The sequence below is a fragment of the Chiloscyllium plagiosum genome, unplaced genomic scaffold (genome assembly GCF_037043375.1).
Source record: "Chiloscyllium plagiosum isolate Xiang-an unplaced genomic scaffold, Cpla_swu_hap1 HiC_scaffold_12, whole genome shotgun sequence".
Classification (NCBI taxonomy): domain Eukaryota; kingdom Metazoa; phylum Chordata; class Chondrichthyes; order Orectolobiformes; family Hemiscylliidae; genus Chiloscyllium; species Chiloscyllium plagiosum.
In genome coordinates this window covers 27547284-27609655 of record NW_028270150.1, presented here as the reverse complement: position 1 = coordinate 27609655, position 62372 = coordinate 27547284, and the positions used below count along the sequence as shown (strand labels likewise).

The 62372-nt window shown below is 41.2% G+C and overlaps 1 protein-coding gene across 1 annotated transcript; it reads left to right on the top strand.

The window, feature by feature from the left end:
• Positions 1 to 4134: 4134 nt before the first annotated feature.
• Positions 4135 to 27068, top strand: atp5po (ATP synthase peripheral stalk subunit OSCP). Its single transcript, XM_043701284.2, has 7 exons — positions 4135 to 4232; positions 14163 to 14213; positions 16443 to 16553; positions 19617 to 19746; positions 20936 to 21048; positions 23043 to 23129; positions 26819 to 27068. The coding sequence occupies exons 1-7, from the start codon at positions 4203 to 4205 to the stop codon at positions 26930 to 26932; spliced, it is 636 nt and encodes a 211-aa protein (XP_043557219.2). The 5' UTR covers positions 4135 to 4202; the 3' UTR covers positions 26933 to 27068.
• The last annotated feature ends 35304 nt before the right edge of the window (positions 27069 to 62372 follow it).

Below are 62372 nucleotides of genomic sequence, written 5' to 3'. Positions count from 1 at the left end.
AAGGATGGGTTAATTAATTTTTGGATGACACTAAGATAGGCAGAGTTGTGGATAATGCCAAAGGATGTTGTGGGTTATAGAGGACATAGATAAGATGCAGAATTGGCAAATGGAGTTTAATGCAGAAAAGTGTGAGGTAGTCCACTTTGGAAGAAGTAACAGGAATGCAGAGTACTGGGTTAATGATAAAATTGTTGGCAGTGCAGTTGAATGGACAGATCTCGGTGTCCAGTTGCATAAATCCCTTAAAGTTGCCACCCAGGTTAATACCTTTGTTAAGACGGCATATGTATGTTGGCGTTTATTGGTAGGGGTATTGAGTTTCGGAGCCACAAGGTCATGCTTTAGCTGTACAAGACACTGGTAAGGCCACACCTGGAGTACTGTGTACAGTTATGGTCAATGCATTATAGGAAGGATGTGGAAGCTTTGGAAAGAGTTCACAGATTTCCTAGGATGTTGCCTGGTATGGAAGGAAGGTCTTATGAGGAAAGATTGAGGGAACTGAGGCTGTTTCATTGGAGAGAAGAAGGTTGAAAGGTGACTTAATCAAGACGTATAAGATAATCAGGAGGTTAGATAGGATGGACAGTGAGAGCCTTTTTCCTCAGATGCTGAAGGCTAACACGACGAGACATAGCTTTAAATTAAAGGGTGATAGATTTAGGACAGATATCAGTGGTAGTTTCTTCACTCAGGAGTAGAACGGCCTGCCTGCAACAGTAGTAGACTCACCGATGTTAAGGACATTTAAATGGGCATTGAACATACATATGGATAATAACGGAAGGGTGTAGGTTAGATGGGCATCAGATTAATTTCACAGGTCGGCATAACATCGAGGGCCGAAGCGCCTGTACTGCGCTGTAATGTTGTATATTCTCTAAGAAACTGCTGCAGAAATCTAACAAGAAATATACTACATACTATGAGATATTGTATATGATGTCACAAGCACTTTACAATTACTCATTCATAACTCCTTTACTAACCCACACACAAGCAAAAACTACATCCCTATTTCTTTCATTCATTCATAACTCCCTACTATAACATGGTTTCATTCATTTGTTCATAAAACTGCGGTTTTGTTACACATTTTATTATTGTAAGAAAGACTAAAATTAAAACATTACTTCCAAACCCATTACTGCTTCTTCCCACCTTTGACCCTTATCAGACATATTTCGACATCAAAATGACACTCTGAATAGGTGTCAGTATTATAAACAATACCATCCCCATCAAGTCTCCACAAAACCTTATAATACTAATCAGTCCTTACCAACCATCTCTCAGACCTGAAAAGATTACACACCAAATAGTTTCCTCAATTAGTTTGCACCTTTTAACTGGGCAACAATTCCTTTAAGAAACTGTCAAAAGCAGTCCTTATGTGAAATCGCATGAATGAATCAAACTCACACCAGCAAGTAGTAAACAAATCTCACAATCCAGCTGTAGCAATCAGTTTAATATCCTTTATTCTTTTATCCAGTACAGATATAACTTCTAACTTATTTAAAGTATATAGGCCTAGTATTTTTACTAACATTTACTAACTTAAAAGGCAAAAGGACTGACACCTTTTAATTATGCACACAAACCAGACACTCCCAACTCCATCAGAAGTAACCGCCTCCATTTAACAGATATTTAACCAATCTTCTATCTGAAAGCTTTGTGTACTTTAGATTAAACAATGTAACATCATAGTGATGGTAATTAATGTATGTAAGAATTGGGGTGGGGTAAGTCCAGAACTGGGGTGCATAGATTTAGGATGAGAGGGAAAACTTTTAGAAGGGACCTAAGGGGCAACTGTTTCACGCAAAGATTGGTACATGTATGGAATGAGCTGCTGGAGGATGATACAAATACAACATTTAAAAGGCATCTGGATGATTATGTGAATAGGAAGGGTTTAGAGGAATATGGGCCAAGTGCTGGCAAATGAAACTATATCAATTTAAGTTGGCATGGATGAGTTGGACCAAAGGCTCTGTTTCCATGCTGTACATCTCTATGCCTCTAATTATGTACAAAGGGACTACTATAAGAACCGTATTTCGGGAATCTATTGTCTCCTCAAATTTGTGCAATTGTAGTTGAAGAGGCTATTTTTGCCACTCACCAATTTCGGTCATTATTTGAACATGTTTCAACAATACCCTAGCCAACGTAACCTAATATATATGAAAGTTAAAGTACAGCATTAAAAATACTAATTGTACTTTCTATCTTTGTACTTATGCAACTTACCCCACCACAACAGCTCTTTTTGCCCGAAACGTCGATTTTGCCTGTCCTCGGATGCTGCCTGAATTGCTGTGCTCTTCCAGCACCACTGATCCAGAGCTCACAGACTTAGTTGAGAGTAATCTTGGCTCAAAGGCAGTGTATGTGCGTTTAACTCTGTTCCAGACTTGAGAATCAAATTTAGGAAGCTAGATTGCACTTTCCTGTAATACTACAAAGTGTTGCACTGGTATTTCATTGTTAGTTGTGAAATTTTGTGTAAATATGTTACCATATTATCTTATTTCTGATAAGTAACTTCATTGGCTATGGAGTGTTGTTTGTGAAAGGTTCTATATAAAAGCAAGTTTTAAGTTTGAGGTTGTCAATGTTTTGAAATGCAGTAAGAGGTGTTGCAAAGTGTGATGGTGAGATCATACTTCAAGTATTAGACATGATGGAAGATAATATTGAAAAGATGGCTGATTTAGATTAGATTCCCTACAGTGTGGAAACAGGCCCTTTGACCCAACAAGTCCACACCGATCCTCCAAAGAGTAACTCACCCATTCCCATTTCCCTCTGACTAATGCACCTAACACGATGGGCAATTTATCATAGCCAATCCACCTAACCTGCACATCTTTGAACTGAGAGGGGAAACCAGAGCACCTGGAGGAACCCCACGCAGACACGGGGAGAATGTGCAAACTCCAAGCAGACAGTCGCCAGAGGCTGGAATTGAATCCGGGTCCCTGGCGCTGCGAGGCAGTAGTGCTAACTACTGAGCCACTGTGCCGCCGTAGGGGATCCCAACCCCTTCCACGTGAATTACTGATTACTGTGGACTTGATTCAATCTAGTCTACCGTATTCACTGCTCACAATGTTATGACCTGTACACCAGAGACCAAACACACAATTAATGATCACTTTGCAAAACAGCTGCATTGAGTCTGCAACCATGACCGCAGTTACTTGTCACTTTTGTACATCATCTTCTTCTCATGCTTGCATTTATCTTTAGCCTGTTGCAGTGTCACGCTGAAGCCCAACAGAAGCTAGATGATTAGCATCACATTTTCTCCTTAGGTACTACATAACTCTCTAGACTTGGCATTGGGTGCAACAAGTTCAGACAATGACCTCTATACTCCATTTTATTTCTCCAACTCCCTCGTGTCAGGTTTTCTTGTTTTGTTTTCAGCAGAACTGACTTGCGTTCTGCTGTTAAGTCTCGAACAGGTGTTACCTCCCTTTCCTATTGTCATTACCACGCTCTTTCCCTTTTTTTGCAACGTGTAATTTCTAATCTAGCTCAAACTTTCTGTGGATTTGCTGTTTTTCTCTTCTCTACCAAAATTGTTTTTCCGTTTGTATTTTAGCGGGAGTTTTTGCGGGCGGGGGAGAATGAGAAAGAGGAAATAAGAGCTGAAGTACAGGAAATTTTCAGATTCAGTCGAGGGGCCTTACTAACGTTGAGGGGAAACTTCGGTTTGAAGAAACTAAGAATTAGACTTCTTACACGATGCGAAAAAGCATAAGTCAGATATTTCTATAAATGCAAATCACATTTTACCAGAAACCATTAACTTCCACATCAAATTTTTCCTAACTATAATTACCGACCATTTTCAAAAAAATGCACCTCCTCCCTTTAATGCTGATTACAAAACCTGTGTTCTAGAAAATTCTCCCCTTCCGAACTATCGACTTCCTCCCAGACATAAAATCCGTTTCTATGGAAATGAGGAAGGACCAGGTTCTTCCTCGCGAGAGTCGTTCGCCGCCTTACCCTGTAGTGGACGCCGGGAGTTGCAGTCCTCACCCCACAGAGCTCGGCCCTCTACACGCATGTTCCCTGCAATCGCCTACATATCCCTAGATGCAACAGCCACGCATGTGCAGAGAGCCTTCTTTTGGTGGTGACAAGGTCTTGGGTTGACCTACGTTTGGAAGAAGAAGATGGCGGTGACGACTCAGTTTGGACTCAAGGTGATGGAGAGAGAATTTAGTTCAGTTCATTGGCACAAATTGTTAAATGTTCTGTTGCTTCTAATGTTTCATTGTAGTCTCCCTAGATTTAATTTAGTAAACCTACTTGCTAGATGCTGGTAACCAATTTAAACGTTCGTAATTGACAGGATCATTCATGGTTTCGATTTTTATAAAGTTAAGATTTTTCTGCTACGCATTAAATGTAGGGGACTTGACACCCCACTTTTAAATCCAAATTTAAACGTGACCCTTAAAATTCAGAATTCATTCAGTTGAGTATTTATTTGGTAACTACAATGTCTATTTTAGAGAAGCAGAAATAAATTTTAATAAGCTTAAGCTTAAGGTAAACAAATTTTATGTTTACATTGTATAGAAATTGATGTACCAGCGTGCTAATAGAAAACAATTAAGAACAAATCTATAAAATTTGATTGGTTGTCAGCCACATCTGTTCCCAGGATGACCAGTTCCACCTCAAAGTCCCAGGTGGCTTCCTTCTTCCATGATCACGACTTCCCTTCCCAGGTGGTGGTTGATACCCTCCAGCACATCTCTTCCACTTCATGCACCTCTGCCACCTCCACATGGACCCCACCACCAAAGATATATTTCCAGCTCTACCCCTATCAACATTCCAGAGAGACCATTTCCTCGTTGGGTCTACACCCACCATCAGCCCACACCCCACTCCTGGCACCTTTCCCTACCACCGCAGGAAGTGCAAAACCTGTACCCATATTACTCCTCTCACCTTTGTCCAAGGCCCCAAGGGATCCTTCCACATCCTTCAGAAATTTATCTGTATCTCTACCAATGTCATCTACTATATCTGTTTGCACCCGGTGTGGTCTCCTCTACGTTGGGGAGACCGGACGCTTCTTTTTTGCGGATCATTTTGGAGAACGTCTTGGACACACACACCCACAACCCCATTGCCCCGTGGCTGAACACTTCAACTTGCTCTCCCTCTCTGTCAAGGACGTGCAGGTCCTGGGCAGCCGCCACCACTGCCAAACTGTTACTATGCCTGGAGGAAGAAGGCCTCATATTCTGCCTTTGAACCCTGCAACCACATGGGATAAATGTAGATCTCAACAACTTCCTCATTTGCCCTCCCCCCCCACGTTATCCCAGTCCCAAGCCTCCAACTCGGCACTGCCCTCCAGACCTTCTCCCCTCCCCCCATTTATCTCTCAGCCCCGGCCCACAAGCCTCAATCCTGATGAATGGCTTATGCCCAAAACATCAATTCTCCTGCTCCTTGAATGCTGCCTGACCTGCTGTGCTTTCCCAGCAACACACTCCCAACTTTGTCATCTTCAACAGAATGGATGATTCAGAATCTGTGGCTTATCCCATCCATTATTCCAAGAAATCAGAAGACTGGTTTGAGTTCACTGCATATTTGAAACCAAACTGACAGAACAGCACAAGATCTACATTGGAACTGGGCCGTGTACCAAACTGAAGTGCACATTTGCTTGCATGGAAATACTAAAAGTAACAAGTTATGAACACAACCAGGTAAAACTACCTGATGAAGGACTATTGCCAAAACATCGATCTTCCTGCTCCTCTGCTGCATGACCTGCTGTGGTTTTCCAGCACCACTCTAATCTTGACTTTAATCTCCAGCATTTGCATTACCCACTTTCGCGCAGATAAAACTACAGCCTATTGATTTTTTTAAAAAACTGGCCCTACTGCATCAAATCAAGAAAAGTGCTGGAGCAGCCAGCTATCTACCAAATGGTATTATTAAAATCCCCATCTTCCACCATGGAAATGACACAATTGCAAGAGACTGATAAATGCAACGAGGAGGTAATCCCTCACAAGGCTCCCCATCATCAGAGATGCAAGTACTCATCCAAATCTGTTCACTCCATGTAACATTATGCAGCTGAGTTTACTTGGCATAGTGGAAAAAAAGGCTCAAAGAACGTGCTGTCCATACATCAAGATACCCGGTTTCACCGGGTCTCCACAGCCCAAAGACATGCAGGTTAGGTGGATTGGCTATGCTAAATTGTCGATTGTGTCCAGGGATGTGCAGGCTTAAGAGGACAAGCCGTGGGAAATACACGGTTATTTTGGGGAGGATCTGGGTTGGACGTCCAGAAGGTTGGTGTGGACCTAGAGGGTCAAATGGCCTGCTTCCACACTATAGGGACTCTCCGATTTTAGAATCGGATGCTACTCAAAACGGTTGTTTCAGCTGAGCTTATGGGCGGCATGGTGGCACAGTGGTTAGTGCTGCTGCCTCACAGCGCCAGAGACCCGGGTTCAATTCCTGCCTCAGGCGACTCTCTGTGTGGAGTTTGCACATTCTCCCCGTGTCTGCATGGGTTTCCTCCGGGTGCTCCGGTTTCCTTCCACAATCCAAAAAAGGTGCAGGTTAGGTGAATTGGCCATGCTAAAGTGCCCGTAGTGTTAGGTGAAGGGGTAAATGTAGGAGAATAGGTCTGGGTGGGTTACGCTTCGGCAGGTCGGTGTGGACTTGTTGGGCCGTAGGGCCTGTTTCCACATTGTGTTTTTTTTTAAGATTACTTACAATCATGTACCTCAGGATTATAAAATCTAATGTTATTCTATGCAATGATCATCTATCAGCTTCCTGTGGTGATGATGCCACCAAGTTATTTGCTGGTAAACTATCAATATTGATTGGGCTCCATCGGAACAAGGTTTCTCTGATTTAATCCACATTCTGATCTGTACGTGGATAGAAGAGCGGAATAACTGATGTTCTGATTACTGATGATAGTCAAAGCCCTCAATGTTTAACATCACTGATCTATATGGACTTCAGTAAGGCGTTCGACAAGGTTCCCCATGGGAGACTGATTAGCAAGGTTAGATTTCATGGAATACAGGGAGAACTAGCCATTTGGATACAGAACTGACTCAAAGGTAGACAGAGGATGGTGGTGGAGGGTGGTTGTTCAGACTGGAGGCCTGTGACCAGTGGAGTGCCACAAGGATCAGTGCTGGGCCCTCTACTTTTTGTCTTTTACATAAATGATTTGGATGCGAGCATAAGAGGTACAGTTAGTAAGTTTGCAGATGACGCCAAAATTGGAGGTCTAGTGGACAGTGAAGAGGGTTACCTCAGATTACAACAGGATCTGGACCAGATGGGCCAATGGGCTGAGAAGTGGCAGATCGAGTTTAATTCAAACAAATGCGAGGAAAGCAAATCTTAGCAGGACTTATACACTTAATGGTAAGGTCCTAGGGAGTGTTGCTGAACAAAGAGACCTTGGAGTGCAGGTTCATAGCTCCTTGAAAGTGGAGTCGCAGGTAGATAGAATAGTGAAGAAGGCGTTTGGTGTGCTTTCATTTATTGGTCAGAGTATTGAGTACAGGAGTTGGGAGGTCATGTTGCGGCTGTACAGGACATTGGTTAGGCCACTGTTGGAATATTGCGTGCAATTCTGGTTTCCTTCCTATCGGAAAGATGTTGTGAAACTTGAAAGGGTTCAGAAAAGATTTCAAGGATGTTGCCAGGGTTGGAGGATCTGAGCTACAGGGAGAGGCTGAATAGGCTGGGGCTGTTTTCCCTGGAGCATCGGAGGCTGAGGGGTGACCTTTATAGAGGTTTACAAAATTATGAGGGGCCTGGATAGGATAAATAGATAAAGTATTTTCCCTGGGGTCAGGGAGTCCAGAACTGGAGGGTATAGGTTTAGGGTGAGAGGGGAAAGGTATAAAAGAGACCTAAGGGGCAACAGTTTCACACAGAGGGTGGTACGTGTATGGAATGAGCTGCCAGAGGATGTGGTGGAGGCTGATACAATTGCAACATTTAAGAGGCATTTGGATGGGTATATGAATAGGAAGGGTTTGGAGGGATATGGGCCGGGTGCTGGCAGGTGGGACTAGATTGGTTGGAATATCTGGTCGGCATGGACGGGTTGGACCGCAGGGTCTGTTTCCATGCTGTACATCTCTATGACTCTATTTCATGAGATTTAGTGCAAAATATATTTTAAAGGTCAATTTTTGTTGGAGATTGTCACGTACAGGGACTGGATACATGCTAGCACAAGGGAAGCAGATTGTTTATGTGCAATCAAAGCTACTATATCCTGAATAAGAAACCGAAAGAACTGTGGATGCTGAAAATCCGAAACAAAACAGAAAATGCTTGAAAAACCCATCAGATCTGACAGCATCTGAAGAGTTAATATTTCAGGTCAAGTGACATTCTTCAGAATGACTGTATCCTGATTGTTTTCCTTTTTGTTTTCCTTTTCTAATTTGTCTAGTTCAACAAAACTAATATTAATTATCATGGTTATATCCTGACTACATTTGACTGACTCAATGAAGAGACATTTTTTTTTTGGCTTGCACAATTTTAGGTAGGGTAAGATATTTTTATCTCTTTATGAATTACACAGTACTATAACACTCCTTATTCTCCTGACCTACAAAGTCTCAAGTCTCAGTCTCAACACGACACTTCATCCACTAGCACATTTCCAAAGGGTGCCTGAAAAGCACCAAAAGCCTTCAAATATAGGACTCCATACAATTCAGGAAAATTGTGCCTTTTGGATTGAAAAGCATGATGCAAGGGAAAAATCCTCAAAGAGTCTTACAGTATGGAAACAAATCCTTTAGCCTAACTTGGCCATGATGACCGTCCTGGACCTTCCACTTAGATGAGATGGTCAAGAAGGCTCAACAAGGTCTCCTCTTCCTCAGGGGGCTTAGGAAATTTGGCATGTCCATGAGGACCTTCACCAACTTTTACAGATGAATCATAGGAAGCATTCTGTCTGTCTGCTTGGTATGGTGCGTGTTCTTTCCTGTACTGTAAGGAACTACAGAACCTTATGTACACAGCCCAAACTATCACAACAGCCAACCTCCCATCCTTGGACTCCATCTACACTTCTCATGCCACAGAAAGGTTTCCAGCAATATCAAACACCTCTCCCACACCTGTAAAACTCTCTTCCAACCTCTTCTGTCAAGGCAGAAGATACAGAAGCTTAAACCCATGCATCAGCAGGTTCAAGAACAGCTTCTTCCATGCTGTTATTAGATTGCCGAATGGACCTCTCTAATTTCAAATGTTGATCTTGTTTTTGTGTACTTCCTGTTCAGTCGTAACATTGTATGCCTTGCTCTGTTTAAATGCTGTATGTTATGATCAGCCTGTACTTACCAAAGTACAGTGAAATGTTTTTGTACAATAAATCAAACCAAAAAAGGGGGCATAGACAAGGTGAATAGCCAAGATGTTTTATCCATAGTAGGGGAGTTCAAAATTAGAGGTTTAAGGTGAGAAGGGAAAGATTTAAGAGACCCGAGGGGCAACCTTTTCGGAGTCAAAGTGTGGCGCGGCAAGAGAAAAGCAGATCATGCAGCATCCGAGGAGCAGAAGAATCAACATTTCGGGCATAAGCTCTATTCCTGATGAAAGGCTTATGCCCGAAATCTTGATTCTCCTGCTCCTTTAGATGCTGCCTGATCTGTGCTTTTCCATACCACACTTTTTGACTCTGATCTCCAGCATCTACAGTCCTCACCTTCTCCTAGTCAGGGCAACCTTTTCTCACACATGGTGGTGCATATATGGAATGAGCTGCCAGAAGATGTGGTAGAAGCAGGTATAATCTTCATCAATTGTGGAAACATTACTGAACCTACTGTCAGATACAGTAACTGAGCATTCGGACAAGTGTAGCTGATTGGACTTTTCTTTTGTGTAGTCATACTTTAATTGATTTATTTTAAGATGGTGTACTGGGGAGTGTGTGTAATGTTTGTTTGGATTTCCAGTGGGCATTAATAAGATTTTGCACAAAACATTATTGATAAACATGAGAGCTTACAGAATTATGGGTGACCTTGTGCCATGTCAGTAATTGGTTGATTGAGATCTTGGAGACCTATAGAAAACCTTTTTTTCTAGTCAGTTGTTAATAAGCCAAGTGATATTCCCCAGGGATCTGTAAGTGAACCTCAGATCTTTGCACTATTTGTGTGTCCTTGTATATCAGTTGCTGCAAGTAAGTATGTAGATGTAGGATGCGATGAGGAATGCAAATGGTGTGTTAGTCTTCATAGAAGATTCAAGTATAAGAGCAGGGATGTCTTGCTGAAAGTATATAGGGCCTTGCTGAGACCATACCAGGAGTTTTGTGTGAAATTTTGATTGCTTAGAACAAGAGGTCTTGGTTTTAGAATATAGGAGCAGATTTTAAATGCAGATGAGGAGAAATTAACCCTTCCCTCAAAGGGTCATGAATCTGTGGAGTTCACTCCCCCTAAGTGCAGTGGATGCTGGCATATTGATTAAATTTAAGAAAGAGATAGACAGACTTTAATTAGAAATTGGTTGAAGGGTTATGGGGATCAGGCAGGAAAGTGGCATTGAGACCAAAATGAGATTAGCCATGATCATATCAAATGGTGGAGGAGGCTCAAAGGGATGAATGAGGTAAAAACAATGACTGCAGATGCTGGAAACCATAATCTGGATTAGTGGTGCTGGAAGAGGATTCCTGATGAAGGGCTTTTGCCCGAAACGTCGATTTCGAAGCTCCTTGGATGCTGCCTGAACTGCTGTGCTCTTCCAGCACCACTAATCCAGAATCAAAGGGATGAATTGCCTACATTTGCTTGTTCTCTTTATCTGAGGAAAAAAATGTTCTGGCTATGCAGAGAGTACAATGAAGGTTAACCAGTCTGTTTCCTGGGTTGCAATGAATGATGTTTGAAGGGAGAATGAATTGGTTTGGAGTATATTCAATGGAGTTTAGAAGGGTCTCATAGAAACCTACAAAATTCTAATAGGATTAGAGGGAATTACAGAACCGGGGGGTCGCAGTTTAAGAGTATAGGATAGCTATTTAGGACTGACATGAAGAGAAATGTCTTCATGCAGAGCTTGGTGAACCTGTGAAATTCTCTGCCACAGAAAGCGGTTGAGGCTGAAACATTGTATGCTTTCAAAAAAAGGAGTTAGACATAGTTCTTAGGGATCAAAGTATATGGAGAGAGAATGGGATCAGGATTTGGATGATCAGCTATGACCATATTGAATGGTGAAACAGGCTCAAAGAGCCAAACAGACTACTCTAACTCCTACTTTTTATGTCAGTAAAATGGAGGACATATATCATGCTGTCCTGTTCTGAAGATGTAGAATTTAGTCTTGAGTCCTAGATGTATAAAGAGATGTACTGCATGGAAACAGACCCTTCAATCCAATTCATCTATGCCGACTAGATATCCCAACCTAATCTAGTCCCACTTGGCCCATATCCCTCTAAACCCTTTCTATTTATATACCCATCCAGATGCCTTTTAAATGTTGTAATTATACCAGCCTCCTCCACTTCCTCTGGCAGCACATTCCATACACTCACCACCCTCTGCGAGAAAAAGTTGCCTTTCAGGTCCCTTTTAAATCTTTCCCCTCTTGCCCTAAACCTGTGCCCTTAGTTCTGGACTCCCTCACCCCAGGGAAAAAGACCTTAACTATTTATCCTATCCACGCCCCTCATGATTTTATAAACCTCTAATTAGGTCACTTCTCAGCCTCCGATGCCCCAGGATAACAACCCCAGCCTATTCAGCCTCTCCCTGTAGCTCAAATCCTCCAACCCTAGCAACATCCATGTAAATCTTTTCTGAACCCTTTCAAGTTTCACAACATGCTTCTGATATGATTCTTAGAAAGTGAGCAGGGTGGAGGTGAAAGAGCAAGCATTACAACTTCTGGAAGGTGCCATGGGGGCATGAAGAAGTGTAAGGAGTGATAGAGGAGTGGACCAGGGTGTCAACAAAGGCAATAGTCTCTGCAGAATGTTGACAGTGGAAGGGAGGAGGAGGTGTATTTTGTGGTGGCATCTTGTGGTTGCAGAAATGGTGGAGGATGATCCTTTGAATGTGAAGACCAGTGTGTTGTAAAATGAGGACAATGAAATCCTATCATTCTGGGAAGGAGGGAGAAGATGGTGAATGCAGAGATGCAGGAGTTGGATTGGACATGTCTGAGGCACATCAGTGCAGGTTGGCATAATGAGAACAGATGTGACAGAGCTAGAGAAAATTAATGGAATGGAATTCTTGCAGGAATGTGTGAGGAATTGTAGTCCAGGTTACTGAGGGAGTCTGTGGTTTGTAATGATATTGCACTGGTGAGAGAAGGATGGAAAACATGAATTTTTCCAATCAAGAACAGGAAGCAGCACAGAAGACATTATCAATGTTTTTGCGAAAATGTTGCTAGGGACCCAAGCAGAATTGGAAGAAAGAAGGTTCCACATTCCTCTCGAAGAGACAGGTGTTGCTGGGATCCATCAGGTACCCATGGTGATACTTTTGATTTGTTTCAGTCCTACATGAGCCCCCACCAACAGATCTTTTTCCAATATGTTGATGTCTTCCTGCTTTTGTCAGGAATTGGACAAATGTATCAATTTTGCTTCCAATTTCTAATCTTTCAATTTCATCTGATTATTATTTGATTGTTCTCTTCCCTTCTTTGATTTCACTCATTCCATTTGTGAGGTCAGACTGTACACCTCAAACTATCACAAACCCACCACCTCCCACAGTTACTGTAACCACACTTCGTCACACCTGGATTCTGTTCCATTCTCCCAGCTTCTCCATTTCAATTGTATCTATTCTGATGATGCCACCTTCCAGCATGATACTGAGACATGACATCCTTTACTGTAATCTAAGGAACCCCAACACCACCACCTCACCCCAAAAAAGTGGTTTACAGTGTATGGTTACCGAATTTGTTGAGAGCACGAACGTAGATAGAAAACTAAGTTGAGAAAATGTCACAAAGATAAATATCGGTTAAGTGAGTGGGCAAGAAAATGGGAAATAGAGTATTACGGGCAAGTGTAAAAATGCCCATTATGGTAAGAATTTTTTTAAAAGTATGTTATCTAAATGGTTAGTGATTGCTGAGGGATCTGAATGTCCTTTATGATTAATCGCAAAAGGTTAGTATACAGGTATAGCACGTTAGTAGGAAAACTAATATCATTTATCTGTTATCATTTACCACAAGGAGAATTGAATAGAAAAGTAGCAAGGTTAAGGTTCGGTTATACAGGGCACTAGTCAGACCACATCTGGATTGCTGAAATACTGTGCACAGTATTGGTCATCCTATTTAAGGAAGGATATAAATGCTTTGAAGGCAGTTCAGAGTAGGTCTGCTCAATTAAAACTTGGAATGAGTGGGTTGTCTTATGAGGAAAAATTGGACAAACTAGGCTTCTATCTGACAAAGCTTAGAAAAGTAAGAGGCAACTTGATTGAAACATATAAAATCCTGGGGTGCCTTGGCAGGTTAGATGGGAAGAGAATGAGGGAATCTAGATTTTGGAGTTGCTGTTTAAAAACCAGAGATCATCAGGCAAGAAAGATTTGAGGCCTGAGAGTCTTTGGAACTCTCATGTTGAAAATATAGTGGAAACAGGGTTCTTAAATACTTTTCAGGCAGAGGTAGGTAGATCCTAGTTAAGTTAGGGGTGAATGGTTATCAGGGGTTAGCGGAAATGCGGACTTGAGGTTAAAATCTGTTGAGCTATGATATCATTAAGGCCTGGGGCAAGTTCAAGGGGATTAATGATTTACTACTCCCAATCCTGATTTTTGAGTTCTCATTGAATTTTGCTACCTGGAACTATTGCGTTGGCTTTGAAAGTGACTGACTCATCTGTATCGGTAAAATATTTTGTTATTTCTGCAAGACTGAATGTAGAATATATTTTATATATTAAATATTCCTGTTGTCTCCATCCCCTCCCCAAAAGAACTTGTGCCGAGTGATTTATCCAAATCATCTCCTTCAATGGCTTGCATTGTATTCTAACCTTTGATCTATGTCTCTTAATGTGAATTAACACTGATATATTTCCTTGGCAACTTTAGGTCCGTTACTTCAGCACGACAGTGGTCACGCCAGTGAGCAAACTGGTCATGGTATGTAATTAGCTTCATTTTAAAGTTTTAGAATTTATCTTTTAACTTTGATAATACCAGTTGCGAATGCAGTTTTATGGGATAATTTTCTTGACTTCCTAATCGAAGACTTTCTCATAATACAGTAATAATATTAAAAATGCTGGAAACACTCAGCTGAATTAGTTGCATTTCTAAATAGGTATAGTTTTAATGTTTGAACCCTTTTGTTATTTAATCAATCCTGCTTTCAACTCCATTATAGTCTTTCCCTTTTGTTCTTTTTTGCATTTTACACCCTGTCCCAATTCCATTGTTGGCAGTACTGTGGCACATTGGTTAGCACTGCTGTCTCACTGTTCTGGGGATCCGGATTAGATTCCACCTTCGGCTGACTGTGTGTAGAGTTTGCACGTTCTCCCCGTGTCTGAGTAGGTTTCTGCCAGATGTTCTGGTTTCCTCGCATGGTTCAAAGATGTGTAGGTTAGGTTCTTTGGCCTTGGGGAATGCAGGTGTAGGGTAGGGGATGGATCTGGGTAGGATGCCTTTCGAAGGGTCAGTGTGGATTTATTGGACCGAATGGCCTGTTTCCGCACTGTAGAAATCCTAAGTCAAGATTCTAAGTTCTAAGTCACTTAATACCTATTACATGTCCCAGTTTTGATGAAAGATCATTGATCTGAAATATTAACTGTTTGTGCACAGATATTGTCAAATTTGATGGATATTTCTCGAGATAAAGTTCTTTGTTTATGTACCCAAATGACAGATGTATAGTAATTTATAGGCCAATTTGAAACATTTGGTCTTTCTGTTGGTGCGAATATGGAAAGCATTGTTTTTTTTTTTGAAGACTCAAAGTTACTGGTGCTCCTTTGGTTGAATGTTTTTATTTATCAATACCTCCATACCCAAGTTTAACCCAATGAAACTTCTTTGGACTGCCTCCAATTCCAGTGTACATTTCCTTAAATAAGGCAATCAAAACTGTTCACAGGTAGGGTCAGTCTACCTCGTGTCTTGTATAGTTTCAGCAAGATCTCCTTATTTTTACACTCAGTTTCCTTTGAAATTAAGGCCAATATTCTATTTGCCTTCTCTATAACCTGTAGGACCATTTATAATAGCTTTTAGTGATTTGCGCATACAGACCCCGAATTCATCTGTCCAGCAGTTTTCTGCAGTTGTTTTCCATTTAAGTAATATTTTGCTCTTCTATTCTTCTTGCTAAAGTTTATAGCCTCACTTACTCCATCTGTCAAATTTGTGCATACTCACATATTAACTTGTCTACATCCCTCTGCAGACTCTGCATTATCCTCAGCACTTGCCTTTGTACCTATTTCATCTGCATTCAGTTCCCACTATCCAAGTCAAGATGTGTGTTGGAATCCCACAGAAGTCCTGATGCACTGATGTCTATGGGAATTGTCCGGGAAATTTGAGATTTCGATTGGCAATTCTCCTTACTAGGGCTGAAAGTTTCCTTAACTGGATAATTAGGAGAAAGTGAGGACTGCAGATCCTGGATATCAGAGTTGAAGAGTGTGGTGCTGGAAAAGCACAGCCGGTCAGGCAGCATCCTAGGAACAGGAGAGTCGACATTTCGAGCATAATTCCTGATGAAGAGCTTATGCTCAAAACGCAATTCTCCTGCTCCTCGGATGCTGCCTGACTAGTTGTGATTTTCCAGCACCACACTCTTCTTACCTGGATAATTATCCTACAAATGTAATAAAGAAAAATTCTACCCCTGAATAACTACTCAGCTGACCCACCAATCACTCACACTGACCTATCCACCGCCCTACCATACTATCCATTCACCAACAGTCACACTAGAAATTTAAATTTGCCTACTGCCAGTTGCTGCTGTAAAAAGCATCATGACTTGTGTTTGTCTGATGCTACAGCAATTTGATTGCATTATTGGATGGGTGCTGCTTTCCACATTTTTGAACATTCCAAGCTTGAGCAACCTGGCCAAAAACATGGAGCAGCCATGAGACAGGCAGAAAAGTAGGCAAGAGCGGCAATTCAGTGATTGCCACTACGCAAGATCCAGATGATGAATTACAACTATTACCTCGGACAGTTTGTACTGGATCAAATTTTTTAGCATGAATTAAGTTACTACAGCGTACAGATTCTATAACAAAAGTCTCATTAGACAAGTTCACTGTATATTGTGTAAATTTATTTTTCATTCATTATTTGCTGCACTGAGACATGGTGTGTATTTACTCCTAGCCGCCTATTCAAGTTTATGGAGTCGAAGGAAGATATGCCACAGCTTTGTACTCTGCTGCCAGCAAGCAGAAGAAACTAGACCAAGTGGAACAGGAACTAAACAAGATTGTTGTGAGTGAGCAATTCTTTATCCCCCCTTATCTAAATAAAAGAAAGAAACATTTAAAATTGTAGAGCTTCCCACATTAGGTTTAGAGTTTTAATAGTAACTATAAAGTAAAATAAAATAGTCATAGAGTGGTAAGAATTCATGATCTCTGCTGCTTGACAAGGTAGCAACATTGAGAAGAAGTAGCACGTTTTTCCATGATAAAGAAAATTCACATTAATAAATCGCCTCAGGTGCCTCCATCAAGTAACATCTGCCTGAAAGGGCATTGACAAAAGCCTTGGGCTAGACACTTTTCTAAGCATTTGGCTGATAACACTGCTTAAAGATATAAAGCAAAGGAGCAATAAAATATCTTGGAAGATTGGCCTTTTTTCAAATGATTCAGTAAAAGTCAGTAATGTAAGTTGAAAACTCTGATTTTAAAAGCAATGCCAAATGTTTTTTTATGTTTACTTTGAGACCGGTGAATAGTGTGGCAAAGTAGTAGGACAGGTGATGTAATTCAGTGTAGCAAAGTGAGACGGTGCAGGCCAAATCATACTACTTTAAAAGGGATACAAGAACAGAGTCCTGTGGTTTTGTGCATAAATCTTTGAAAATGAGGGGGCAAGTTAAGAAAACATAGTACAAGGACGTTATTACAAATCTATAAATATTAGTACATCCCCAGCTTGAGTGTCCAAATTCTAAGTAAAACACTAGGAAAAACATTCTCCCTGTGTCTGCGTGGTGCTCTGGTTTTCTCCCACAGTCCAAAGATGTGCAGGTTATGTGAATTGGCGATGCTAAATTGCCCATAGCGTTCAGGGATGCGTAGGCTAGGTGCGTTAGTCAGGAGTAAATGTAGAGTAATAGGGTATCAGTTTGAGTGGGATACTCTTCGGAGGGTCGGTGTGGACTTGTTGGGCCAAACGGACTGTTTCCACACTGAAGGGATTCTATGATTCTATGATTAGGATTTAGAATGCAGAGCTAGCTTGGGTATAAATTCAGTAGTATTCTTTGAAGGGAATTAAATAATTTCTGGAAGGTGTAATGGAGTCCTTGAATACAAGGAAAGTGGGACAAATTGGATTGTTGATCTAACAACCTGCCAAATGGTGTCCTTTGCTTTACTGTTTAATAATTCCATTCATATGTATCTTGAAGCCACAAGAAGTGAAACAACTGACAGAAGTTACTTGCTTTCTGGAAACAGTTTCTGTTAAACTGAAATCCATTATTTCTAGAGTGAGTGCAATGACACCTGAAGTTCTTTAAAAATCATCAATATTTGTGATATATAAAACATGTATCAGAAAAGAAGTCGAAGCTTGAAAAGCATTTTGAGAGAGAGCTCCATTCCACAGCCTTTCTTGATGTTATTCCTCTCTGTAAAAACAGGCAAGTTTATAATCACAGCTTTTCACAAAGAGGACTTTTGTTCAAGGGACAGCTGATTATTGACACATAGTGGGGACAGTCTAGATTAACAAAGAATTTCGAGTCAAGGGTATCAAGATGCTTTTTGAGCACCCTTTTGTATTAACGAATTGGTAAGTTTCCTTTGTCTCTAACCATTGTTGCAGAATAAATGTTGCTTACTGTCCTTGGTTTTTTCCCCTAAATAGTCCAACCATATTGGCAAAAGTGAAATTCTTCAAGGGGGCTGCCTAGACATATCCATTGTAAATTCAGTCAGATGTTTTTAGAAATGAAGTGTCTAGGATTGATGCAAATATGGTACTGTGATCCATCTGCTATGTGCACTTGCACCCATGGAGTCAAACCACTCCCATTTTTTCCAGTGTAAGCCTTTAACTCATCAATTTCATTTTAGTGAGAAGCAAAGGTAAACCGTCTGTCTATGCTTTATCTGCCAGAAGCAGAGGTAACTCAATAATCTATTCACAAATAATCAATACCATGATCGGGGTTCCCTGTTTTTCTTTATCTTGCATTTTACAGCTTTATAACAGAGGTTAGGGATCTCAGTTCTGCCTCTGCAACAATTTTTTACACCATTATTTACACTGAAACTATCGCAGGGAACTTCAACAAAGGTGTAATCGAAAATAATTGAATGTCGAACCAAAGAAGGAGCTATTATGCATTTATGTGATGTTGGCTCGATCTAGAAGTGGTGTCGGCCAGAAGTGAGCCACTTGAGAAACTTATCCATTTTTGTAGGTCAAGTGACTCCTGCAAAATAGTTGCTTCCTTCAAATGAAAGTCCCAGATATTAGATCAGTTGACAGAATTAAAGATTAACTTGGCAACATAGCAAACACATTTGTATGTAGAATGTCCACTCTTTTTTTTTAAATAGTATAATATTCAGAAATTAGAGCAGTTGCTAATTTGAAAGCCATAGTAGGAGTTTCCTTCTGTTGTGCTGGTCCATTTGTGAAGGTGCTTTATTTCCTTGTACGTATTTCTTCACCCAGAGAGCTAAAGTGTGAGGGACCTGGCCCTTCGATTGACTGTGTACCATGGCTCCAATTGGCCTGACTCTAATTGCTATCTTATTATGGATGCCAAACATTTCATTTAATACAGTCAGTTTATCTATAATGCAATGGTTGCATTCTTGCGCAACACCGTAATAGAAAAATCATGCTTTAAAAATAGCGCTTAGTGTTGGCAATGTAATTATATTATAGCCAACACATGTTTTAAAAGTTTGCACTGTAGAAACACCATCCCTAATACGTCAATAGCGTTAACGAAATGCATGCTATAACAGAACGACCTGTATTAAATATGCCTACCTTAAGAGTGGCTTTGCTATAATGTACATTATTTTTACCTACTGTTTCCTTGTCATCGTTTAACATAAGCACCCTGTATTTTGAATATTTGCCAGTAGTTGGATTTATTCAAGTGTTTGCAGATACTTCCTCTTTTAACCCAAATCTACCTAAAACCTTAGTGCTGCCATTTAAAGAAACTGAAGTTCTTGATAACTTGATGCAGTAATATCATATATTGCAACTAAAGAGACATAAGTTTTCAAAGATTAACCTCTTATGCTGCTATAATTTAACTTGTTAACAGTTCCATATCCTCTGTGTATGTTCCAGTCATTAATGAAAGATCCCAAGTTTTATGGAGTGGTCACCAATCCTCACATTAAGCGCAACATCAAGCAAAAAACTGTGAATGATGTCCTGTCGAAACAGAAAGTGTCCCCAACCATGCTCAACTTTATCAGTAAGTGATTGTGTTACCTCCAAGCTAATTTTGCACTTGACAGTACTTTCACTAATTATATGTTGCAAAACCGAATATTTAAATAAACTATACAACTTAGTAATCCGATCAAATTTTCAGGAATTTTAATGTCAAACAATTTACAACAGCATGTCTATCCAAAATGAATACTGTTACTTCATAAAGACAAAAGTATTTCGTGGGCAAATACCCCATAGGCTAAAAATGGACACTTGCTTCTGGTTACTCTAGTTATATGTAATCTGAAGACATTTACTCCATGTCAACACCTACAATATCAGCTGCTACTAAAGGAATAAACTGAAAACAGTAAAGTCCAAGTAGAATATTATCAATTCTTGGCTAGTATATGCAAAGGAAATGCCTAACAAATCCTGATACCTCATTTGTCTTTTGGCTAAACAGTACTTTTTATTTTAGCATGAAAGGAGGCCGATTTGCTGTTGTATTCAGGCTCTAAAAACTAATTGCATTGTCATGTCCCCTTCCTATATCTATCATCATCCTCTGCTTCAAATATTTATCCAATTTTCTCTTGGAAAATACAATACTCCTCATGGGTTTTCTTAGAATGATAAATCATATAGTACAGAAGAGACCCTCTGGCCAAACAAGTCTCAACTGCCAAAAAGTGTACTACCATCTACAGTGGTCTCATTTTTCCAAACTAGGTACATAACCTTGAATGTTATGACACTTCAAGTGTTTGTCCAAGTACTTTTAGACTGTTGTAAATTTACTCACTTCAACTACACTGCCTGGTAGTGCATTCCAGATTCTGAATGAAAACATTCTTCAAATCCACTCAATACTACTGCCTTTTAGTTTTAAAAACGTATGCCCTTCAACTAAGTGAACAGCTGCTTTCTATCCACCCTGTCCATGCCCCTCATAATCTTATACACCTCAGCCAGGTCCCTCCGCAACCTTCAGTTCCAAAGAAAGTAACCCATGCCTATCTTCGTAGCTGAAATGTTCCATCCCAGGCAACATCCTGGGAGTTTCCTCTGAGTATTGCAAAAAAGATGTTAATTGTCATAGCATACTACCTCTAGACTAGACTAAAAAGCATATTTTTCTTTTATCCTTGTTCATTTTAGTTAAAAAGTAGTAATAACTGGAATGCAGACTAAGCATTAAGTAATGATAATATAAATTTGTTTTTCAGATCTGTTAGCTGAGAATGGACGGCTGCGCCAGACTCCTGATGTTGCTTCTGCTTTTAGCAAGATCATGAGCGCACATCGTGGGGAGGTACTCTGCTCAGTGACTACTGCTCAGGTGAAATGAGTTTTTTTGTGTAAAATTGTAATGTGCTATACATGGTGTGTTATAATTGCAATTGTCTACACCGGGTGGACTGCAATAGTTCAAGAAGGTAGCTCACTGCCAACTTTTTGATTCTAATTTTGGATGAGCAGCAAAAGACATTCACAATTCATGAAGAAATTTTTAAAAATCTTTCATATTCACTGAGCAGTTTTTCTCATCTCTATTGACCACCAAGGAGGGACAAATTGTAAAATAGATGTTTTCTTGAAGAAACTAAGGGGGAGGTGAAGCCAGTTGAAAGCCAGGAATTTATGATTAGATATTACACAGCTTTGAGAAAGCTTCAGCCTATGCAAGAATAAAATAGTGTAAGATGAAAATAGTTAGAATGGAAAGAAAAGTTGAAGGTGAAAGAGATCACCAAATGGTGATACTTTCTCTTATATCCTAACATTATAAGATCAGTGCTTTTCAAAGACTTAATAGCCTTAAACAAGAGAAGGACCAAGGAAGTGCTTCAAAGATCCCTGAAGTATTGCCTCAAACATCTGGAAGCCCTTTGCTCAGAAGAAACTGACTTGGAGGAACTTCTTGGACAAAGGGACACAATTCTTCAAGAATATCAGTCAGCAAAGGGAGGTACAGAAAAGAGAGCCTGAGAAAGGAATGCCAGCAGTCTCCAGACCAATGACCAATTTCACCTCCCAAAAACACCTGCCAAAGGTCTGGTTGATGGTGCAGTTCAAGGAACTGGCTCATCAGCCACACAAGAACCCTCAGAACCTTTGACCAGTAACACAGAATTTCATAGTTGTCAATCATACTAATTAGTGAGTGAGTGCCAATGATGAAGACTTAATAGTTGAAGGGGAAACACATTATTCAGCATGAAGAATAAAAACTTAACACTTTAGCAATAGAGAAAAATTTTAAGATTAAATATGATAGAGGCCAGAAGTCTTGATAAGAGGAAGGAGAATTGAGAATAATGACATGAAAACTTAGTGCTGCTGGTTAATGACTACACTTTGTTCTTTACACCTTCAGCTATAATGAACCAATGAATTGCCTGTAGTTGGGAGTGCTTGAGCAAAAAAAAGAATTGACAAAGATAAATGCACTTTTTGTAACTAGTCCAATGAGCAGAGGAGGTAATTGATGTAGAAACAAGAGGAATAGGTAGAGCAACTTGAGGGGGGAAAAAAGCAAATTTACTAGAGTGCTGTACGGATCAGCAAGATCTAGAGTAGCAGTTTTCAATCTAGCTCTGTGAGCACACTGAAAATTAAATGAGGGGAGAAACAGTCACTGATCCCAACATTAGTAATAGATTTGCAGGAAATGAAACACACTCTTGGGACCTACAGATATGCCCAACCATTTGCTACGTTGAAAGCAGAAAGATTACTGAACTTTAATAGTGAAGTGAGTTGAACTATGTAAAGAACGGAAGCATTTACGGATTTGCAAGCCGAATAAGTGAATGTTTAAAACTCTGAAAGTCTGCATTTACAGCCAAAGCTGCTGTACATGCATTTGTAAAATTGCAGTGATACTTTTAAATCCCATCCAGCAGGTGTTTTGAATATTGATAATACCAAAAATACTGAACCAATTGACACCATTCTGTGTCAAAGTGGAAATAGCAATCACAATGGTGTTAATTCAATAGATAAAGTGATAGCTATTGTACTGTTTCTTTTGCTGAACAGTTGAGTCATTGAAAATTCCAGAAATCTGATTGAAGTTGCTAATGCAGTTACCTACTAGGACTTTTCAGCTGTAATTCAGGATCTGTGATTCAGTGCACCATTACAACCCAAGTTCTAACAAGAGTCAACTCTTGTCCAGACAGAAAGGTATAGAAGAGATGGTAAACCCGTTGAGTGCAATTGGGCATGGGCAGATGGATCACTGAATGCATTTAAATGGCAGTCCTTATCTCCTGCATTAGGCACATGATTTAAATTTAAATTGATATTTTTATTTTCTTCTTTTGGCAGCCCCTGGATGAAACAAATCTTTCAGAGCTAAAATCTGCTCTCAGTGGTTTTCTGAAAAAAAGTGAAACTCTGAAATTGGAGACAAAGGTAAGATGAAGTGCAAACAATTGGCTAGAATTAGCTGTGTTTCGTTTTAATAATGAGGAGAAAGCCAAGGGGTGACCTAATAGACAACGTTGAGATTATGAAGTGTTTGGAATCCTAAGTGATATGATAGCATTAATAAATTCATTAGGAAGTTCAGGGTAAACATCTTTCTTCAGAAATTGGTGAAGAGAATAGTATATAAACATTTTAAAGGAAATCTAAGTAAGCAACTTGGATTTCAAGAAGGAATTGGATGTAAAACCTGGGATCAAAGGGTATGGGGGAAAAGAGGGAATCGACTATTGAATTGGATGACCAGCCATGATCATAATAGGGGGCAATGGTTCAGTGGTATTATTGCTAGACTATTGATCTAGAAACGAAGCTGAAAATGTGTTGTTGGAAAAGCGCAGCAGGTCAGGCAGCATCCAAGGAACAGGAGAATCGACGTTTCGGGCATAAGCCCTTCTACGTCGATTCTCCTGTTCCTTGGATGCTGCCTGACCTGCGCTTTTCCAGCAACACATTTTCAGCTCTGATCTCCAGCATCTGCAGTCCTCACTTTCTCCTATTGATTTAGAAACTCAGCAAACATTTTGGAGTCCTGGGTTAGAATCCCACCATAGCATTTGGTGAAATTTGAATCCAATATAAATTAAATTTGGAACTAAGAATCTACTGATGTCTATGAAACCATTGCTGGAAGAATCCATCTGGTTCACTATAGTGAAGGAAAGGAAATCTGCCATCCTCGCCTGGTTTGGCCTCTGTGACTCCAGAGCCACACCAGCTGATGTCTCAACTGCCCTCTGAAATAGCTTAGTAAGCCACTCAGTTGTATCCATTACTATGAAGGCACCTCAATGAAATGAAACCAGATGGTCCACCTCGCATTGACCCAGCAAAATTCTCCTTACTAATATTTGAGGGGTAGTGCCAATATTGGGAGAACTGTCTCACACTCTAGTCAAACAGTAGTGTAACATAGTCAAACTCTCAGAAGCATACCTTACTATGTCCAAGACCGCAATACCACCATCTCTGGATACTTCCTGTCCTACCAGCTAAGTGTTATATAATCAGGAGGATGTTGTCTTTGGAGTCCTTAATCTTGACTGTGGACTTCATGAAGTCTCATTGTATTAGGTTAAACATGGGCAAGGGAACCTCCTGCTGATTACTACATACAGTCTTCCCTCAGTTATTGAATCAGTACTCCTTCATGTTGAACAAATGAAGTACTAAGGATGACAAAGGGAAATGTGCTCTGGGTGGGGGACTTTAACATCCACCACTAAGAATAGTTTGGCAGCAATACTACTGATGAAGCTGGTCAGGTCCTAAAGAACATAACTGCTGGACTGTCTCAGCAGCAAGTGGAGAGAAAACAAATAAAAGTTGACCCTGTCCTTTCAAATCTGTCAACTGCTGGTGTAACTCTCCATGACAATATCAGTAAAAATGACAAATGCATAGTCCTTGCAGAGATGAAGTCCCATCTTTCACATTGTGACACCTTCCATGTTGTGTGGCACTATCACTGTGCTAAATGGGACAGACTTCGAACAGATCTAGCAACTCGACTATGCATCCATAAGGTGATGTGGGCCGTCAACAGCAACAGAATCGTACTCCAATACAATTTCTAGTATCGTGGCCTGGCACATTCCCCACTCAACCATTACCATCAAGCCAGGGGATCAATGCTGATTCAATGATGAGTGCAGAAATAGCACCGGGTATACCCACAATACATGTCAACCTGGTGAATCTACCTAACAAGACTGCTTGTGTGCTAAATAGCATAAGCAGCAAGTGACAGAGAGATCTAAGCTCTGCAGTCCTGCTAAATTCAGTTGTGACGGTGATAGGCAATTAAACAACTGACTGGAGAAGGATGCTGCACAAATATCCCCATCCTTAATGATTGAAGAGCCCAGCACATCAGTGCAAATGATGAGGCTGAAGCATTTGCAGCAATCTTCAGCTAGAAGTGCCAAGTGGATGATCTGGCTTGATCTCCTCCAGTGGTCCCCAGCATGACAGCTTTCAATCTTTAGCCATTCGATTCATTCTGCATGATATCAGGAAATGGTTGGAGGCTTTGGATGCTGCAAAGGCTACGGGCCCTGACATCGTTCTGGCAATGATACTGTAGTCTTGTGCTCTAGAGCTTGCTGCTCCCCTAGTCGAGCTCTTCTAGTACAGCAACAACATTGGCATCTACCCGACAATGTGGAAAATTGGCCAGGTATGTCCTGTATACACAAAGCAAGGACAAATCTGACTTTGCCAAATTACCAACCCATCAGTCTACACTTGGTCGTCAGTGAAGTGATGTGATGGAAAATCTCATCAACAGCGCTAGCAAGCAGCATTCTGCTCACTGACACTTATCTCTAAACAAGATTGATTACTTAAAAGAAAAAAAGTTTATTAGATATCTTGTGGCAGTAAAACATTAATGCCATATTGGCATTATTATGGGAAAGAGTAATTACAACGTGAAAGGTTTTCCTGAGTAAGTTCTATTACAAATATGAGCACAAATGTTTAATGAGAAGACTTGACACAGTGTAGTGAATGGGCATGCATATAAACTTAAAATTTATGTTCTAAAAGTACTAACATAGATATCAATTTTGATTGGATCCTAGTATCTTCTGGTTACTTTGCCCTTCATTCCCTACTATCATATCATTCCTGCCAATTCAGATACTTTTCAACATTGAATATTTTTGTTTACATGTTAGATGCATTTTCAAAAGCACATGTGCTTTAATGTGCATGAGAAGTGCACTGTTTGCATATGATGTCACAGGTAGATTCTGTGTGATGATGTAGTGTCTGGAATTGTGCATTTCTGGATAAGAAGATCACAGCAAACACTGCTTTATTTTTCAGTCTTTTTCTTAAACCCAGATCTGATAGTTTAATAAATTTCTTTCCTCTCAGAAGAGGTACGAGAAATAGTGAGCAAGGAGAAAAAGTAGCACAATAAAATTGAAAAATCAAAAGGGAGCAATTCTAGAAATGGTCAAGTAGCATTTGTATTTTTTTTTCTTCTTTGGCCATTTTTACCTTGTCCTTCCTGAGGGTTGATCTGCTGCTAAGGTACATTTCCATCTATAGTGGTTGTGGGAGGATAATGGTAATGTTAGCCTGATTCAAACTTCAACTTATTGGATGAATAAATCAAAATTGATTTTGTTACTAGGATTATTGGTGATTTCTGCTTACTCTTCATGAGCATCACAAGTACTGGCTTGGGGCATCACAATCTGTTCAACCATAAGAACAGTGACTTCTGTCATTTATGTGCCTGCTGATCGTTTGCTGTTCAGATGAATATGCCTCCAGTAGAAATTAACAGAAAGCAATCAAAAGCTCTGCTGACTTCCAAGTTTACATCAATCTGCTTTCTCTCCCCCCTCCCGCCCATCCTTCCTCACCGCCATATTAAACAAATAGAATGCCATTTTACTTGCCCAGATGCAATTAACAAACTTGGCAAAGACTTGAAATCTTTCTCATTTGTATGGCTTGCTGTTTAATGATGTGAGTTATCAATAGAACCAAGTTATATACTTGCATTTTATATTATCTATGATCATGCAATGTGACTTTGAAACTACAGAATTGCATGCTTATTTCTTCTTCACAAGAAAATCACTTTCTTTTAATTCTAGACTGATCCTTCAGTCCTGGGTGGAATGATCGTCAGCATTGGTGATAAGTATGTTGATATGTCCACAAAAAGTAAGATTCAGAAGCTCAGCAGACTAATAAATGAAGCTATATAATAGCATCACCCAAACCTGTGTAACTTCCTTTGGATTTTACTGTAAATCTGTTCAACTAAATGTACAGTGATCACTGTCCTTGAGATTTACGTTCATTAGTGTATAGAAGATTTAATAAAATAATCTTCCATTTAAATGCTTGTTATAGCTGTTTAATATACATAGTAGAGAACTTTTATTTTACAGTAAGTAATGACATTTATTTGATTCTGTGATCTGAGTGTAATGGCACAAAAAATACGAGCATGATGTATATCACAGGCACTTTTTTTTTTAAACCTTGTCCTTCAGGTCACATTTAAACACCACAAAGTACTGGAAATCAAATTAATAATGACACAATGTTGTCACTTAGGATTTCAGGACCATCATGGAAAAGTTAGGTCAGGTAACAATTACACTTAAGAATGCAAGAAGAAACAGTCAATGTCAGAAGGAGATGGCTTGAATTAGAGAAATAAAGAGGGGGAAAAAAAACTGGAATAAAAGTGAAAGTTTCTGGAGAAGTGTTTTCTTTTCTTTTTGACAATGTGCTTTGTGTACGAGTTAGTACTCTGATGTTTCATTTACTTCTTTTCTGGTTCTTCAAGGTTGAGGTTAACATCAGGCCCATAAATCATGTCATGAAAGAGTTTTTGAATTGGCTTGAAATATCCACACTAATACCTGTGACTAATTTAATTCAAATATGCAGTGCAAATCTAGCAGTTTCTTGAAGCTCTTGTGAGTCACCAGCCACAATGTCTTCTGCTATTTTATAGTCTCATCACATTCATTGACAAGGCCAGGTGCAGAATAACAACCAAAGTAATGAATGAGAAGGCCGCCATCAAGTCCAGAACTAAATGACAATAGTTTGTGAAAAGATTTGTAGCTCGGGTGCTCGTTGTTGTGGTTCTGTTCGCCGAGCTGGGAATTTGTGTTGCAGACGTTTCGTCCCCTGTCTAGGTGACGTCCTCAGTGCTTGGGAGCCTCCTGTGAAGCGCTTCTGTGATCTTTCCTCCGGTATTTGTAGTGGTTTGAATCTGCCGCTTCCGGTTGTCAGTTCCAGCTGTCCGTTGCAGTAACCGGTATATTGGATCCAGATCGATGTGCTTATTGATTGAATCTGTGGATGAGTGCCATGCCTCTAGGAATCCCCTGGCTGTTCTCTGTTTGGCTTGTCCTATAATAGTAGTGTTGTCCCAGTCGAATTCATGTTGCTTGTCATCTGCGTGTGTGGTTACTAAGGATAGCTGGTCATGTCGTTTCGTGACTAGTTGGTGTTCCATGAACAGGAGTGAGCTGTCCCTGAACCCTCATCATCTCACTGTTGAAAATCTCCCACTTGCCAGACATCCCTTTATCTCCAAATAGCCTCCCCCATTCAACCTTCAAAAGTTCCTGTCTAATATCATCAAAATTGACCTAGCACTAATTCAGAACTTTTTAACTGTGGACCAGGCCTATTGTTTTCCATAACCATTTTCAAACTGATAGAATTATGGTCACTGGTCCCAAACTGCTCCCCCCACTAACAATTCAGTCACTTGTCCTGCCTTATTCCCCAAGAGGATGTTGTGTTTCTTCTCTAGTAGGGATTGATTGAGAAAGTTTTCTTGAAGGCGCTTAACAAATTCCACCCCATCCAAGCACTTAACACTATGGCAGTCCCGGTCTATGTTTGGAAAATTAAAAACCCTTACTATTACAAACCTATTATTCTTATCTACAATGTCCATATATGCCTGCTCTTCAATTTCCTGCTAGTTGTTGGGTGGGGTCTATTGTACAATCCCATCGAAGTGATCACTCCTTATTTCGCGGTTCCACCCATATAGCTTCACTGGACAATTCCCAAGAAATATCCTAAGTACTAATGTAATGTTTTTCCTAATCAGAAACACCACTTCTTCTCCTCTCTTGTCTCCCCTTCTGTTCTTATGGCATCTATACCCCAACCATTGAGTCCTGTCCCCCTCTCAGCCATGTTTCAGTAATAGCTATGATATCCCAATCCCACATTCCTATCCATGCCTGAGTTCATCATCCTTTCTTGGGTCTCTTGCATTGAAATAAATGTATTTTAATTCATCAGTTTTCTCTCATTTGATTGCTCTTGCCTGCCTTGATTACTTGGTCTCTTCTTAACCATCTCTCTTTCCTCACTACTGTTTTTAGGTTCCTACCCCCCATGCCAGACGAGTTTAAACCCTCCCAAGCAGCTCTAGAAAAATCTCCCATCAGGATCTTGGTCCCCCTCCAGTTCAGGTGCAACCCATCCCTCTTATACAGGTCACTTCTGCATCAGAAGAGATCCTAATGATCCAAAAATCTGAATCCCTGCACCAGCTCTGCAGCCACACAATCATCTGTCCTATCCTACTATTCCTACTCCCACTAGAGTGTGGCATCAGGAGTAATCCAGTGGTCCTGCTTTTTAGCCTCCTGCCTAACTCGCTATATTCACCCTGCAGAACCTCATCCCTTTTTCTATCTATGTCATTGATACCAATGTGTACAACAATCTCCGGCTACTCATGCTCTCCTTTGATAATTTGTTGCAACTGCTGTGAGACGTCCTTGACCTTGGCACCAGGGAGGCAACATGCCATCCTGAAGTCTCTCTTGCGGCCGCAGAAACATCTGTCTGTGCCCCTGACTAGAGAGTTTTTTCACAATCACTCGCTTAAACTTTGCCATATCTGCTTTACAGCTGGGCCAGCCATGGTGTCAAAGACCTGGCTATTGCTGCTATTTTCCCATGAGAGGCTATTCCTACCTCCCTGCAACTGCATCCAAAATACTTTTTTGAGAGTGGGATAGCCAGAGGAGATTCCTGTACTGTCTAACTACCTCTCCTGTCAATCATCCATCTACCTGACTGCACCTGCTGTGTGACCACTATATATTAATATGACTCATTTGATTGGCTGAAAATTGGTGGCCTTGAAGTAGTCTCTAGTGATTACCAACTATAATCAAATTTGTTCTCTGGACAAAAGGAATTAAAAAACATGTGGCTCTTAACTGCAGGTAGATGTTCAGACATTTCTGCTATTCACTATTGTATTACCCCTTACATATACGCCTGCTAAACACAATGTGAAAAAGTTAGTAATTAAGTGATTTCTTTCTGAAAAACCCATGCAGGAAATTTATACTTGCTCAATGACTATGAGGAATACTGCTGGACAAAATGACCCTCATGGGCCTGCATGGAAGAGGCAATATTGTAGTAAAGTAATTTTTGATCCACAGGAATTTATACTCTCTCTCACTGACATGAATATCTCATAGTAACCGACTTTCATTTGCTAGCTGTAATCTGGAGAAGGATACCAATTAAATAAATTATAGCAGATAAAAATGTTTTTTTTTGCCAGAGATGCTTCAGTATTATTGTGGAAAGGAAAATCTTTCTCATTAAATACAGAGGAAAAACATAAACATTGAAATTGCCAAATAATTTCAGTGCTGAAGAAAATTCTGATATATCTTAAGCTGATTGGTTACATTTACTAATTTGCCATACAGGTGTGAGAAAGGTAACATTCGGGATTTTCGTTGAACTAGAAGTAAAAAGCTGTGTAATTTCAGTTCAAGGCGTCCACAAGTCATTTGAAACTGTGAAGCAGTGGTACTATTTACAAGGAAGCAAGTGCCTAGAGGCTCACCCAACATGTGAGTTGATGAAATGCTTGTGAAGTTGAATTTCTGTGACATAGAGAAAATCGACAAGAGGCCACTGGTTTTGAGTTCCATTCAGAGTCTGGTTTTCCGGACAGTTTGTCGAGTCTCTAAGCTGTAGAAGTTGTCAAAATTGAATAGAGTTTCTGGTCATCAGAACTACAAAAAAAGACAAGAGGCTTTTGAAACCAAAAGGGGGGTGGGGGGTGTCAATTCAGTACAGAATTAGAGTTAAGGAGTGACACTTCACTGATATTGTGTGTTTATAAAAGGTATTGCTGGGAAGCAAGTTAAATGTCAGATGAAGTGACAGCTTTTGTTCTTTTGTGTAAAACAAACGTTCGATGTACAGCACAAAAAACAGACCCTTCAGTCCAACTCATCCATGCCAATCAGATATCCTAAGCTAATCTAATTTACCTTATTCACACCCCTCATGATTTTATAAACCTCTGTAAGGTCACCCCTCAGCCTCTGACCCTCCAGGGAAAACAGCCCCAATCTATTCAGCCTCCCCCTATAGCTCATACCCTTCAACCTTGGCAACATTCTTGTAAATCTTTTCTGAACCCTTTCAAGTTTTATTTTGTTGAAGAACATTGGTAGTGTAGTGTCACTATGTTTGGTTAAAAATCACACAAAAATCGTCAGGTAGTTGATGAAGGAGCAGCGCTCCAAAAGTTAATACTTCCAAATAAACCTGTTGGACTATAAACTGGTGTTGTGAGATTATTAATTTTGTCCACATTAGTCCAACACCGGCACCTCCACATCATGACTATGTTTAGTAACTAACCACCAGAATAACCTAGGTTAGAAATTAACCTAATGATTTACCAAGCTAAATTTTACTGTAGGGTACATCTTGACCAGTATTGACTGGAATCATAACACAAGATTCAAAGCAGCAAGTACCAATGCAACAACCAAATGAATGTGAATGTATGTGTCCCTTGAGGACCTGCAATTAACATAATGATTTTGTAGTGATTGTAACTAGATCAGATAGGTGGACTTGACAGAATGAGTTCCCCGATTGAGGCTGTTAACTTTCCCAATCGGGGAGCCCAAGCTAACAAATGACAGGAGTGTCAGAGGTTCTGTTCACTCTGAGAGCTGGCCCTGAGGAAGCTGGACCAGTGTAAATACAAGGTGACTTGGTTTTGGGATACCAGCTTTTGTGGAGTTATTTCAGGTTTCAATTTATCTGATTTGTAAATACTTAAGCAAATAGAACACAGAACAATACAGTTGTACAAATAGCTAGTTAAGTGAGTGGGAGATCGCAATGTTTGTATTATTGGGCTATGTCATAAGATGTAGGAGCAGTAATCAACCATTCAGTCTACTGAGTCTACTCTGCCATTCAATGAGATCACAGCTGATCTGCTAATTCTTAACTCCATGTTTCTGCCTTTTTCCCTGATTCCCTTGTTGATTAAAAATCTTGTGAATCTCAGCCATGAAAATACTTAACAGCACATCTTCTGCAACTCTCTGTGGTAATGAATTCCACAGATTTACTATATTCAGAGAAGAAATTCCTCCGTCTTCTGTCTTAAAGGGGCAGTCCTTATTCTAAGATTGTGCCCTCTGGCCCTGCACTCTCCCATAGAGTGAAATAATCTCTCAGCATCTACCCTATCAAATTCCATAAGAATATCTGTTGTCTCCACAGAAACTGCCAGTCATGCTTTGTTCATGCCCCTAAGAATATTATATGTTTTTGTAAATTGCAATAAGTACTAAACAAATTTACTCAATCATTCATAAGAAAATTCCTTCATACTTGGATTCAATGTAGTCAGCTTTATGTGGACTGCTTCCAATACCATATCTTCCCTTTGATGATTGAAATTGTTTACAGTATCCGAGGTGGGATAAAACGAGGACCTTGTGTACTTTTAGGAAGGGTTCCCTATTTTTCAACTCCCATTTCCTTTGAATTAAAGGCCAAAAGTTTTACTTACCTTCCCCGTAACCTTCTAAACCTGCTAGTTTTTGGTGATGTATGCACAAGGACCCTCAAATATCTCTGTGCTACAGTGTTTCACCAAGTATTTTATCTGCCAAAGCACATAACCTCATATTCCCATATCATAATCAAGCTGCCAAGTTTTTGCCCATTCACCTAACCTGTCTAATATTCCTCTGTATCATCTTCACAGCTTGGCTTTCCACTATTTTTCTATAATCTGAAAGTTCTCTCATTCAGCGAATGTGGCCCCAGCACTAATCCTTGTGACGTTTCTGATTGCCTTCCTGAAAATGCTCATTTATCCCAACTCCGGCTCCTATTAGTTTGCTAATCCCCTATCAATGCTAACGTACTATCCCCAAAACAATGGGCTCTTATTAAGTAGCACATTATGTACTGTACTTTGCATACTGCTCTGATCACACTACCAGAAGTTTATGGATGCTTTGGAGAGGGTAAGAAAAGATTTACCGGAATGTTGTCTGGTGTGGGAGATTTTAGCTGTGAAGAAAGGTTGGATAGACTGGGTTTGTTTTCATTGGAATGCTGGAAGTTGAGGGGCAACCTAATAGAAGTTTATACAATTGCAAATAGCATGGATAGAGTGGAAAGTAATAGGCTTTTTCCTGATGGCGGAGGGGCAATGGGGGAAGTAGAGTCAATTATTGGGAACACAGGTTCAAGGTGTAGAAGGGGGAAGATTTAAAAAAAGATGTGTAAAGCAAGTTTTTCATACAAAAGGTGGTGAGTATCTAGAATGTGCTGCCAGAGGAGGTGTTGGAAGCAGACAGAGTAGCAGCATTTTAAAAAATACCTGGGACAAATGCATGAATAGGAAAGAAATAGAGGGATACTGATCCTGTAAGTGAAGACAGTTTTAGTGTGCAAGGGCAAAATGTCTCAGCATAGGCTTGGAGGGCTGAAGGGCATGTTCCTTTTCTGGATTGTTTTTTGTTCTTTACCTTTGGAATTCGATATATATTTACTGGTCCCCCTCTGTCTGCCTGATTGTTACTTCAACATTTATAATAAACTCGTTGGGCATGATTTGCCCTTCATGAAGCCATGCTAACTCTGCTTGAATGTATACTTCTAATTGCTATACTAAACCAAGATCGCTGTTGCTTTAGATTTTTTGAATATTATATTCATGATAATCATTTTATTTTCTTTGAGTTTGTGTTGGTATTCCTTCCATGATTTCTCATTAATGCTTACTGCAAGGTATGTCAATATCAGGCGGGTACCAATCTTTTAAGGGAGATCACAATTGAAATAAATATATTTTTGACGATAAAGTTTTCACTTTGAAATTAAATTTTAAAATACAAATTGACAGTTACATATTCAAAGCTAAGAAGTTCCCTATTGAAGTGTAAAAAGAATTGATATGAAGCTTTGTTTATATTTTAACTTGTAACTTGGTCCCATGGGTACTTGCCAGTCATTTCTTTCAATCTTTAGAATCTTGATGAACAGTGAAAAATTCAAAATATTTTACTTCCTGGTTTACTCTTGAATAAACTTCAATGTGTTTGGCTATTTATCCTCCTTGATAGCGTCACTATTGCTTGGACATCTGGATGACCCCCTTTGGATTCAGACTCATATTGGGAATGGGGAAATCCCATCATGACTGAGACTGGGAATAATTACGAAGTCAAAGCCGCTAATAATCCTTATCACTTCAAAGTGCAAGGCAAAGCGTTGATATCTTTTTTGATAGAGTCACTATATTCTGATTCATGACTGGTAAATAAATTTGCTCAAAACATTTCTTAAGCAATTGTAAACCTAATATTTTTAGTGAAATCTATGATGATGACTCCATAAGCGCTTTATGAATTTTGTTTCTTTTTTCACAAAAAAGCATGTGAATGTTTTTAATGTTACAATCAGAAAATAAAGCATTTGATACATAGTTACTTTGATTAGCATGGAAAAAAGTAACATTATCTCATGAAGGTTCAAGCTTTTCTGTTTCCAAGGTTGAGTTGAACTTTTCTTCCTTTGTGCTTGTTCACATAGCACTTCCAAATACAAGTAAATAAATTGATTTTTTAAGAACATGCAACATTCTCTTAAAATCTGTTGGTGTTCTTGCATATAAAAGTTCTTGTGACCTTGCTATGAGAATCAAACAGTTATGGTTTCTGTTCATGAATGCAGAAGCAAATGAGAATTAGTTCTGCGAATTGTTGCACCTTTGGCACCAATTCCACTTTTGCTCAGGCCTGATTGAAACTGACTGTTAAATCTCTGCTTATCCATTATATTTCTCAAAGAATTCAAATTCTGAAGACAAATCCTCTCCATCACAAGGACTCCAACTGTGATTTCCTTAACGGTGACCAGCAGCTTCCTTGCCTCAGCCCATGAGGTAACAAAATTTTTCATTCATCCCTTACTTACATCCAGGTGATTCTGTTTCCTCGCTGACAATTGTGGGCTTGGAACATTCATTGGCCCCAATATTGGAGTCTTTCAAAGTCTGCAATCAAATTTAACCCTCACATTACTCACCTATCTCTGTGTTCACTCACCCACTTTGCTCCCACATTGCATTCTTCTGATTTTGACCTCCACATCATCTCTCCACTTTTCCTTCTCCTTTAAAGATCTTTTGTTTTGACCCTACCTAAAGGTTGCAAGATTAATACGTCTGATGCATCAAGTGATCAAGTATTTGTGATAGGAAAGAGACTTGAGCTGTGTTTTGCTGTTGAGGGTACAAATATCACATTTGGAAGGTGATTTAGTAAACATTTAACATATTCTAATGAGAGGATGCCCTCTGCACATTGGGGGTGCCCCTCCACCAGAAACAAAATATCCTCCCCTTGCTGATACCTTGCCTGGCCTCCAAAACTCGTTCTTCTGCACTGCCTCCTACATCAGGCTCCATTATCGCACCTTGTCCAAGTCTCCAGGATCCAGATGACAAGGCGATCATCTTGCAGGTACCTCTTTGCAATTTTAACAGCACCCAATACTCACTCCTGGTACTGCTGGAAATGTTAAGTCTGTCAACCAATAAAGTTGTGAGAAAAGGTGGTGACTATTGTGATAGAGTCATAGAGATGTCCAGCATGGAAACACACCCTTTAGCCCAACTCATCCAGGTCAACCAGATAGCCTAAATTAATCTAGTCCTATCTGCTAGCATTTAGCCCACATGCCACTAAACCTTTTCTATCTATGGACCCATCCAGATGTCTTTTAAATATTGTAATTGCATCAGCCTCCACCACCTCCTCTGGCAGCTTATTCCATACACACACCATTATCTGCAAGAAAAATTTGCCCCTTAGGACCCTTTTAAATCTTTCCTATCTCACCTAAAATGTGCCCTCTAGTTTTGGATTCCCTTATCCTGGAGAAAAGACCCTGGCTATTCACCCTATGCATGTACTTCGTGATTTTACAAACCTCTAATAAGGTCACCCTCAGCTTTGAAAACTCAGGGAAAATAGCCCCAGCCTATTCGGTCTCCCTATAACTCAAACCCTCCAATCCCGGCAACGTTCTTGGAAATTCTTTTTGAACTCTCACAAGTTTCACAACATCTTCCCTATAGTAGGGAGACCAGAATTGAACGCAGTATTCCAAAACATGTAATACATAGCAATTAGATTCTTGAGGCACTGGGACAAATTCTGGAGAAGATATGACCTGTACCAGGATCAATATTCTTGCAGGGGCATTCACTAGTATATGGAGGAGAATGTAATTACAGTGACAAAGGAATGGGAACTTGAAGAGGAAGAGGGTGATACTAATTTATATACAGAGTGCAGAAACCGCACTTCCAACAATACTAGGTGGATGAATTCCTGGAATATGTACAAGATTTTAATTTTTAGACCAGTATGCTGAGGAACAAGTTCAGGGACAAGTTATCTTAGATTTTGCTTTTTGTAATGAGAACATGTCAATTTCCAATCTTGTGAGAGGTTCTTTGGGAAAATGTGACCACAACATGATCGAATTCTTCATTGGGATAGAAAGTGAAGCAGTCTAACCTAAGACTGCAGTCCTAAATCCAAACAAAGAAAACTACAAAATATGAGCGGTAAGTTGGTTGTGATAGACCGGACAACTTTATTAAAAGGTATGACAGTGGATAGGCAATAGTTGATATTTAAGGAATAAATGCATTTACTGTAGCAGTTAACATTCCATTTGGCTGAAAGATCACAACAGGAAAAGTCAGCCAATCCTGCTTAAAATAATAAATTTTAAAATAATATTAGATCCAAAATAGAGTTCATAGAAAGTTGCCAGCCTGTGGACTACAAGCAGTATAGAATTCAGCTAAGGAGGACAAAGTGGCTGATTAAGAGGAGGAAAATTGAGTCAGAGAGTAAATCTGCAAGGACCATAAAAGCAGAGTCTAAGAACTTCTATAAATATGTTTAATTTTTAAAAATAGTGAAGGCAAATGTATGTCCCTGACAGTCTAAAATAGGAAAATTAATAATGGAGAACATGGAAATGGCACAACCATTAAAAAATTATTTTTGTTTTATTTATCACAGAAGAAAACACAAAAACCATTCCAAAATTGCTAAGGAAACAAAGATCTTTTGGGAAGGAGGAATTGAAGTAAATTTGTGTTAGTACAAAAAATAGTGCTGGAAAATTAATGTGACTGAAAGCTGATAAATCTTCAGGCCTGATAATCTATATGGAGAATGTGAGGACTGCAGATGCTGGGGATCAGAGCTTAAAAATGTGTTGCTGGAAAAGCGCAGCAGGTCACGCAGCATCAAAGGAGAAGGAGAATCAACGTTTCGGGCATAAGCCCTTCTTCATTCCTGAAGAAGGGCTTATGCCTAAAACGTCGATTCTCCTTCTCCTTTGATGCTGCCTGACCTGCTGCACTTTTCCAGCAACACATTTTTAAGTTCTGATAATCTATATGCCACGGGACTAAAGGAGATGGTCTTCGAGATAGTGGATGGTTGTCATCTTCCAAAGTTCTATAGATTCTAGAAAGTTCTAGCAGATTAAAGAGTGGCAAATAGAATCCCTGCAGTATGGAAAAAGGCCATTTGGCCCATTGAGTCCACACCAACCTTCCGAAGAACCTTACCCTATCCCCATAACCCTTCATTTACCATAACTAACTAGAGGCCATTTAGCATGGCCAATCCACCTAACCTGCACATCCTTGGACTGTGGAAGGAAACCCAAGCACCTAGAGGAAACTCACGCAGACACAAGGATAATATAAAATTCCACACAGACTGTCACCCAAGGCTGGAGTTAAAGCCAGGTTCTTGGCTCGATAAGGCTGTAGTGCTAACCAATATGTCACTGTGCCACCCAATCGTAATATAACCCCACTGATTAGAAAGAAGATTGAGAGAAAACTGGGAATTAAAGCCAGTTAGCCTAATATCGTTAGTTGGGAAATTGCTCGAGTCTGTATTGAAGGCTGATATATCCCAGGATCTGACAATGTACATCCCAGAATACTTAAGGAAGTGGCCTTAGGTATCGTCGATTCATTACCGCTCATCTTCCAAGATTCTTTAGATTCTAGAACAGTTCTACAGATTGGAGGGTAGCTAATGTAACATAACTATTTAAAAAGGGAGATCAGGAGAAAACAGGGAATTATAGACCAGCAAGTCTGATGTTGGTCAAAGGGAAGATGCTTGAGTCCATTGTTCAGAATTTTGCAGCAGAGCACTTCGAAAACAATGGCAGAATCAGACACAATATGTTTACAAAAGGGATATCATGCTTGACAATTGCATTGGATTTCTTCAAACATATAACTCATAGAATTGAGCAGGGGATTCAGGGTGTTGCTTATTTGGACTTTCAGAAGACTTTTGATAATGTACCACATAAGTGATATTCATGTAAAACTAAAATGCATGGTATTGAGGGCCGTGTATTAAGATGGACAGAAAATTGGTTAGCAGGCAGGAAACATAGAATAGGAATAAATTGGTCTTTTCTAAATGGCAGGCCTTGATTAGTGGGATACTACAGGGATCATTACTAGCACCACAGCTATTCACAATGTATGTTAATGATTTAGATAAGGAAACTAAATGTAATATCTACAAATTTGCAGACGACACAAAGCTGGGTAACAGGATGAGCTGTGAGGAGGATGACGAGATGTTGCAGTTGATTTAGACAAGCAGAGTAAGTGGGCAAATGCAGATGCAGTATTATCCAGAATGGTGAGGTTATCCATTTTGGTAGACAAAATAGGAAGGCAGATAAATATTTGAATGGCTGTAATTTGAGAGGGGGGAATGTTGAACAAGATTGGAGTGTCCTCGTGCATCAGTCACTGAGAGTAAGGACACAGGTGCAGCAAGTAGTAAAGAAGGCAATTGTATATTGGCCTTCATAGCAAAAGGATTTGAGTACAGGAACAAATATGTCTTGCTGCAATTATATGGTTAAAAATCACACAATACCAGGTTATAGTCCAACAAGTTTATGTGGAAGCACTAACTACTGGAGCGCTGCTCTTTCATCAGGTGGTTATCACAACCAAATGTTACAAGTATTGTGGCAAGTATTTGGAACAGCATCATTAAGTTGGTATAATCTGTTGAGTTTTTGGATAGGTTAAGTTATTCTGTATTCTGTTCTCTTTTGTTTGTTTCATTCGGTAATCTTGTAAATAAATTGTTTTATTTAAAACAAAGTTGTTTGACCAACTACAGCCCTCCTGGAATATCCATGTTATACCTGCTTAAAACAACTAGCAAAGTTACGGTCTAGGCTACTTTCCTGAAATGTTTTGAGGGGTCTGGCCTGGTTCATAACATATGTTCCAACCCTTCCTTTACAAACATAAATTTATAATAATAATGGATCACAAACCCCTGCTAGGACAGGGCAATACTGCCCATAGCTTCAGAGTGAATTCAGCGGTGGCCTCTAATACTAACTCATATAATTACAAATTGGAATATTGTTGAGAAAGCCAAGCCCCTCCCCCTGGCAGATATACTACTAGTGGTACTACCACCAGAAGAGTCCATTATTGTTTAAAAATTTCTGGATATACTTCCAGTCACAGCTGACAATATCAGACTTTGGATGCAGAAAGACTTAGTCCTGACAAAACTGAAACAGCTGGTGGTGATGGGGGTAACAAAAGAGCCGTCATAACCAGAATTGAAACCTTTTTGGACTCGGAGAGACCAGATCACAGTAGAAGATGGCACATTATTATGGAGCACAAGAGTGATTGTCCAGAGCAAAAATCACTGTCACATACTGACTGAGTTTCACCGGGTCATCCAGGGTTTCCAAAGTGAAGATCTTGGTGAGAAGTTATGTCTGCCAGCCAAGCTTGGATGCAGACATCATAGTGTTGGTGTGGTAGTGTCCCAAGTGCCAACAAGGACAGAAATTACTGCCAGCAGCTCTCCTACATTGGTGGGAATGATTGGGCAAACCCTAGACTTGGTTACACATCGACTATGATGGCCCTTCCATGAGCTGAACATCCTTAGTCATTGTGGACACACAATCAAGGTATTGGACATGCATAGAGTTCATTTGCTAAAGACAGCGACGATGATAGAAAAGTTGCAAATATCTTTTGCAATACATGGGCTCCTGGAAGTGTTAGTCACAGATGATAGGCCATCGTTTACCATAGGGAATTTGAGTATTTCCTAAAGTTGAATAAACAGCCTACAGCTTCACTCGATACCAAACTTTCCTGGTTCCTATTTGATTATAGAACACCCCTCATGCAACTACAAGAGTAGCTCCAGTAGAGTTACTGATGGGGAGAAGGCTCTGCACCAGGTTAAATCTGATCCACCTGAACCTGAGGGGAGAGGATGACGTGGCAGTACCTAACACAAGACTCAGCTAAGCGAGAAAGACAGGGGATGAAGTCTGTGTAGGAACTATGGGAATGGTCCTGCATGGATAAGAGGCACAGTCGACCCAGGGTCAGGTCGAATAACGTACAAAGTTTTTGGGTAGGTGTGACAGTTCTGAACAAGCACATGGATCAAAGCTGCTAACTCACAAATGGTGCAGGAACTGTGCCGGCTCGTGAAAGCCTATCCCACTGTTTCAGAACCCATGGGTTGTCCCGCTCTATCAAGCATTGAACAGACCTCTAATTCTGAGATAGATATGGTGGATTTTGTCACCTCAATGCCTTTGCCACCAGAAGAAGAGAGTGAATTTCTCTCAAGATGTTCCAGGTACAAGAGGCGAGCTCCTGTGCATTACATGGCATCCATATCCAACACAGAGTTGGAGGAAACTGACCCAGTGCAAAAACACCCCAGGAGGCCCTACAAGAAATAGGACCTGCCTATATCCTCAGATTCAGAGGGGGAGGAATGTAGTGATTGTAATGAGGTCACTAAGGTGGACCTCATAGAATATGAGTTTCCCTGATTAGAGCTGTTAATCTGGTTAAATCGGGGTACCCTGGCTCACAGTTAAGAACAGAAATGTCAGACATTTATTCATTCTAAGAGCCGGCTCTGAGGGAGCTGAATCAGTGTCAAGGACTCAGAGGGAGACTTGATGACAGGATATCAGCCTCTGAAGACTTATTTCACCTCTGTCCTCATTCTCTACCCAGCATCCAAATATCATAAGCTGCCATTTTGCCACTTCCAGCGGGATGTCATGACCTGACATATATTTCTCTCTGCTTCCATAGGACTGTTCCAGCAGGAACGCCTTGGTCCACTCCTCGTCTACTCCCACTACACGGATTGCTTTCATCACAGTCAAGCCAATTTCACCACTAGCAGCTTTTCTTTCTTTGCAGTTAGCCATTATCCATTCCTTTGTGTGCCCTACTGCTGCTTCCTCTCTCTAGGCTCTGTCTCCACCTATCACTTACTCCTTCCCTCAGCGCTGCAAATTCCCTGTCTTCAGCATATGTACCATTTTTTTCTGGCTAAAATCAGTTCTGAAGAAGGGTCAGTGGACCTGAACCATTGACTGCTTTCTCCACAGATGTTGCCTGACCTGCTGAGGTTCTCTAACAGGTTCTCTGTTTTTTTGAGAGACTGAGAAGGTTGGACCTTTATTCAATGGAGTTTACAAGAATGAGAGGCAAATGTATTGAAACATATAAGATCTTTGGGGAAATTGACAGGGTAATTGCAATTGTTGTTTTCCCTTCTGGGAGTGTTTGTAATCAGACAACATAATGTCAGAGTAAGGGGTTGCCCATTCATGATGGATGAGGTGGAATTTCTTCCCTCAGAGGGTAGCAAATCTGTGGAATTTATTACATCAGAGAGTTATAGAGGTTGAATCATTCAAGATTGAGATGAATAGATTTTTAATCAGTAATGGAATCAAGGGTTGGGGGAATAGGCAGAAAAAGTGGAGTTGAGGATTATCAGATCAGACATGATCTCATTGAATAGCATAGCAGACTAAATGGGCCAAACAGACTACTTCTGCTCCGATATCTTATGGAATATGATTATCTGGGTGTTTGACAACCTAGAAGGAAAAGCAGTAATCCTGCAAATGACACATTCTAATTGTACTAATTTAGTATACTTCAAAATGGATCTCCAGTATGCTCTGTATGTTCCTGTATAACTGATCCATTTTTTATGAGGGGTCTGAGCAGGTCCATATTTTCCCAGGTAAAACAATCTATAGCCAGGAAGTGTCAGAACGAATGAGCAAACATTTACGATCGTGATTATGAGAAGTGTTTTTATTCACGGTATGAATCTTTGAATCATGGAAGTTCAGTCATTAAGTAAATTCAAAATCAAGAGGAACAAGCTGATTTGTTTTTGCATCAAACTGGCATGGGCTTGCTAAGCTGAATGCCTTCCTCTGTGTTGTAATTATTTCTATGATCTTAGAACTCTGAGGGAATCATGGGCGTCAGAGGCTCAAGGATGATGTCATAGAGGTTTATAAAATCATGAGGGGCATGAGTAGGGTTAATAGGCAAGGTATTTTTCCTGGGGTGGGGGAGTCCAAAACTAGAGGGCATAGGTTTAAGGTGAGAGGGGAAATATACAAAAGGGACCTTAGGGACAACTTTTTCACGCAGAAGGTGGTTCATGTATGAAATGAACTGCCAGAGGAAGTGCTGGAGGCTGGTAGAATTATAACATTTAAAAGGCATCTGGATGGATAGAAAGGGCTTAGAGGGAAATGGGCCAAATGCTGGCAAATTGGATGAGATTAATTGAGGACAACTGCTTGGCAAGGATGAGTTGGAATGAAGGGTCTATTTCCATGCTGTACAATTCTATGACTCTATGAACATATTGTATGTCAAAGCGAGCTCAAAGAACTAAAAACAAAAGGAACAAAGAAACTTACAGCACAGGAATAGGCCCTTTCGCCCCTCCAAGCCTGTGCTGATCCAGATCCTCCAATAAAACCTCTTTTTTAAGGATCTGTATCCCTCTCCTCCATGCCCATTCATGTATCTGTCTAGACACGTCTTAAACGACCCAATCGTGCCTGCCACTACCACCTCTGCTGACAACGTGTTCCAGCCACCTACCACCCTCTGTGTAAAGAACTTTCCATGCATATCTCCCTTAAACTTTTTCCCTCTCACCTTGAACTCGTGACCCCCTACTAATTGAATCCCCCACTCTGGGAAAAAACTTCTTGCTATGCACCCTGTCTATACCTCTCATGATTTTGTAGACCTCAATCAGCCCCCCCCCCCCCCCCCCCAACCTCCATCTTTCTAATAATAATAATCCTAATCTACTCAACCTCTCTTCATAGCTAGCACCCTCCATGCCAGGCAACATCCTGGTGAACCTCCACTGCACCCTCTCCAAAGCATCCACATCCTTTTGGTAATGTGGTAACCAGAACTGTATGCAGTATTCCAAATGTGGCTGAACCAAAATCCTATACAATTGTAACATGACCTGCCAACTCTTGTACTCAATACCCCGTCTGATGAAGGAAAGTATGCTGTATGCCTTCTTGACCACTCTATCGAATATGCCACTTTCACGTTATATTGGCCCTGAACACACAGATCTCTCTGTACATCAATTTTCCCCAGGGCTTTTCCATTTACCGTATAGTTTGCTTTTGAATTGGATCTTCCAAAATGAATCACTTTGCATTTGCTTGGATTGAACTACATCTGCCATTTCTCCACCCAACTCTCCAATCTATCTATATTCTGCTGCATTCTCTGACAGTCCCCTTCGCTATCTGCTACTCCACCAATCTTAGTGTCACCTGCAAACTTGCTAATCAGACCACCTATACCTTCCTCCAGATCATTTACATATATCACAAACACCAGTGGTCCTAGCATGGATCCCTGTGGAACACCATTGGTCACAGTTCTCCATTTTGAGAAATTCCATTCCATAACTACTATCTGTCTCTTGTTGCCCAGTCAATGCTTTATCCATCTAGTTAGTATACCCTGGACCCCATGCGATTTCACCTTCTACATCAGCCTACCATGGGGAACCTTATCAAATGCCTTACTGAAGTCCTTTTCCTCATCAATCAATGTTGTCACTTCCTCAAAGAATTCTATTAAGTTGGTAAGACATGACCTTCCCTGCACAAAATTATGTTGCCTATTACTGACAAGCCTATTTTCTTCCAATAGATTCTATCCCTCAGTATCTTCTGCAGCAGCTCCCCTACCATTGACATCAGGCTCACTGGTCTATAATTATCTGGATTATCCCTGCTACCCTTCTTAAATCGGGGGACAACATTAGCAATTCTCCAGTGCTCCAGGACCTCACCCATGTTCAAGGATGCTACAAAGATATCTGTTAAGGCCCCTGTTATTTCCTCTCACTTCCCTCAGTAACCTGGAATAGATCCCATCCAGACCTAGGGACTTGTCACCTTAATGCCTTTTAGAATACCCAACACTTCCTCTCTCCTTATGTCAACTTGACCTCCTTATGTCAACTTAACTTTAACAACCATCATGTCCCTCTTTTTGGTGAATACTGATGCAAAATACTCATTAAGAATCTCACCCATTTTCTCTGACTCCACGCAACACTTTCCTCCTTTGTCCTTGAGTAACCCTTTCTTGAGTTACCTCTTGTTCCTTATACAGAGGAACCTCGATTATCCGAATATCAATTATCCGAATTTCGGATTATCGAAAAAGATCTCAAGGTCCCGATAGAAACATTACATCAAAGACATGTTACCAACACTGATTGCGTCTTTTGTTTACAATGATTAAAAGTGAATTTCGCTTACTGAAATGCTGCCAAGAACAGTCCTGGACATGGATGGGAGCCCAGGCACCGTCTCCAAACGACTGACCTCCCGCCCTCTATCTCACCTCCCCACCCCCCCTACTTTCCCTGGAGTTCTACACAGGGGTATACCCTAAACCCCCCTTCCCCAGATAATCTCTCCAACATTGTCCTGTACAGGACAGAGTGGGAACTTGACAAACAGTTCTGTGTGTGGCTGCTTGCAAGTCTGTGCTATTTTGAGACTCACCCTGCCGAAATGCAACAGCAGTCTTGCTGTTGGTGTCCTGTCTAGCTTCCATCTCCATTGCGGAGGCGGGGACTGGGGTGAGCGGGGGCACATGGTGGGGCATGATGGGGGCAGGGTGTGGGAAGTGATGGTGTTGCGCTGTGTTTTGCTGCCTTGTCTCCTGAACGGGGAGCAGACATAGCAAGTGCTGACTCTGTCAATCCTATTGAAGTGAAGCAGCGGTGCGAAGAAGCTTCAGCAATGCTGCAGGTCCGTTACACACAAGTGTGTGTGCGCTCATAAACAAACCCTGAGACGGAGAGAGGGAGCAAGGCAGTCAGAGCAAGGAAAAGGGAAACCAGTAAACTTTGAGTCCCAGAGGAGAGGCATTGAATCAGTTATCCAAATAATCAATTATCCAAACGAAAGACTGCTCACCCATCAAGTTCGGAGGTTCCTCTGTAAATGACTAGAAGGCTTTGAGATTTTCCCTAACCCTGTTTGCTAAAGATATTTGATGACCCCTTTTAGCCCTCTTAATTCCTCATTTCAGATTGGTCCTACATTCCTGATATTCTTCCAAAGCTTCGTCTGGCTTCAATCGCTTAGACCTTAATATATGCTTCCTTTTTCCTCTTAGCTAGTCTCACGATTTCATATATCATCCATGGTTCCATAATCTTGCCATTTCTATCCCTCATTTTCACAGGGACATGTCTGTCCTGCATTCTAATCAACCTCTCTTTAAAAGTCTCCCACATATCAAATGTGGATTTGCTCCCAATTAAACAGTTGCTCCCAATCTGCATTCCCCAGCTCCTGCCAAATTTTGGTATAGTTGGCCTTCCCCCAATTTAGCACTCTTCCTTTAGGACCACTCTCGCCTTTGTCCATGAGTATTCTAAAACTTATGGAACTGTGATCACTATTCCCAAAGTAATCCCTTACTGAAACTTCAACCACATGGCCAGGTTCATTCCCCAACACCTGGTCCAGTATTGTCCCTTCCCAATTCTGACTATTTACATACTGCTCGAGAAAACCCTCCTGGATGCTCTTTACAAATTCTGCTCCATCAAGACCTCTAACACTAAGTGAATCCCAGTCAATGTTAAGTTAAAATTAAAATCTCCTATCACCACCACCCTATTGTTCTGTCATCTTCCATAATCTGTTTACATATCTGTACCTCTATCTCACGCTTGCTGTTGGAAGGCCTGTAGTACAGCTCCAACATTGTTTTTAGATTACATTACAGTGTGGAAACAGGCCTTCGGCCCAACAAGTCCACACCAACCTGCCGACGCGCAACCCACCCATACCCCCACATTTACCCCTTACCTAACACTGCGGCCAATTCACCTGACCTGCACATCTTTGGACTGTGGGAGGAAACCGGAGCACCCGGAGGAAACCCACGCAGACACGGGGAGAACGTGCAAACTCCACACAGTCAGTCGCCTGAGGTGGGAATTGAACCCGGGTCTCTGGTGCTGTGAGGCAGCAGTGCTAACCACTGTGCCACCGTGCCGCCCACTGTGTTACCGCACCCTTCCTACTTCTGAGCTCTGCCCATCATTGCCTCAATACTTGAGTCCTCCACACTGCCATCCTTCAGCACAGCTGTGATATCTTCTCTGACCAGTAATGCAACTCCTCCATCTCTTTTACCTCCCTCTCTATCCTGTCTGAAGCATTGATATCCTGGGATATTTAGCTGCCAATCATACTGTTTCCTCAGCCAAGTCTCAGTAATAGCAATAACAACATACTCCCAGGTACTAATCCAACCCCTAAGTTCATCTACCTTACCTGCTACAAAGTTAGAAATCACACAACACCAGGTTATATTCCAACAGGTTTATTTGGAAATGCTAACTTTCAGAGCACTGCTCCTTTTTCAGGTGATTGTGAAGTAGGACCATAAAACACAGAATTTATAGCAAAAGATTACAGTGTCATACAAGTAGAGTCACAGAGTCATAGAGATGTACAGCACGAAAACAGACCATTCGGTCCAACCCGTCCATGCCGACCAGATATCTCAACCCAATCTAGTCCCACCTGACAGCACCCAGCCCATATCCCTCCAAACTCTTCCTATTCATATACCCATCCAGATGCCTTTTAAATGTTACAATTGTACATGCCTCCACCACTTCCTCTGGTAGCTCATTCCATACATGTACAACCCTCTGCATGAAAAGGTTTCCTTTTAGGTCTCCTTTGTATCTTTTCCTTCTCACCCTAAACCTATGCCCTCTAGTTTTGGACTTCCCCACCCCAGGGAAAAGACCTTGTCTATTTATCCTATCCATGCCCCTCATAAGGTCAACCCTCAGCCTCTGACACTCCAGGGAAAATAGCCCCAGCCTTTTCAGCCTCTCCCCATAGTTCAAATCCTCCAACCCTGGCAACATCCTTGTAAATCTTTTCTGAACCCTTTCAAGTTTCACAACATCTTTCCGATAGGAAGGAGACCAGAACTGCACGCAATATTCCAACAGTGGCCTAACCAATATCCTGTACAGCCGCAACATGACCTCCCAACTCCAGTACTCAATACTCTGAAAAAAGAAAGCATTCCAAACACCTTCTTCACTATTCTATCTTCTTGTGACTCCACTTTCAAGGAGCTATGAACCTGCACTCGATGGCCTCTTTATTCAGCAACACTCCCGAGGACCTTACCATTAAGTGTATAAGTCCTGCTAAGATTTGCTTTCCCAAAATGCAGCACCTCGCATTTATCTGAATTAAACTCCATCTGCCACTTCTCAGCCCATTGGCCCATCTGGTCAAGATCCTGATGTAATCTGAGGTAACCCTCTTCGCTGTCCATTACACCTCCAATTTTGGTGTCATCTGCAAACTTACTGACTGTACCATTTATGCTCGCATCCAAATCTTTGATGTAAATGACAAAAAGTAGTGGACCCAGCACCGATCCTTGTGGCACTCCACTGGTCACAGGCCTCCATGCTGAAAAACAACCTTCTACCACCACCCTCTGTCTTCTATCTTTGAGCCAGTTCTGTATCCAAATGGCTAGTTTTCCCTGTATTCCGTGAGATCTCACCTTGCTAACCAGTCACCCATTGGGAACCTTGTCGAACGCCTTACTGAAGTCTATATAGATCACATCTACCGCTCTGCCCTCATTAACCCTCTTTGTTACTTCTTCAAAAAACTCAATCAAGTTTATTAGACATGATTTTCTGCGCACAAAGCCATGTTGACTATCCCTAATAAGTCTTTGCCTTTCCAAATCCCTCAGGATTCTGTCCAACAACTTGCCCACCACCGATGTCAGGCTCACTGGTCTATAGTTCCCTAGCTTGTCCTTACCACCCTTCTTAAACAGTGGCACCATGTTTGCCAACCTCCAGTCTTCCGGCACCTCACCTGTGACTATCACTGATACAAATATCTCAGCAAGAGGCCCAGCAATCACTTCTCTAGCTTCCCACAGAGTTCGAGGATACACCTGATTAGGTCCTGGGGATTTACCCACCTTTATGTGTTTAAAGACATCCAGCACTTCCTCCTCTGTAATTTGGACACTATGCAATGCGTCACTGTCTATTTCCCTGCAGAATATATCTTCCATGTCCTTTTCCACAGTAAATACTGATGCAAAATACTTGTTTAGTATCTCCCCCATTTTCTGCGGCTCCACACAAAGGCCGCCTTGTTGATCTTTGAGGGGTCCTATTCTCTCCCTAGTTACCCTTTTGTCCTTCATGTAATTGTAAAAACCCTTTGGATTCTCCTTAATTCTATTTGCCAAAGCTATCTCATGTCCCCATTTTGCCCTCCTGATTTCCCTCTTAAGTATAATCCTACTGCCTTTATACTTTTCTAAGGATTCACTCAATCTATCTGTCTATACCTTACATATACTTCCTTCTTTTTCTTAACCAAACCCTCAATTTCTTTAGTCATCCAGCATTCTCTATACCTACCAGCCTTTCCTTTCACCTTAACAGGAATATACTTTCTCTGAATTCTCGTTATCTCATTTCTGAAGGCTTCCCATTTTCCAGCCGTCCCTTTACCTGCGAACATCTGCCCCCAATCAGCTTTTGAAAGTTCTTGCCTCATACCGTCAAAATTGGCCTTTCTCCAATTTAGAACATATTAGATCTGGTCTATCCTTTTCCATCACTATTTTAAATCTAATAGAATTATGCTCGCTGGACCCAAGGTGCTCCCCCACTGACACCTCAGTCACCTGAACTGCCTTATTTCCTAAGCGTAGGTCAAGTTTTGCACTTCTCTAGTAGGTACATCCACATACTGAATCAGAAAATTTTCTTGTACACACTTAACAAATTCCTCTCCATCTAAATCCTTAACACTATGGCAGTCCCAGTCTATGTTTGGAAAGTTAAAATCCCCTACCATAACCACCCTATTATTCTTACAGATTGCTGAGATCTCCTTACAAGTTTGTTTCTCGGGAGATCCAAGATGATGGCGACTCAGCAAGTCTGAGTCTATAGTGCTCCTCCCAAGACCTAGACAAAGTGGGCCACCCTCCCCCATCACACTCACCAAATCAACTAAAAATAGTTTTTATTTAATGTAATTAGTGGTTTAGTACTAAATTTATACAGTTCAGTCTCCTGTAAAAATGACTAGGGGGAAAGGAGCCCACAGTTCTCAGCAGGCAGGAGCCCTTCCCCCACCCTCCCCAGCTGCAGCAGAGGCGTCCGCAGCCGCCCCGGGGGACTTACCTTCGGTGGCGAGCCTCGCGGAAATAATCTCTAAACTCGACGAGAAGATCAATGCTTTCATAGAAGAGTCCCGAAGTCGGTGGAATTCACTCTCTGCCGCGCCACAAAAGCATGGCTGAGACATCGAAGAAATTGAATGCTGAATCGGAGGGGCGGAGCTAAAGGCCGCGACCTCTGAGACCATTGCAGAATCAGCCGTGGATCGGGTTCGGACTCTCGAGCAGCAAGTCCAGACCTTAGAGAACCACATTAATGACCTCGAGAATCGAGGTCGTCGAAAAAGTATTTGTTTGCTGGGCCTTCCCGAACGGGAAGAAGAAGGCCAGCTTACAAGGTTCCTTGAACAGTGGCTTCCGCAGTTATTGAATCTGGAGGCTGGATCAGACCAGGTAAGGGTAGAGTGGGCCTACCGGGTCGCAATACGCGGGCCCGGCTCGAACCAGCGCCCCGCCCGGTCCTGTTCCGGCTGCAGAGCTATAAGGTGAGGCAGATGCTCTTGGAAGGCTTCCCATTTTCCAGCCGTCCCTTTACCTGCGAACATCTGCCCCCAATCAGCTTTTGAAAGATCCACAAGCCATGACTCATAAAGGATCCAAGATTATGTTATTTCAGGACTTTTCCCCAGCTTTGGTTCGAAAGAGGAAGGTGTTTGATGAAGCAAAGGGATTTAAACATTCAATACTCCTTGCGCTACCCAGCTATACTACGCTTGAAGCCATGAAGGGTCCGTGTTTAACTTCGGATCACCGGAGAAGGCCAAGGAACTTTTGGACTCTCTTAGACAAATTATAAGAGTTAATTGATGTTGTTTTGCCCTACCCCCACCCCGGTTTACCCTCCCTTTTTTTCCTTTCATTATCTTACTGTTTAATATTATCTCCGGGGGATGGGAAGAAGGGCTTATTTATTAATTCCTTACTTAGTGATTTCCTTTCCCCCCCCTGGCCAGGGGGTCTAATTAATGTAGATGGGGCAAAGGTGGCTACCTTATCTTATTTTATTTTTGTCCTTGGGAGCGGGGTTGTTTTCCCCTGTTATTTTGTATTAATATATTTAATTATTATTTGCTGAGACTGTAATTTTATAGTCATATATGTTCATATATGGTATTAACATTACCAAATATATCCAGGTGTTGGTGTGGGTTGGGGGGGGGGGGGGGGGAATAGAGTACTCACTGTTAGTTATAGTTCAGTAGTACACTTGAATTTTCTTTATCCTATCATGGGGTGCCTGGGTCAAGGGTGGAGCACTGGTTGGGAGAGATTATGATGGGTTTTTTGGAAAGGAAGTGATGCCCCCTGGGACTAATGGGGGAAGATCTCCATTTAAATAAGTTTTATACTTTTTTTTTACTATTTAGTAATAGTTTTTTTATTATATTGATCTGAATGTACAAAAGAGCTTTTATTTTTGTGAATTTTATATGCTCTATGCTCGGGATATTTTGGATAAATACGGGTTTTGTTGTGATCTGATGTTAACACATTCCGAGCACTGCTCAATTTATGTGTTATCTGTTGGAGTTTTTTTTCTTTCTTGAATAATGTAAGAATTTTAATGATACACTCTGGTTAGTTTAAGTTAGATGAGTAGTTAGTTGAGTTTTGTCTTTTTTTTTCTCTTGGTATTTCTGTTTTCTTGTTTGATAGATTTTGGTTATCATTTATTTAAGATTTAACTGTATATCAATGTTTATACTTGGGTCTTTTTTTTAGTTTTCTTTTGTAAACATGTGGAAAAAAAAACAAGTTTGTTTCTCAATTTCCCTCTGACTATTAGGGGTCTATAATACAATCACAATAAGGTGGTCATCCCTTTCTTATTTCTCAGTTCCATCCAAATAACTTCTCTGGATGTATTTCCAGGAATATCCTCCCTCAGCACAGCTGTAATGCTATCCCTTATCAAAAACGCCACTTCTCTTCCTCTCTTGCCTCCCTTTCTATCATTCCTGTCGCATTTGTATCCTGGAACATTAAGCTGCCAGTCCTGCCCATCCCTGAGCCATGTTTCTGTAATTGTTATGTTATCTCAGTCCCATTTCCTAACCATGCCCTGAGTTCATCTGCCATTCCTGTTAGGCCCCTTGCATTGAAATAAATGCAGTTTAATTTATCAGTCCTACCTTGTCCCTCCCTGCCCTGACTGTTGGACTCGCTTCTGTTCTCAACTGTATCAGTCTCAGATTGATCTCTTTCCTCACTGTCTCCCTGGGTCCCCCCCCCCCCCCCCCCCCCCCCCCCCCACCTTACTAGTTTAAATCCTCCTGAGCAGTTCTAGCAAATCTCCCTGCCAGTATATTAGTGCCCTTCCAGTTTAGGTGCAATCTGTCCTTCTTGTACAAGTCACTTCTACCCCAAAAGAGATTCCAATGATCTAAAAATGTGAATCCTTCTCCCACACACCAGCTCCTCCGCCATGCATTCATCTGCTCTATCCTTCTATTCCTGCCCTCACTAGCTCATAGCATTGGGAGTAATCCAGTTATTACTACTCTTGAGGACCTCCTTTTTAAATTCCTGCCTAACTTTCTGTAATCTCCCTTCAGAATCTCAACCTTTTCCCTTCCTATGTCGTTGGTTCCAATGTGTATAATGACCTCCTGCTGGCCCTTCTCCCCCTTGAGAACATTCTGCACCCTCTCTGAGACATCCTTGATCCTGGCACCAGGGAAGCAACACACCATTCTGCTTTTTCGCTGCTGGCCACAGAAACGTCTGTCTGTATCTCAGACTAGAGAATCCCCTAACTCAATTGATCTCTTAGAACCCGACGTATCCTTCGTTGCATTATAGCCAGTCTCAATACCAGAAACTCGGCTGTTTGTGCTACATTTCCCTGAGAATCCATCACCCACTATATTTTCCAAATCAGCATACTTGTTTGAAATGGGTATAGCCACAGAAGAGATGGAAATGTGTTGCTGGAAAAGCGCAGCAGGTCAGGCAGCATCTAGGGAACAGGAGAATCGACGTTTCGGGCATTAGCCCTTCTTCAGCCCGAAACCTGCTGCGCTTTTCCAGCAACACATTTCCATCTCTGATCTCCAGCATCTGCAGACCTCACTTTCTCCTCATAGCCACAGAAGACTCTTGCACTAGCTGCCTACCTCACTTACCTTTCCTGGGGTTAACACATCTATGTGACTGTATCTGAGATTTCCCCCCTTCCAATAACTGCCATCCATCACATACTATTGCTCTTGTAAATTCATCATTGCTTCTAACTGCCTCTCCAACCAATCCATTCGATCTGATAAGTTTCGCAACCTACAGCATTTATTGCAGATATAATCCACAGTAACGCTTTATCTCTCTTTAAATACTCACATCTGACAAGAAACACATATCACTCTACTAAAGACCATTTTTGCTCCTTCACAATCTACTGACCCAGAAAATAACACCATCTAATTCCTCTACAAAACGCTGCCCCAGGTTAAATTAATAGTTACGGCTTATATTTTAAGTTTAATCAAGAAACATATCTCAAAAAACATATAATCAAGAAAGAACCCACTCTACTCACTACTGCAAACTTGCTGTAGGCCACACAATACACTTAACTGATTCTGTGCTGAGAACTTCACCCAAACTGTTCCTCCAAGATCAGTTGTGAGTTTCACTGTCAATTTTCCCAGACTCATTCCGATGTCCAGCAATACATGAATTCAAACAGCAAAGGCAGTACTGTGCAGGTACACTACGGTGTCAGTTTCTTTCTCTCTCTCTCTCCTGCAATGCCAGCACCTAAAATACCTCAAAAAAGGAGCAGCTGTTACAGCCAGAAATTTTTCCCGTCCTCTTCCCCCTCTCACCCTAAGCCTATGCCCTCTAGTTCTGGACTCTCCGACCCCAGGGAAAAGACTTGTCTATTTATCCTATCCATGCCCCTCATGATTTTGTAAACCTCTATAAGGTCATCCCTCAGCCTCTGACACTCCAGGGAAAACAGCCCCAGCCTGTTCAGCCTCTCCCTATAGTTCAAATCCTCCAACCCTGGCAACATCCTTGTATATCTTTTCTGAACCCATAAAATGATATATTGAACATACCTAAGTTGTTCAGTCTTTCATTTTTTAGAATGGGTTACAGATTTTGGTTCATTATTACGTAAATCCTGTTTAAGTTTTGGCAGTTGTTTAAACGCGAGAAGTGGAGGCATGGGGAACATTTTGGTGAAGTGCTTTTCCTCATTGATAGTGAGTTGCAGGCTGTGAAGAACATAGCGTAGTTTTTCGGCTCTCGAGAAGTACTGCACAACAAGTACCCTATCCATTTTATCCCATGTCTGTCTCCTGATGAGGTCATTACGATTTCTCACTGGGGCACATCAGAACTGGCAATCGATGAGTTGAGCATCTTACCCTGTTCTTATGACAGCATCCTTGAGCACCTTCACATGTCCATCACGTTCCTCCTCATCTGAACAGATCCTGTGTATGTGTATGGCTTGTCCATAGGGGATGGCTGTTTTAATATGTTTAGGGTGGAAGCTAGAGAAGTATAGTGTTGAGAGGTTGTCCGTGGGTTTGTTGAGGTGCCCATCCTTGATGGAGATGCATGTGTGCAAGAATGAGACAGATACTAAAGAGTAGTCTATGGTATGTCTGATGGTGAGATGAAACTCGTTGATATCACTGTGTAGTTGTTTCAGTGACTCCTTGCCATGGGTCCAGAGGAAGAAAATGTCATCAATATATCTGGTGTATAGTGTTGGTTGGTGGTCCTGTGCAGCAAAGAAGTCTATTTGAACCTGTGCATGAAAATGTTGTCATATGGGGTATAAATTTGGTGCCTATAGCTGTTCTATGTGTCTGGATGAAGAACTAGTTGTCAAATGTGAAAACATTGTGGTTGAGGATGAAGCGGATGAGTTGTAGGATGGTGCTTGGAGGTTGGCAGTTGTTGGTATTGAGTACTGAGGCTGTTTCCTTGATGCTGTTATTGTGGGGGGATAATGGAGTCTTTCAACTCCTGGAATTCTTCCAAGATGTTAGCAGTGATCCCAATGAGCCAACCAATGAACCAGAACCGTCATCACAGAGATCTGTAGAGGAGTGATCAAAGAAGGAGTCGATTTGGACCCATCTGGAGGGCCACTGCCCTGGGCTTGACATGTATGCTCAAACTGTCAGGAAATGTGTAAATGCCAGATTCATCACCTGCAACCGCAAGCTAGAGCAAAACATCACAAGATTACAACGCAACGCCATCCATGCTCTCAAAACCAATCGCAACATTGTCATCAAACCAGCAGATAGAGGAGGAACCATCGTCAATCAGAATAGAACCGACGACTGCAAAGAAGCGTACCGACAACTGAACAACCTGGAACACTACACGCAACTACCGGCCGATCTGACCAAAGACCACACCCGTGAACTAAACATATTGATCAAAACTTTTGATCCAGTCCTTCAGAGTTCCCTATGCACTCTCATCCCAAGTACTTCTCATGTAGGGGAACGTCTACTGTCTTCCGAAGATACATAAAGCCAACACAGCGGATGTCCCATCGTATCAGGCAATGGAACCCTATATGAGAACCTCTCTGGTTATATCAAAGGTGTCTTGAAACCCATTGTACAGGCGACCTTAGCTTCAGTTGCGACACTAGAGATTTCTTACAGAAACTCAACACCCAAGGATCAGTCATACCCGTAACATTTCTCATCACAATGAACGTGTCAGCACTCTACACTAGCATCCCCCATGATGATGGCATCGCGGCAACAGCCTCAGTACTCAATACCATCAACTGCCAATCTCCGGGCACCACCCACCTACCATATATGTGGCAGGTACTCATGTAAATTGGCCTACTTTATGTATCTCATATGCTGCAGGAAAGGTTGCCCAAGGCATGGTACATTGGTGAGACCAAGCAGACGCTACGACAATGAATGAATGGACTTCACACAACAATCACCAGGCAGGTGAGTTCCCTTCCAGTCGGGGAACACTTCAGCGGTCAGGGGCATTTGGCCTCGGATCTTTGGGTGTCTCCTATGGGACGGACATTGGAATAGACAACAATGCAAAGGGGCTGAGCATAGGCTGATAGCCAAGTTTGGTATTCATTAGGATGGCCTCAACCAGGACTATGGGTTCATGTCACACTACAGGTGACCCCACTGCACTGTATACTCTCTTTCACATACACAAGCACACAAACACTCACACTCTTACATACTCACACACACATGCAGACCCTCTGTAATACACACACTATCTCTCATAAACATATACCTACACCCTCCATATTCACACCCATACACACACCCTCTCACAGGTTTATACCCAATCACACTCACACACACTTTACCAAGCTTACGCACACACGCAAACACACATTTTCTCATATGCACTCAAACTCACATGCACATATTCTCTCTGTCTCTGCCACCCCCCCCCCCTGCACACAGACACATACATATATAAGTCTATGTGGTGAATTTGTATTTGCAGAATTATATTTGCAGATACATTATATTTTGCTCAAACAATACACAACCTGTAGGCAGTCAATGCAGGCAGTGAATCCACCTAATATTTTGTAAATTCCATTTCAAAAATAGAACCAGTATGACTCAAGATTGGATAGACAGACAGACTCTGACCTCACACCTTTAATGCATTGTCTGAGCTGTGATGTCAACTTTTTTTTATAAAACCTTAAGTTATCTTGAGAACGTGACTTAAAAGAAGTTCTGGGATTTACGTATTAATGAACCGAAACCTGTAACCCATTCTTAAAGATGAAAGACTTAACAACAATCTAGGTTAATTAAATATACCATTTTACTTGCATGACAGTGTAATCTTTTCCTATAAATTCTGTGTCTTATGGTGCTGCTTCACAAACACCTGATGAAGGAGCAGCACTCCGAAAGCTAGTGCTTCCAAATACTGTATTGGAACTGTAACTTGGTGTTGTGCAATTTTTAACTTTGTCCACCCAGTCTGACACTGACACCTCCATATCATGGTTACCTACTACACTTTTTGCATTACAACAAATGCACTTCAGACCACTAGTTCCTTTGCATTCAACATCTATTCCCTAGCTATTCTTCCCCTCAGTCACGCTGAGTTCATGAACTAGTTCCTTACATGCTTTAGTTCCTGTCCAATAACCTCCTCATTTTGTTCCCATGCCCCTCCACATTAGTTTAAACTCTGCCCAAAAGCACCCCCAAGAACATTGGTTCCAGTCCGGCACAGCTGTAGACCATCCAATTTGTAATAGTCCCACCTCCCCCAAAACTGGTCCCCATGTCCCAAAAATCTGAACCCCTTCCTCCTGCACCATCTCTCAAGCCACGCATTCAGCTTGCCTAATCTTTCATTTCTATTCTGACTAGCATGTGACACTTGCAGCAATCCTGAAGTTACTACCTCTGAGGTCCTACTTTTTAACTTGGCTCCTAACTCCCTAAATTCTTGTATATCATATATCATAAAGGCCAAATGAAATATCCTGGTCCTATTTCTCCCATTCGTACATGTAATTATGTCACTCTTCTAATGTAGTGAGATGTCGCAAGGCACTTAACACCAATGTAGTCATTTCAGTCAAACATGAAAATTTTCTCTCCACAACCACAGCCTTTTAAAATTTATATTAAAACACTGGCTGATCACAGATGAAAAGAACCTCCTCTCCTTCCTGTAATCATTCTTCTACACACCTCTCCTGTTGATCACCATCTTCTTTTATGCAATTCCACTTTCCAAAAGTGTTTCTCTTTCTGTCTTTTGTCCTTTTGTGTGGTTCACATGTGTTTGTATCATAACTACTGGCAACATGGTGGCTCAGTGGTTAGCACTGCTGCCTCACAGCGCCAGAGACCTAGGTTTGATTCCTGCCTTGGGCGAGTGTCTGTGTGGAGTTTGCACGTTCTCCCCATGTATGTGTGGGTTTCCTCTGGGTGCTCCCGTTTCCTCCCACAATCCAAAGATGTGCTGGCCATGCTAAATTGCCCACACTGTTAGGTGCATTGGTCAGGGGTAAATACAGGGTATGGGAATGGATCTGGATGGGTTCATCTTCGGAGGGTCACTGTGGATTTGTTGGGCTGAGCGGCCTGTTTCCACACCGTGGGGAATGTAATCTAACAACCAATTCTGTTTTCAAATCTTCCTCTTTCCATCTTCTACCTACTTATTGGAACCATTGCAAATGGTATGGGCAAATGTGTAATTTTCTAGATATTTATTATGTTACAAATGTTATTTTTTTTGAGAAAACATAGTGGAAGGTAAAGGTCCATCACTGGAGTTGTACTTAGAAGTTTTCTTTAGCTACAATGTGGCTAGGCTATAAGCAGTCAGCATACATCCAATTGGAAGACACAAACTGCTCTTTTGTTTCTGGATTGATTCAATTTAATATAGGAGAAAGTGTGGAGCGGGAGAGTGTGCCATGCAGGCTAAGATAAAAGGTAGGGAGGAGGGACTTGGGGGAGGGGCGTTGGAGATGTGATAGGTGGAAGGAGGTTAAGGTGAAAGCGGAGGAGGAGTGGGGGTGGGGGCGGAGAGGTTAGGAAGAAGATTGCAGGTTAGGAAGGTGGTGCTGAGTTTGAGGGTTGGGACTGAGACAAGGTGGGGGGAGGGGAAATGAGGAAACTGGAGAAATCTGAGTTTATCCCTTGTGGTTGGAGGGTTCCTAGGCGGAAAATGAGGCACTCTTCCTCCAGCCGTCGTGTTGCCATGGTCTGGCGATGGAGGAGTCCAAGGACCTGCATGTCCTTGGTGGAGTGGGAGGGGGAATTGAAGTGTTGAGGTGGTTGGATTGGTTGGTACGGGTGTCCCAGAGGTGTTCTCTGAAACCTTCCGCAAGTAGGTGGCCTGTCTCTCCAATATAGAGGAGGCCACATCGGGTGCAGCGGATGCAGTATATGATGTGTGTGGAGGTGCAGGTGAATTTGTGGTGGATATGGAAGGATCCCTTGGGGCCTTGGAGGGAAGTAAGGGGGGAGGTGTAGGTGCAAGTTTTAGCATTTCTTGGGGTTGCAGGGGAAGGTGCCGTGAGTGGAGGTTGGGTTGGTGGGGGGTGTGGACCTGACAAGGGAGTCACGGAGGGAGTGGTCTTTTCGGCACGCTGATAGGGGAGGGGAGGAAAATATATCCCTGGTGGTGGGGTCCGTTTGGAGGTGGCAGAAATGACGACCTGCTGCGCTTTTCCAGCAACACATTTTCAGCTCTCAATTTAATATAGTTCCTTCTCTTTAAAGAACTGAATCTGAATCTTCTTTCTGTTGCTGATTGAGTAGTTTCCAGAAAATTATTTATTGATATAACACAATAATCACTGTTAATATAATTTTCTGGTAGAGTAAAGCCAATACTTGCGTGACTTTGTTCACTGGCTTCTAAAGGCGCAGACATGCAGAAATATCAAAGAAAGGAATGCAAGTTGTGTGTGAAAAGAAGGTGGAGCTGATAAATTGAAAAAAATAGTATCAATTGGAATTTATTTCAGAAAACATTAAAGCAAATATTTTGTCCTTATGATAAATGTCTGGTACATTCCGTGCTGTTTGGTGATAAAGTGCAGCTGAATGGGATAGCTGCTTTTAATTTGTGGTACAAGTGGAGAAGTGAAGTATATTGAAAATTACAATATGATTTGCAAAAGGCAAAATCTATCTAAAAATGACACTGCCTAATTGATGTCAGTAGACAAATGACCCTGAACTTATGCAAACCGTGGGCGGCACGGTGGCACAGTGGTTAGCACTGCTGCCTCACAGCGCCTGAGACCCGGGTTCAATTCCCGCCTCAGGCGACTGACTGTGTGGAGTTTGCACGTTCTCCCCGTGTCTGCGTGGGTTTCCTCCGGGTGCTCCGGTTTCCTCCCACAGTCCAAAGATGTGCAGGGTCAGGTAAATTGGCCATGCTAAATTACCTGTAGTGTTAGGTAAGGGGTAAATGTAGGGGTATGGGTGGGTTTCGCTTCGGCGGGTCGGTGTGGACTTGTTGGGCCGAAGGGCCTGTTTCCACACTGTAATGTAATCTAATCTAATCTAATTGGGTTGTATACTTGGAAACGGAAAGGATTAAGTATTAAAGATAAAGTGCAACATAATAGTGTCGATATGCTTGATGTTTATGAATATTAGAGATAACAACTGCTAAACAATTTATTACTCAAAGAAATGCAAAATACTGCAGATACTGAAAATCTAAAATAAAAACAGAAAATGCTGGAGAAACTCAGCAGATCTGGCAGCATCTGTAGAGGGATAAGCAGAGTTAACCAAATAAATAATTTATATTTAATTTATGAAGCACTATGTGGATATGTAGGATAGCAGACTGTATGAAATTTTACATAGAAATGACAACTGAAAGTACTTTAGGTCAGTATTGAGTGTAACACAATCACTGGTACGATCTTTCAGATGAAACCTTGAATCAAGTCTTATCTGCCCTCTCATATAAGATTTCATGGAACTATTTTGAAGAGGTAATGGCAATCTGGAAGCATCCAACCAGGAAAAAACAGGACCCAATCTTTCTTATACGCAAACTCAAAACAGCATCTGTTCAGATGACATTTCCTTTCTGCAGGCCAGACTCTCCTAATTGCAAACTAGCTCTTATTTTATGTGCTAATTTTCCTCATATTAGTATTAGCTATTCTCAATCACAACTAAAGCACATGTACATATAGACTCTTGTGGTACAGTTGTAGTGCCCTTATGGCTAGGCTAGGAGGCCCAGATTCAAGTCCCACCTGCTCCAAAGGGTGTTATAACGGGTTGATTAGAAAAATAAATCACATGTATATACTCAATTGACACAGCATTTTCTCCCAATGCCCTGGTCAGTATCTATCCCCCAACCAATGTCACTATAACAGATTTCCTGGTCATTATCACCTTTCTGTATGAGATCTTGCTAGGTTAAATTGGCTGCTTTAAATTTACTTAATTGGCACAGTAGATAAATGTAAGTCCTTTCCATTTAATAGACAATCAGGTAGATCATTGTAATTTTAGCTAGTTGGGTTACAACAGACCCTTTTGTCTGCATGACACTCTCAAGAATCAACATCATTTGCATGACCTGCTGTCCTCTGACAAAGTGTTGCATATTCAGAAAGTTACTGGGTCCTGATCTCATCTGGAGTATTCTGGAATTGCAATTTGTCAATTGTTAATGCAATGTTTTTAATCACCATGGTTAACTTGTTGTTTTTGCAAGGTTTGTAGCTCAGGTTGAGGTTTAGGGTGTAGGTTTGCTTGCTGAGCTGTAGGTTTGATATCCAGATGTTTCATTACCTGGCGAGGTAACATCATCAGTGGCGACCTCCAAGTGAAGCGAAGCTGTTGTCTCCTGCTTTCTATTTATATGTTTGTCCTGGATGGGGTTCCTGGGGTTTGTGTGATGTCATTTCCTGTTCGTTTTCTGAGGGGTTACATAGAACATAGAACATTACAGCGCAGTACAGGGCCTTCGGCCCTCGATGTTGCGCCGACCTGTCACACCAATCTGAAGCCCATCTAACCTACATTATTCCATGTGTGTCCATATGCTTGTCCAATGATGACTTAAATGTACTTAAAGTTGGCGAATCTACTACCGTTGCATGCAAAGCATTCCTTACCCTTACTACTCTGAGTAAAGAAACTACCTCTGACACCTGTCCTATATCTATCACCCCTCAATTTAAAGCTATGCCTCCTCGTGCTTACCGTCACCATACTTGGAAAAAAGCTCTTCCTGTCCACCCTATCTAACCCTCTGATTATCTTATATGTCTCTATTAAGTCACCTCTCAACCTTCTCTCTAACGAAAACAGCCTCAAGTCCCTCAGCCTTTCCTCGTAAGACCTTCCCTCCATACCAGGCAACATCCTAGTAAATCTCCTCTGCACCCTTTCCAAAGCTTCCACATCCTTCTTATAATGCAGTGACCAGAACTGTACACAATACTCCAAGTGCGGCCGCACCAGAGTTTTGTACAGCTGTAACATAATCTCATGGTTCCGGAACTCGATCCCTCTATTAATAAAAGCTAAAACACTGTATGCCACCTTAACAACCCTGTCAACCTGGGTGGCAACTTTCAAGGATCTGTATTCCTGGACATCGAGATCTCTCTGCTCATCTACACTACCAAGAATCTTACCATTAGCCCAGTACTTTGCATTCCGGTTACTCCGACCAAAGTGAATCACCTCACACTTGTCCACATTAAAATCCATTTGCCACCTCTCAGCCCAGCTCTGCAGCTTATCTATGTTTCTCTGTAACCTACAACATCCTTCGTCACTATCCACAACTCCACTGACCTTAGTGTCGTCTGCAAATTTACTAACCTACCCTTCTACGTTCTCATCCAGGTCGTTTATAAAAATGACGAACAGCAGTGGACCCAACACTGATAGATGGTATCTAGATCTATGTGTTTGTTTAACTTGCTGTCTGGTGCTAAGAACAAGAGAAAAAAACGTGGCTTCCTGGCTGCAGAACAAACACACTGAAGCAGAATAATCACAACAGTAGGAGCATTATATTTTCTGAGAATCTTTAAACATTATTTTAAAATCATAACACACCCAGAAGAGATGACTAATAGACACAGATGACAACAA

What these genes read in the sequence shown, in the direction of transcription:
- atp5po (XM_043701284.2), top strand. Translation starts at nt 4,203, where the DNA reads ATGGCGGTGACGACTCAGTTTGGACTCAAG. An exon ending in CGACTCAGTTTGGACTCAAG is followed by an intron (nt 4,233 to 14,162) that starts GTGATGGAGAGA and finishes TGGCAACTTTAG; the next exon opens with GTCCGTTACTTCAGCACGAC. An exon ending in CTCTGAAATTGGAGACAAAG is followed by an intron (nt 23,130 to 26,818) that starts GTAAGATGAAGT and finishes TTTTAATTCTAG; the next exon opens with ACTGATCCTTCAGTCCTGGG.